This window comes from Silurus meridionalis, chromosome 1, assembly GCF_014805685.1.
Source record: "Silurus meridionalis isolate SWU-2019-XX chromosome 1, ASM1480568v1, whole genome shotgun sequence".
Lineage (NCBI taxonomy): Eukaryota > Metazoa > Chordata > Actinopteri > Siluriformes > Siluridae > Silurus > Silurus meridionalis.
In genome coordinates, this window is record NC_060884.1 from 9,773,488 (window position 1) to 9,829,022 (window position 55,535).

Sequence of the window (55,535 nt, forward strand, 5' to 3'; positions counted from 1 at the left end):
GAATATTTTTTACCTGTGTGCTTTTAATTAAACACATATGGATTCTGAACAACATGGTTTTGTCTCAATGTCACAAAGTATAATATGCATTTAAATATAGTAAATTTCCTCCCACAATAAGAACAATAAGATGATCGACTAAATTTTGACCACAAGGCTGAACACTTTCCAGTCGCTCTTCTGTACACTGCTTTGCAATCTGCCTTCGCCGTCAGGAATGTTACTATCGTTCGTGTATATAAGATTAAGGGTGTGAGATGCACACCGGTGATGTGGAGGGAGAACATACCTTTCACTGTCATCTCGTAAAACATCGTGCAATTCCGTAAATATGACCTCGTCCTTGTCTACATCATTCTTTGCTTCATCATCAGCTTGAAACATTCTGAACGCTTTTACAAAGTTTGCGCTATTGTCAGTGACCGTGGCAGTTTATCTTCCCACAAAAGAGCAAATGAGCTGTGGCATCGTACATCGTACATCTGTAGTGCTGTGCTTTGCATGCAGATGTTTTTTTTTTTTGAAGTGGTATTTTTTGCAGTTGACAAGAGCTTTTCACCAACACATAATCTACACTTAACCATTATTCCTTTCTGCTTTTCCTCGACTATTTCAAAATAATAAGAATACTTCCATCACAGTAATGTAATTCTCTGGTTTGCCATATCTGCTTCCGAGAACAGCCTGGGATGTAAACGGTTCTAAATGAGAGGAGTTCGTCTTGGGACCACAGGAGGACCTCCTGCGCCAGTTGTTTGCAAGGGCGAGACCGGAGGCCCCCCTGGTGGTCGATGTACAAGACCACCGCAGTATTGTCAGTGCGGACCAACACATAGCGATCTCTAAGGACTGGGAGGAAGTGTCGTAACCCCAACAACACTGCCAGTATCTCCCGGCAACCTATGTGCCACAAGAGACGTGGGCCGCTCCACAGACCCTGGGCGGAGTGGCCACTCATGACCGCTCCCCACCCCGTGAGGGAAGCGTTCGTCGTTAGCATTATGCAACGACAAGGAGTCCCTAAAACGGGGCCTCGGGACAGAACGTAGGGTCCTACCATGCAACCAAGGCTCAAAGGGCACACCGCAAGACCTTGATGGTACGATACAGATTTCCTCAGGGGGAGAACCTCCTGAGAGGCGACGGATCCCCCCCATCCGCAGCGATCATACGGGTGGAATACAGGGAGCAAACCGCTGGAGAAAGCTTTCCCCTATACACGAGCCGTGGCAGGGCTAGCAGACAGTTCTCCTGAACCCGAACGGCAGGAGCAGTGTACTGCGGCCGTTAAAGCCCCCTGAGAGGCAGCGGATGACCCCCATCCGCAACAAACTTACGGGCGGAAATAAGGGAGTTAACCGCTAGACCCTGTGGCAGGGCCGACAGACCGGCCTCCCGGTGGTGCCGGGGAGGGACGAGCACCGTAGCATGAGGTGCGCACCGCCCTCCAAGATGCAAGCCATCAGGCCTACGCACCACAGACCGTTCACTAGAGGCGAGGACGATCCTCAGGCCGTCCAGCCCCTCCTCGGGCTTAGAGTGTCGCCAGGGGCCCCTAGGACCTCCCCGCGAGAATCGGGTGGCAACACTCTGTCACCGGGCTATTTCGCTGTGCCTGGACGTACCAGGGTGAGGCTGCCGCCGAGCAGCCCCATCGGAGCAGCGAGGAACTACCACTGAAACGCCACCGCGGTCTCCTGAACCCGCCAGCAATCGCCCTTACCCACAGCGTTACCAGGTTAGGCCAGGAGGGGACACCATGGCGCTCAGAAGGAAGCTTGTATCATCCCCCATAGCAGGCCAACCTGGTATGCCTGCAACACACTCATCATGTGGAAGCAACCTGCAGCCTGACCTGCCGCATAGCCCTACCCACCAGAGCCAAGCGGCTCTTCGTAGGCAAACCGCTAGCTGTCACAGACGCAACACTCGGGGAGAGATAGCTAACTAGCATCTCTACCACAAGCGGCATCGTCCCGTAGCCGCACTACTTAGCTCCAATAACATTCGCGCACAGCGAGAAACATCGGAAAAGCACGCGCGCACACTGGCCTCCCAGGACCCAGACACCTCGGTGCGCAGATCAGGGAAGGCGCTGAGGCTGTGACACATGGCGCAGGAAACGCTCATCCAGCTCACTGGGTGCGTGCTGCTTCTGCTACATGACCGGCTAGATCCAGCTCAGACCGGCCCGTGCCACGACCTCAAGGAGCTCCACGTACAGCACAGGCTGTGAGGAGTCCGCAGGCTCGCCAGCATCCATCATCTCATCCTCCTTGGAGAGAGAGACATGTAATGCTGCGCTGCCCGCAGCAGGAGAAGAAGCAGCCGCCAGGCATGCTTCCCATAATTTCCCGAAATTCTCCCACCTCGGAGGAAGAATACAGAGCACCGCGTCACACACACCGGGAAAAGAACCGTTTCCAAATGAGCGCAATCCCCGGGGGACGGGAGCTCGGCTAGCAGCCGGGAGCGCATAGCCACACGGCTAAAATGGTAACAGCCGATACCTTCGAGAGCCGAAGCTGCGAGGGAGAGTGCTCACCTCGGAGAGCGCTCCCCGAAAATTCTCCCACCTCGGAGGAAGAATACAGAGCACCGCGTCACACGCACCGGAGAAGGAACCGAAAACAACGCAATCCCCGGGGAACGGGAGCTTGCCTCGCAGCCAGGAGCGCATAGCCGCACGGCTAAAATGCTAACAACCGATACCCTCGAGAGTAGACGGAATTCTGCCTGCATATAAGCTCATGACTGCACAGATAACACACTCAAAGCGCTTACCTAAATGAGCAGAAGCTAATGTTGCTACCACCGCACAGCCATGTTGTAGCTTCCTGGTTTACGCGACGTCGCCTGTCTATTGGCTAGATTTCACACGTGGTTTAGAGCGTGGTCAAGCAGGGGCGTTCCCATAGCGTTTCGACGCAGCTCGAGTTCCTGAAGGGGAACATTACTTATAATCTTATACTCCAGTACTCATGTTAGTTCTCACTCTCCAGTGTTCTGCATTGTTGAAAGATTTATGATCAAACTCTTGATGTCACCCAAATGAGGATGGGTTCCCCTTTTGAGTCTGGTTCCGCTCAAGGTTTCTTCCTCATACCATCTAAGGTAGTTTTTCATTGCCACAGTCGCCACGGCTGCTTATCAGGGATAAATGAACACCATTTACCTTGACTGTTGATTTCTGTAAAGCTGCTTTGAGACAATGTCTGTTGTGAAAAGCGCTATAGAAATAAACTTGACTTGACGTGACTTGACAAACAGTAGTTCATTAAAAAAATTTAATAAGATCAAAAAAGCAAAATGAAATTAAATAATTGTAATTAATGTAAACAAATACAATATTGAAAGATGATGCTACATAAACAAAGTGCTAGTGGCAATTCACAAAGAAAGAAAAGATAAAGAATGAAATTGGATTGCCACAATTGTGTATGTATATGTGTGTAAAGTGAAAGTGAATAATGGGATATGTATATAAGTTGCTATTAACATCTGTTACAGAGAGGTACGTCATTGTACAGTGCAATAGCATACAGTAGAAATGATTTCCCTTAGCTGTTCTTTGTGACAGCGAAGCTGAATCAGTCTGTTGGAAAATTAACTCCGCTGCCTCTGTATGGGATCATGTAGTCTTTGGGATGGATTTTCCATGATTGACAAAAATAAATCTTCTGATTATAGCACATACTTGGCAATTATCATATGATGCCAATTGAACAGTTATTATGAGCAGTTGTAAGCTAGGCTGTGAGATTAATTGTAAATTGTTGAAAATAATGATGATAAATTATAAATGATAAAATACAGTACCGTGGCTTATTTAAATTTATTTTTATTCATGAGCTTAGAACTCATAGTACACTAGAACACTAGATAAACAGTACACAGAATACTAAATGCCACTAAAAATAGGATGTTATTTTATGCACAATTCCCCTCTTGGTCTCCTACTTTTCCCCTATTTCCTTCTCTTTCCCATGTTTTCTTTGCTTGTTTTTGGCCAAATGCCCAGATAGTCTCTCTGTGTTCCACAAGAACATCTAAACATGGTCTCTTTTTTAAGATATACTCTCTATGTTTTTACTATTCCTCTATCTATCCATATTTCCAAGATATGGACATAGCCACAACCTGCTCATATTTCTCTTAACAGATGCCAATCTAGCAGTTTGATCAGTGTGAAAAATTACATAATCAAATGGTCAGATTTGTTTAATTTCATGATGATTAAAGCCCTCTCATGTGCACAGGACAGTGAACTTGAAACTTGATAGCTGAGAAAAATTAACACCAGAAGAGGGCCATATTCTGCTTTTATTGCAGCACGATCAGTCTATGTCTTATTCCCTAGCATGGATGTATATTTCAGCATTTTTACATGGATCACTGAAAAATCATAATGTATGGGTATTGTCTTAACCAATAAAATATTATGAAAATCTAAAATTAATTATGTGAATATTTATATAAAAATATATAATTATATTGAAATAGTCTATATTAGCAAATAGTATCAAAACAATTATAAGACAATTGAAAAATTCATCTGTGGATATAATATGCTAAAAATGTTAAGAATTTAAAATTTTACGATGTAACCATCTGTGTCAGATTAGTCCACCACAAATGTTAGCAACCCCCAAATACACACACATACACACACACACACAAACACACAAACACACACACACACACACACAACAGAGAGAGAGAGAGAGAGAGAGAGAGAGAGACTCACAGACACTGGGGAGTTATTCCAAAGTAGGTGCATATGTACAGAACAGGACTATACTGAATAAGTACCCAGGCTTCAAGCTATTTAACTAGATGCTTAGTTGTAAATATAGCAATTGAAATGTTATGATATGTTTTATGACAAAGCATAGAAATAACTAAAATTGTGCATGTGTAAAAGAAAAGAGAGAGGGTTAGGAAGAGAGAGCAGATAAAACAAGGCACAAAAGAAGATAGGAATGGGGAGAGCAAGGGTCTCAGCTGTGAGAAGAATTTGATGTGCCCTGCCTCTTTTCTCTTTGTCCTGTAAAAGCCAGTTCTTGGAATCGGGTGTCATTTCTGCTTCGTGAAAACTCACAGCTAAGCCAGAGTCATGCTATCAGGAGCAAACAGACATCTGCTCATGCACACACAGACACATGCTGCTGCAGAGATGAGCATGAAGTTTGCACTTCCCTTTCAGAGATAACCTTGGTCTTGAATAGGAGCGACTTTGACTCTGGTAAGAAACAATATTGCTTATTATAATGATAGCAGCGTTCTTATTTTTTAATTTTTTTCTATTTCTAAATCCAAGTGTCAATAGTGAATAGTCAGTACAAAAACATGTGCCTTTGCTTTTTCCTGCTTCTTAAAATGTGTTGTAAAAATCTCCCTATGCATCACAGCATTGAAAAGATAAACACAAATTTGGTCTTTTTTACATTGATGTTACCTTTATAATGTAGTTATTTTCATTACTTACAAAGGAGTACAATATTAGATCCCCCCCCACCTTACTTATAGCTTTGCTTTGTTGCTTTGAATGAAATGAAATTCTCAAAACTCCCTGTTCAAACTCCAGGTCATTTGGTCACTTGTGCACATCGTAAAAACAATTCGGTTGTGTAAAATTGTCTGCTGTTTCGTACATTATCAATTGTTTATGTCATGTTGATTAAAATATATTATACTAGTTTCACCTAAATAGCCTTAACCCCCAAAACATTTCGGCATCAGCTCATTACATAAGCCATTAAATGCAAAATGGTTAAACCAGTCAAATTAAACCAGTAAATTTCTATTATACTTTATTTTGTAAATGTGTCTTGAATTGATGAATTGTGCAGATGAACCTTGAATGTCACTAATGAAGGCGAGTGTACATCAGATCAACCGATAATCAACTAGTTCTCTAAAACATGTCAATAGTGATTCTTGTGAACCTTTAATTGGAGAGTGTACACAGACAGAACAAAACACAGAATTATAAATTGTGAAAATGGATAAACAACTAAGAAACAAACAAACACTTGTATAGTACAGTAAAAGTGTGAATCCTGTCCAGTCCCTTGCAATCAATATAGTCAAATATGCATTCAAATAAACAAAATTGTGCTTCTAAAATTCATAGATGCAACACAGAAGGAAGTCAAATTTTGTGCATTTTCAGTTACTGTGATCCAAACCATAGTTTATATCAAGAAATCCACAAACTGTGCGCCATCATACTGACAGCATGACTAAATATTTTGATGATTTTGTTTGTGAACAATGACAAAGGGGCTTTTAATTCTGATGGTAATGAGATGTTCACTGACACAATTTATTTGTTAAATCCAATATGTCAAGTCAAGTTTATTTCTATAACAGACATTATCTCAAAGCAACTTTACAGAATTTTAATATTGTGCATTCAATATGTTGTGCTGTTTGTTCACATTGTTTCGAGAATGCACTTACTGGTTTGCAAATGATAAGGATGACTCGAGAAATGCTCCTAAGCAACTAAGAAAAACTGTAAAATAACAAGTTCTTTTGTCATTGATCACAACGAAGATCGTCTAAATGTTTATTCATTTTGTCAGTATGTCAGTTTTAGTATTTCCTGATGTAAACTACAGTATGATTATGCACAAGGCTGAATTTCATCTGTATGGCATCAAATTATTTTATTTGATTGCATATTTCATTTATATTGTTTGCAAGAGACTAGGATTCACACATTTACTGTACTATAATAGTGTTTCCTAGCTCTTCATTAAAACTTTCTTTCGGCTTCTCCCGTTAGGGGTCGCCACAGCGGATCCTCCGCACGTTTTGATTTGGCACATGTTTTTACGCTGGATGCCCTTCCTAACGCAACCCGCCCAATTTATCCGGGCTTGGGACCGGCACTGAGAGTGGCTGGGGATGGTTCCCTGACCGGGAATCGAACCCAGGTCGCAGCAGTGAGAGCGCTGCATCTTAACCACTAGACCACCAGGGGACCTGTTTCCTAGCTCTTCATTAATTTTCAGAAATTGTAAGCTTTGTGTTTTGCACTGTCTGTCGCCAATTGAAGGTTCACAAGATTCACCTTCGACCTATTTTGGAGAACTAGTTGATCATTCGTTGATCTGATTCCATACAATCGACTTCATTAGTGAAATTCAAGATTTATCTACACAATTCATCATTTCAAGACACTTTTACAAAATCAAAGTTTAATAAAAACTTAAGATTGACAGATTTAACTATTTTGCATTCAATGACATACAATGAACTGATGTCGAGATGTTTTGGGGGTTAATACTTTACCGGTAAGACTAGTATACCATAATTTCCGGACTATAAAGCGTACCCTTATATAAGCCACTGAATTTGACAAATATTTTTATTTTTACATAAATAAGCCGCACCTGTGTATACACTGAAACTAATGAACTTTACACAGGCTTTACCGAAAGAGAGTGTCTGTTACACAGTGTAACTGGTGAAATATGTTGTGGCTCGTTTAAGAGCAGAGCGGCATTTTGGGAACAGCACGTCACTGCATTCTTCCGGTATTACTGCGTGTGTGTGCTTGTGAGACTGAGGATTATGTCCTTATTATTTTCTGATGCTCATTTCTAAGATCTTTGACTAACCCATAACGCTGTTGCCAAGAAAAATAAAAAGCATGAGTTTTGGAAACCTGTCTGTGCTTATATGATTTTTGTTGTTGCAACTGGAGTTTTAGTGAGCTCTCCCTTCACCCAGACTCAGTAGCTGACCAAGTAAGTCATTGTTCACTGTCTTCCTCCTTTCTTTCACAACTACAGTGGTAAATTGACCTACGAGTGCATTAATGTACGAGTTTTCCGAGGTACGAGGTGCTTTGTTACGCGTACAAAAAATTGAGGTACGAGCTCGAGACGCCGCTGCTAGATGGCGAAGTGAAGCCAGAAAGCGAAGATTGTGACAAAAATTAAGATAAGCAAAGAAGAAAAAGTAAACATTTTAAAGTTTAGGGATACGTAGTGTACAGGAGTGATAGCAAAAAAACTAATTTTCCCTCCGCCTCTGCTTATCACCTCTACCCCCCTCCACACACACACACACACACACACACACACACACACACACACACACACACACACACACAAATACACTGAATAAAACCTTATTATATCTTTACATACTCTTTCTACTATTTTTTTTTTTTTTTTACAAGATTTGTTATTTAGAAATGTATTTTCCAATTTAATAACATAAAACATAAAAACGTCTTGTCATTTTGAGAGTTGGAACGAATTAATGCCATTTTAAGTATTTTCAATATGAAAACCTGATTTGATGTGCGAGCAAATTGAGATACGAGCTCGTCCACAGAACGAATTAAACTCGTAGGTCAAGGTACCACTGTATTTCTCTCGGGAGTTTATCACACAGGTGAGGTGCTTTTTTCGTTTCCGTTTGGAAATGTCATTGGTCCAATGTTATGGGGTTCAGTTTTTTGGCTTGAAGTTTGTAAAACCGGGAAAAACCCAGAAAAAATCCATAAATTAGCCGCTTCGTTGTTTAAACCACGGGGTTCAAAACGTGGGAAAAAAGTAGCAGCTTATAGTCTGAAAAATACAGTTATATATTTTGATCAACATGACAAACAACTGATAATGTAGGAAACAGCAGAGAAATGTACACAATCGACTAAATTAATTTACAAAAGCTTTCTCAATTTGATCGAGGCAACAAGAAATGCTTTTACGATGTGCACAAGTAACTAAATGAAGTGCAGGTTGAACAAGTAGTTTTGAGAATTTAATTTCTGATCTGCAAAATGCTCCAAAGCAACAGAGAATAACTGTAATTTGGCACATACACATGGAAAGTCAATATTTTGCGAAAGGATCACAGAGAGAGCTGTTTAAAGGTTGACTTAACTTAAAAGACATGTTAATGATGGTTCTGAGGACATACTTAAATGGTTGGTGGCATGGTCATTGAATGTGTCCTGGGTTAGCACTATTTAGCTGTTTCTCAGGAACCAAGAATAATTTTTCAGCTGATATTTGGGGTGCTGTATTTTGGTGATTTATCAATTATATATTTTTTATAATTAGTACTTGCACTTTAAAACTATTCATGCCTTCAGCCATTCACTCAGCTCAGATCACTGCTAAGACAGACAGACTGACAGACAGACAGACAGACAGACAGATAGTTTCCAATACTATACTTGTTATACCTATGAGAACTACAGTTGAACCCGGTAATGTCGCCGGCCTAGGGGTTTGCCAAAAAGCGTTGGGATAACCGATGTTCGAGATAAACGAAAACCAATATGGTGGCAGTATATTAACATGCTTGAAATTTCTTTATGTACATGATGCATTAATAAATGAGAATATACATGCACGTGTTTTTGGAGGTTTTTTTACACAACATCGTTGCCGCGATTTGTTTGATTAAGGCATGCTATAAAAATGTACATACATGTTTGCTAACAAAAAAAGGCATATGTGCAACAACTAACAGCAGAGATTTAAGAGTATAGAATACAAACCACTGTCGATTCTCGATACAAACCTTTATTATATTCTCTAACATTGCAAACACAAAGATCGCTCACAAAATCGCAAAAAAACGTGCGGGGTGTAGTTCGTTTTTACAAAAAGCTAACCAGTGTCAAAATGAAATTCGCGAGTCATTTCACTCTGACACAGCTCTGAAAAGTATACTACACTCCTGTGCCTCCTTTTCCAAAATAGCATCTGTAAGGCTAGGTTTTTCCGCCACTTCCGCAAGTTCTTCTGCACGACACTGTGCCTGAATCATCGGAAATATCCTGAATGACGCAGTGTATCCAGCAGTTTGAGATTGTTTCCTTCTTCACGTCACTCCAGGCTGATCTCTAATATAAGACGCACCCTGGGCAAAAATACGGTAGTGAGATGGTGAAGTGGCATCGATTACTAACATTTTCAAAGCTGGTGATTGGTCATGGGGATCGAGATAACCGACGTTAAGTGGGAAATTTGGCCCTCTTTTGTGCGTGAAAAATTAGGGTTCGGCGACATAAAAGAATCAACATAACCGATGAGAAAATACTAAGACAAAGAGAGAATTTGGCCGTTCCACTTCAAAAACGTCAACTTAATATGGTTGGCGAGTTAACCGAGGACGAGATAAGTGGGTTCGACTGTATCTCAATTCAATACTGTTTGCAAAAATATGTTTACTTATAATAAAAGTTTACTCTGTGTGGTTACTCTGTGTGCAATTTCATTGGTTTAATGTTATGTTGCTCAGTTTTTTGGCTTGAAGCTTGTGAAACCGGGAAAAACCCAGGAAAAATCTATAAATTAGCCGCTTCGTTGTTTAAGCCGCGGGGTTCAAAGCGTGAGAAAACAGTAGCGGCTTATTGTTTGGAAAATACGGTAGGTGTATATAGTATAGGATAAGATAAATAACCAAAGTACCAAATAGATATTGGCTGTATTAGCTGTAAAGGACCAGCCAAACTGACTTTTTAGAACTGACACAATAAATAGACTTTGAGCAGTTCAGGGGTGTAACCATTGTTGCATGAAAATTGTCACTGTGCTGGAATTCCAAATATATTATTATTACCATTATTTTTCTAGGGTTTCAAATGCATATGATTTAGAGGTTGATACAGAGGATTAAATTTTCACATGTTTAAATATGAACAAAGTGACTTTTTTTTTATTTCACATGGAATAAAAAAAAACAATAAAAAAGAAAGACAAGAAGTAAAGAAGGAATAAGAAATAAGGGCATGTTTAGTTAACATAGACACTGTGACTTCAGTGGTGGTCCATCCTGCTGAGATATGCCCACATATCAGATACACTTCCTCCACTTCTCTGCTGGGACAATTCTGTAGCACTTTAGTCATTTAAATATGAAAAATAAAGCAGAGAAGTGGAGGAAGTGTGGAAGAAATTCCATATTGAAACTCAGGCAAATTTTTTTTTTCTGGCAAATGTGGAACTACCCACGTTAAGATTCTTAAGGGAAGGTGGATTTGAACAATGACTGGTCATTTATTCAATAGCTGCTTTTGTTGTTTGCAAACTGACACCATCTGATGCTATACAGAAGCGCATATGTTTGTTGAAAGTTCTCTTATTTATTCACATTGTATTGTATAACATTATACAGAATATATACTGGTCGGTGGTATTTTGTGTATTTTGTTTATCTGTCCTGTACTGTTTTGTTTTGTATTGTCTGTTTTCACTAGGTGCACTTTATGTGGCTAGGACAACTGACTTTTAGTTCTTACTTTTATATTGTGTTATTTAGCTCTATGTTGTGTGATGTAGCTTTATGTTGGCTTTATGTTGATGCGTCAGCTATATATGGTTGAAATTACAATAAAAGTTCAACTCTGATTTTGAACTGTTGACTCAATCAATTGACGTTCCATCGATAATGACATAATTAAAATCCATGTCCCTGTTCCCTATATATATTTAGATGTTGCTGCCAACTTTAGGAGAGATGGCAATGGAGTTTTAACCAGATGGTTTAACACGATTTTGGAAGGTGAGAGGATGCCTAAGGAATTTAGAAGGAGTGTGCTGGTACCGATCTTTAAGAATAAGGGAGATGTGTAGACCCGCAGTATCTACAGGGGAATTAAGTTGATCGGTCACGCCATGAAGTTATGGGGAAAAAGTAGTGGAAGCCAGGCTGAGAGAAGAGTTGACCATCTGTGAGCAGCAGTATGGTTTCATGCCGAGGAAGAGCACCACAGATGCATTATTTGCTTTGAGAATGTTGATGGAGAAGTATAGAGAAGGACAGAACAATTGCATTGCGTATTTGTGGATTTAAAGAAAGCATACGACAGGGTGCCAAGAGAGGAGTTGTGGTATTGTATGAGGAAGTCAGGTGTGTCAGAGACATATGTGAGGGTGGTGCAGGACATGTATGAGGACAGTGTGACAGCAGTGAAGTGTGCAGTAGGAACGACAGACTGGTTCAAGGTGAAGGTTGGATTGCATCAAGGATTGGCCCTGAGCCCTTTCCTGTTTGCAGTGGTGATGGACAGGTTGACGGATGAGGTCAGACAGGAGTCTCCCTAGACTATGATGTTTGCGGATGATATTGTGATTTGTGGTGAGAGTAGTGAGCAGGTTAAGAAGAGCCTGGAGAGGTGGAGGTACGCGCTGGAGAGAAGGGAAATTAGTCAGTAGGAGTAAGAGAGTACATGTGTGAGAGAGTACATTAGTGAGAATGAGAGGGAGGGCAGTGGAATGGTGCGGTTGCAGAGAGAAGAGGTGGAGAAGGTGGAGGATTCGTGTACCTTGAGTCAACAGTGCAAAGTAATGAAGAGTGTGTTAGAAAAGTGAAGAAAAGAGTGCAGGCAGGGTGGAGTGGGTGCGAGAATGAAAGGGAAAGTTTTTAGGACTGTGGTGAGACCTGCAATGTTGTATGGATTAGAGACAGTAGCATTGAGTAAAAGGCAGGAGGCGGAGCTGGAGGTAGCAGAGCTAAAGATGATGAGATTTTCGTTAGGAGTGACGAGGATGGACAGGATTAGGAATGAGTTTATTAGAGGGACAGCGCATGTAGGACGTTTTGGAGACAAGCTGAGGGAGGCGAGATTGAGATGGTTTGGACATGTGCAGAGGAGGGACATGGGTTATATTGGTAGGAGAATGCTGATGATGGAGCCACCAGGAAGGAGGAAAAGAGGAAGGCCAAGGAGGAGGTTCATGGATGTGGTGAGGGAAGACATGCAGGTAGTTGGTGTGAAAGAGGCAGATGTAGAGGACAAGGTGGTATGGAGACTGATGATCCACTGTTGCGACCCCTAATGGGAGCAGCCGAAGAAGAAGAAGAAGAAGAAGAAGAAGAAGAAGAAGATGTTGCTGCCAACTCTGCCTGACCAGCATCTGCTTCACTGGACATGCAGTATCCAGGTGCAAAGAAACTGTTGAGGTCTACAAACAACAATTTTCACACATGCTGTGCTGTGTCTTTTTGTCCACGTGGGAAGAGCAGTAGGATGAAAGCAGTGGAATTATCACTGCCACATTTGTTACTGGTTTAAAGATTTTCGTACAGCTGGTGTCCATATTCTCAATCTGAACCCTCTTTATTGTGAGTTTTTTTATTCCCTGTAACATGCTGTGCTGATTTTATCATTTACAACAGATGTTAATCTGTTCTAAAGTGTATAGGTCCTCAGGCTTTTGGTACAGTGTTTCTAGGCAGGCCATGTCACATCTATGCCTTTTTTTCACCTGTTTTCAGCTCCAGCACAGTGTCCTTCAACCCAGAAGAGCTTCTTTTCTTACAGTGTAAATCTTCTTTGCGGTTTCTCATTCTGCTGTTATTTTATTGGAACAGGGACATCTTCAATGCTACCCACAGGGTTGGGGTCACTGTGTACAGCAGTAGCCTATCAGTTGCTTCAGTCTTTTAGTACTTTCCCACTGAATCTCCTTGTGCTGCTAATCTGGCAATGCTGCTCTTAGAGCTTCCTGGCTGCACAGCTATGTGCAGACAGCCAAATGTTTTGTGTCACAATTCTCAAGCATCGGTGCATTTGCTGTCAATTTATTTGCTTTATTTTCATATTCAACATCTCATCTTTTTTTATTTAAAAAAAAATATTAAAACCTGTCTAAAAGCATGTTTTACTGCAGAGTTTTGGCATTCAAGTAGAATGCTTTTAATGTGTTTGAAAACTATAAGGAGCTGGCTACCTTCTTGATAATCAACTTTATTTATAATGAACAGAGGCAATGACAGCTTGGGAGCAGCTACCAATGCTAACTGCACACCCGACTCACACCTGGTGTCATGCTGGAGAATGGAGGCATCTTTGTTGTAGTTTAGGGAATAACTGAGAAGTTCCAGTGGAGCATATCACACACAAAAAATTTAAAAAAGGAAAGCTCAACTTTCACTAACACATAAGACCACACTCACATTGGACCTGCTTGGTGAGAGAGAAATTAAAAGAAAAAAATGCTGCAGGATCCTGCTAAACTCATCTCTCTTTGCTACTACATAACCAGGACAACAAGGATTGTCTTCATCCATTCTTTTAGGATGTTAAGGTTAGTGTGTACAACCTCAAAGCTGACTTCTCCTTGACTTCCACATTTTTCATTGAACAATGTAGAGTTTGGTTCACAGTAGAGTGACCCTGAATAGTCAAATATGCTTCAATACGAGGAGCCAGAATCGACTACCAATCTCACAGTCAAATCTTCTCAGAGGTGCTATGAAACGAGGATTAGTGCTTTTTTTCCTATTTGAGGGTGCTTAATGTCTAATTTTAAATAGAACTACCAGTTTTCTCCCAATAAGTATTTATACAGCTGTAGGAGAGCTAACAATTCAGGGGTAGGAAGAACAGTGGGTCGGCAACCAGTTTGATAGAACTAGATTCTTTTTTTGATCTCTGCGTTTTCCCCTCACATGCGGGCACACGCACACATACACACGCACACACACACACACACACACACACACACACACACACACACACACACACACACACACACGTCTTTCCACGTGTCTCTCCAAATGCCTTCCACTCAGCCACGCCCTTGCTGCCACAACAGCCTATAATAATTATGCTGTAAATAAAAATGTGAAAAAAAAGAAGCGTCATCGACTTACGACCACGATTGGGACCGACAGAGTAGAGCCTACTCATAAGTAGAGTAGGCTATATGTACAGTACTGTGAAATGATGCCGGAAGCTGGTAAAAAAATAACGTACGCAGCGGCTAGCGGTTGTGGTCATAAGTTGCATAGGTTGTAAGTCGACGACTACCTGTAATGCATTACAATTTTTGTGATTTGCAATTACCAGAAAAACCCACACAATTAGCAGCATCATTGTGTACTTTAGTCTGGTACTAAAAACACAGGAAGGCCTGTGTTAAATTTTAATGATAGAATTGTTTCCATCAACAGTGTTTTGTAGGTATGTTTCATATTTGTTTAGTGTTTATTCTTCCAGACTTCCAGTACAACAACAACAATTCAAGAGATAACAAATAATATGTGCATATGTTATATATATGCACCCTAACCCTATTCCTAAGCCATTGAACCAATTCTTTTAAAGAAGTCAGCTATCAAAATCTTCCAGTAAATTAAAAACATGAAAACATAGTCAGAACAAACACTACCATAACTCAACAAAACACTATATATATATATATATATATATATATATATATATATATATATATATATATATATATATATATATATACAGTGGAACCCGCTTATCTCGACAACCCTATTAAGTCGACGTTTTTGAAGTGAAACCGCCAAATTCTCGCTTTGTCTTAGCATTTTTTTATCGGTTATGTCGATTCTTTTATGTTGCCGAACCCTGATATCTCGAGCACAAGGGGGGAAAAATTTGCCATTTGACGTCAGTTATCTCGGTGCAGCCGCAGAAGAACTTGCGGAAGTGGCGGAAAAATCAAGGCTTACAGATGCTACAGGTGTTGTATTGTATACTGGTGAATCTCTGCTGTTAGTTAGTGCACATATGCCTTTTGTTTTTAAATGTTATGCGATGAACGGGAGGCGAAAGCCGCGCTTGGCGGCGCGGAACATGGGATGAGCAGCAAAAGCATAGAATGAACACCGGCAGGATCAGGGGGAATCCGCGGTGCGCTTTGGGAAGAAAAGAGCAGCCGTTGAGAGAGTGCCGGTTGGAAGGCACGTACCGGGATACACATGCGCGATAACAACGACCGCCGTGAACCAACATATACCAACAATAACGGACGGTGAGAGTGTGGAAGTTTAAATAGGAGCTGGTGATGATGATAAACGAGCACCATATGTGTGCGATTGAAGCCGGGAGCGTCAGAGAAAGCGGCCGAGAAAGCACCTGCCACGCTGAAGGGGCGAAGGGGCGTGGCAGGTGGATTCCTGACAGATAAACATGTACTGTATGTATTTTTATAGCATGCCTTCATCAAACAAATCGCGGCAAAGCTGTTGTGTAAAAAAACCCTTCAAAAACACGTGCATGCACGTTCTCATTTATTAACACACATCATGTACATAAAGAAATTTCAAGCACGTTAATATATTGCCGCCATTTTGATTTTCGTTTATCTTGATCATCGGTTATCTCGATGCTTTTTGGCAACCCCTTAGGACATCGACATAACCGGGTTCCACTGTATATATATATATATATATATATATATATATATATATATATATATATATATATACAGTGGAACTCGGGTTACGAACGCCCGCATACGATAATTCAGGTTACGAATCGCAGTTCATCAAAATTTTGCCCCTGGTTACAAACAATATATCGGGATACGAACGTGGCTCACCAAAAATCGCAGGCAAGTTGGTTGTTTTGCTCTATCCACGCAGCTCGTCACATCAGTTAGCGCCCTGTGTCCCTAGCGAGAGCATCGTGTTACTTATCCGCTGAACTTTTCCGGCGGCAGCGTAACAACTCGTTAGTTGATGCTCGTGGAATGATGAGATGGACAACATTAGCCGATGCATAACCACTTTACTTGTTTTTATGAAGATAGATTAGCAGGGTTACAGTCTTTTCCGAAGTACAATACCCATAATGAATTTCACTCTGGACTTCAATACCAACTGATAGTAGCCTTAAAGAAACAGCTCTCATTTTCCTCTAATGCAACAATTGTCTCAGCGTTCGTGTTAATAACACTGTCTTTAATATTCTATAATATAATATATAATAATATATAATAATATAATATAATAAGATTCTCCTTCCAAACAATAACTCTCCCTCCTCCCCTTCTACAAACGCCGTCTCCTGCAGCGAGTCTTCTCAAAGGAAAGTACCGGTAAAGATCTTTTCCTCTTTTGTATGTTTTTATGTGGTATGATTTTAATATAACATGTTAAAAGTAAATAATATTAGTGAATATTGGCTTTATTTTTATTTAAGTAATATTTTGGTTGTCCAGAACGAATTACAAGTTTCTGTTCATTATTATGGGGAAATTTGTATCGGGATACGAACTTTTCAGGTTACGAATAAAGTACCGGAACGAATTAAATTAATCGTAACCCGAGGTTCCACTGTATATATATATATATATATATATATATATATATATATATATATATATATATATATATATATATTGTGTTTTGTTGAGTTATGGTAGTGTTTATATATATATATATATATATATATATATATATATATATATATATATATATATATATATATATATATATATATATATATATATATACACAGGTGGAGGTTGGGTTTTATGAGGCAGTTGTTTCTTCAAGACTTGGGCATGAAGTGAATCTAGGTGTCATCAAGTTGGCTTTCAGTGCTGCAGGTCTGGTTTGCAGTGTATAAAATGTGGTTGGGGGCTGATATAGCTCCACTGGCCAGATCATTCCAAAGGAGTAGAATTTAAGGGTAAATGTCAAGATTATGAGATGCAGTTGCTGTTTGTTCAATAGAGGGAGAAAAAAATGACCTTGCTGCCAAGAGTTGCAAGCCAGTGCCTCTTCAGGAAATTCTGCTCATCTCTCTACAGTGTGCCAGCATTGCTGCTTGCTTCAATCCAGACCTCGCTGCTATGCCAGTCTGCTTTTGACGTTAGCCAACATGTTGCTTTAATTTATTAGATTAGATTAGAATAAACTTTATTGTCATTGTGCAGAGTACAAGTACAGGGCCAATGAAATGCAGTTAGCATCTAACCAGAAGTGCAAATAGCAATATATATAAATAAATCTAATATAAATATATAAATATACAATAAACTAATTAAGAAAGTTATTATTTTAAAAGTGATCATAACAGTGCAGTGACGATAACAGTTGCATTTGTGTAAGAGAATGTGCAGCAAATAGGGACTAACAGTAAGAGGCATTATGGAAAACAATGTAAGTGAACAGTATGGAAACATGTTAGTGTACAGTGCTGTCTTTATTAGTAGAGTTAAATTGGCTAAGTTGGATGTAGAGATCAGTATTTATTTACAAAGTTTAGTAGTCTGACAGCCGAGGGAAAGAAACTGTTCCTGAATCTGCTGGTGCGACAGCGAAGGCTCCTACCCAGATGGGAGAGAAGTAAACATTCCATTGCTGGGATGAGATGTGTCTTTGATAATATTTTAACCCTTTGTAGGCAGTGATTGCGGTGAATGTCTATGACTAAGGATAGCCAAACACTAGTGATGTGTTTTCACCACCCGTTGGAGGGCATTTTGATCTTAGACTGTACAGTTGCTATACCACACTCTGATGCAGTTTGTTAAGATGCTTTCAAATGTGCATCCATAGAAATTCAGCAGGTTATGGAGAGCTTTCCTAAGAAAGTAAAGGCAGCTTGTGCCTTATGCCTTTTTGAGCAGAGTGGCAGCGTTAAGTGGCCAGAAAAGATCCTCTGAGATATAGACACCCAGGAAGATGAAGCTAATCAAACGCTCCACTTCAGTCCCATCAATTTAGATTAGAGTGTGTGTGTGTGTGTGTGTGTGTGTGTCCTGTCTTGGTCTGCCAGTTGTCTACAATCAGCTCCTTGGTCTTTTCAGTGTTGAGTGCCTGTATTCACTTTTGTTTTGCCACTATATTAAACTGGCCTGAAGGTTTGTGGACATTATTGTTGTAGTGCAAGTAAAAAGTGCACAGAAACCCTGTTTAATTTTTGCTCTGGAACAATGTTTAAAAAATGTATACTGTTTTAAATCAGTAGAGAAGAAGTTTAAGTTGGTAAATCATTCAAATGCATTTTTTGGCCTGGCTGGCAGACTGATGTAACATGAAAAACCAGATGAGATGCTTTTACTTCAAAAAATTAAGAAATCATTTGGTCTTTGAAAATGTAAGCATTTTGGAATATATAACTGTAGTGAACATAACTTCAAAAGTGCAGCCCATCCTACAATTATCTGAAGTTTAATAAACCAAATGCTAAGTTAATTTAACTTGAAATACTTTGTCAAGTTACTCCACTTAATTCCTTGAACCAAGTTAAACCTTTTTTTAATTCATTAAGTTATTTATATAAAAAACAAGCATGGACAAGAAACATCATACCTTGCCTTAAAATTTGGTTAGTTTGGTTAAGAGAATGTTTGCATATTATGAGAATTTTTCTTTTTTTTTTTTTTTTTTTTTTTTATAAAACAAATGCTCTTGTTATTAAGCACATGAACATAATTGATGTCTAACGGCATAGTTTGTCTAAACACCTTAATTCACAATACTGTCCACCACACAGAGAAAAAATCTGAAATGGGTTAAAAACATGTTTTTTACTACACTTACACTATTTGGTGTAAATTTACAGTACTATTTAGGCAGAAGAGCAAACAACTACTTTTTCAATACAAAGCATGTTTTTTTTTTTAAGAAAAGAGTTCACTGAGTTCACATTTTTAAAAAGTGTATTTATTACCGTAATTTCCGGACTATAAAGCGTATATAAAGCATATATAAGCCGCACCCACTGAATTTAACAAATATTTTTATTTTTAACATAAATAAGCCGCACCCAGGCTTTAACGAAAGACACGTTACACACGGTGTAACGGGTGAAATATGTTGCGATTCTATTAGGAGCATAGCGGTATTTTGGGAATAGCCTGGCACTGCATTTTTCCGGTATTACTGCGTGTGTGCGTGTGAGACTGAGGAATATGTTCTTATTATTTTCTGATGCTCATTTCTAAGTTTCTTTGACTAACCCATAACGCTGTTGCCACGAAAAATAAAAAAAGCACGAGTTTTGGAAACCTGTCTATGCTTATATGATTTCTGTTGCAACTGGAGTTAGTGAGCTCTCCATGACCCAGACTCAATGCGTTACAACGGCTTGTATCTAAACAGTAGCCGACCAAGTAAGTCATTGTTCACTGTCTTCCTCCTTCCTTTCACAACTACAGTGGTACCTTGACCTACGAGTGCATTAATGTTTAACGTTTTCCGAGGTACGAGCGGTCACTCGGTAGATTTTTTTGCTTTGTTACGCGAGCAAAAAATTGACGTATGAGCTCGAGACGCCGCTGCTAGATGGCGAAGCAAAGCCAGAAAGCGAAGATTGTGACGAAAATTAAGATAAGCAAAGAAGGAAAAGTAAAAATGTTAAACACACACACACACACACACACACACACACACACACACACACACACACACACACACACCCCGGCGTTTTTGGTTAGCTCAAGTCGTCTCATCTTCAAGGAAAATACACTGAATAAAACTTTATTAAATCTTTACATACTCTTTCTATTAGGTTTTTATACAAGATGTGTATTTTAGAAATGTATTTTCCAATTTAATAACATGAAATAAAAATGGGGTGTCATTTTGAGGGTTGGAACAGATTAATGCCATTTTAAGTATTTTCAATATGGAAAACTGATTTGATGTGCAAGCAAATTGAGATACGAGCTCGTCCACGGAACGAATTAAACTCGTAGGTCAAGGTACCACTGTATTTCTCTCGGGAGTTTATCTTTTGTCATCGTCGTGCGCCACCGGTGAAAGTTTTTCTTATGATGCCGTGCAGCTCAGAACACTGGTGAGGTGCGTTTTTTCGTTTCCGTTCGGAAATTTCATTGGGCTAATGTTATGTCGCTCAGTTTTTTGGCTTGAAGTTTGTGAAACCCGGAAAAACCCAGGAAAAATCCATAAATTAACCGCTTCGTTGTTTAAGCCAAGGGGTGCAAAACGTGGGAAAAAAGTAGCTTATAGTCTGAAAAATACGGTAGTTAACAATTAACAATGCAGTAATCCTATTTATGTGTAAGATAAAATACTAATAAAAATTATCTTTTTATAAAAATTTACTTTTTTGTCTATTTTCTATTTATTAATAGACAGCACAATGGGATTAAAAAGTTGACCTGGAAACAAGAAAAAAAAGCAATTACTAAAACCTTTTCCAGAGCTCTAGGCTATATAAATGTTATATGATAACGTTTTACTAGGTAAGGAGTTAAGAACAGAGTAAACTGTTTGTTTGGGAATTAGCAACAGACAAAAATTTATTTATCCTCATAACAGGTAAAAATTTGGGACTATTCGGTTGAAAATATATTTCTCCATCTCACGCAGACCATCATTTTATCCTCCTCACAGGGGAAAGTAAAGCTAATAGAAAAACAAGCCAAAGATCACATAACTTATCATGTTACAACAATAATACATTTTGGATGTTATACTTACTTAATGTTGTAAATAAATAGCCTAATTAAATCCGGGCTTACAGTGTACATTTGATCTTGTCACACATATCAGTAGGTAAACCTAATAAAGCTCATTGTGCAATATTGTTGACTTTGCTGGTTCCTGACCAAGGGCACATTCTGGCAGTTGTGCACCATTCATTTGTTACCTGGGCCTTCAGAGGGGACTTACCCGACTTAATCCACTTCTTAATACCACCACTATCATGTTGCAATTATAGAACCATCAATACTATACTAGACCAAATCAATTTCTCTTCCTCTAGAGGCACAAAAAAGTCTAACTAAGATGTATTAATGTGTGCAGCAAGCTACAGATGTGTTTTGCCAGTCAAACTTGGCTGTAACAGTTTCCCTTTGACCAACCATCTAGAGGACGGAAAAATGCTGGCGCTATTCTGTGAGGCGAATATGAAATCTGATTGGTTTAAGAAACAGACTTGTTGCTAATAGAGACTAAGCTAAAAAGGCCAGCAGTACTCACTTTGAAGGCCCTGGGCAGATTAGATTGACATGGCAGCACATACAGGCTAAAATCTGATTGTACAAAAAATCTAACATCCACATACACGTACTGGAAACAAATAATAAATTAATACAAATTCATGGAACAAATATAATTTATGTTGTAAATGTAGGTCAGTGCTTGATAGTGTTTAGGCTAGCAGAAAAAGCTTTGCTGGCCCTCACTGCCCACCACTGGATTACCCATATAATCAGCAAATAATCCAGCCACTCGAGTGTCATCTGGGGTACCTACTAACGTTATTAGGCCTGTTAGACCTTGTTTGGAATCGGTAGCCAGAGGGAGAACAATTTATGCATCGTCGTATCCGTATCCTATGTTTAAGAATTATGGAGGCCACTGTGTTCTTGTGAACCTTCAATACAGCAGACACATTTTTGCCTCTCCATGTCCGTACCATAAAACAATCATGTGTGATTTCCTTGTGTTTGTACAGAATATTATTGTGTATTTGTATCTGCACTGCAGGTGTTCAAGGATGTCGGTGAAGTTGCAATTTGACTCTCCATCAGAAGGTGGTATGGTGCAGAGGAGTTGCTCCTTCACTGGAGTCAACACACTTACTGGCAGACATAGGTAAGTTTTTTTTTATTATTCAATTATTTTTTTTTGTATAGTGCTTTTTTATAGTATTGCCCTACAAGGATAATGTCAACATGGTTTGGATGATTGCTAAGTAATAAAGTTTAACATTTTTCTGATGATGTTTTTTTTGTTGAGCCATGCTGCTGTTAATGTTGTTTAGGTCCCACTTATTTAGGCTGATGATTTGTGCCTAGTGTCAGATAAAGAGAGATAAAACTGCAGGAAAGTGCAGCATTTATAAAGATTGCATAAGAAACCAAAAACAAAGAAAAAATAGGCAAAGATCAGGTGATCTGGTGAAACTTGGACCATAGTCACACTGTCTGAGCTGATCAAATGGCTCAAAAACAAGATGGTACACTGAAATTTGCAATTTTCTAATTTTATATAAAGCTGATGGAAAGAACTTTGAGTCTTTTTTATAGCTTGGGTCACTTGCTACAATTGTATGGACAGAGTGGAAGAGTTGAGCAGAATGTCATTGATTAAAGAAATAGCAAATTTTCCCAGCATGTCGTTTAGCACATCATTTATTAGGCACTGGAAGACAGAGTTGTGCTAGATAGCCATTGTGGCATGAAAAGGTATTTGTAGTGTGGTACTAAGCACCAACTTCTGCTCATTCCCCTCCTGGTTGTGCTAATGTTAAATGAACTGAATCAGGACATAGAACTAAATTAATTGTAATGTGCATGCTGTAAACTGTAAACTTCTAGTGATACAGAAACTGGGATGGACTCACTGTTTGGATATGAAGCTTGGAGCTTCTACCTGGTGAGAAACTGCTCTGGTTGAAATGATCAGCACCTCCACAATAGAAACAGTATGGCTACAGTTATTTATTTATATCCATGGCTGAATGCAGCCGTTAACACTGAAGTGTTTTAGCCCAGAAGTTTCGGAGCCATTGTATTGTTTGCTTAGTGAGGTTTTCTTACATTCCTTCTCTTTCTGTCCTGTCCTGTTCTATCCTGTCCTATCATGTCCTGTCCCACCACCTTCACTACCTACTCCATAGGTTCTCTTCTACTCGTAGTTCTCTGCGCACCAAAGGCCTGGCAGGAAAATCTCCAAGAATCCCCACTTCTGCTCAGGTAGTTGGCAACATTTGGAGACAGCAGCCTGAGCAGGTTGACAAAGTTTTTCAGGCTTTACAGAAAGGGCTCAAGTAAGTGCTATTTATTTTATTGTTATACACAACCACAGTATTGCAATTTTATTTAAAAACATAATGAAGAACCCAATGAAACATAAAGAGAATGCAGTGAAATAATTATAATGGTTTATTAGCTTAAATAAAAAGCTAGAGAAATTTACATTCGTTTATTTCTTACAGGGAGTATCTTGAAGGCCACAAGACAGAGCTGGAAATTCTCTTATCCCAGCAGAGAGACACAATAAGGAATTCAAGACTGGTTAGACTGTTTTCCATTTTTTTGTGATTTAGTATTCAGTATTTCAGGATAGAATTAAGCAAGAATGTGCACAATACCTCTTTTACAAAGAAATGCTGCAATTGACTGCAAGTAACCATTTTGTTTCTTAGGATGAGAATAGATAGATAGATAGATAGATAGATAGATAGATAGATAGATAGATAGATAGATAGATAGATCGATAGATCGATAGATCGATCGAATCTTTATTGTCATTGCATAGTACAGGTCCACAGCAATGAAATGCTGTATAGCATCTACAAGTAGTGCAAATAGTAGCAAATGTGCAAAGTGCAGATAAATATGTAGTATATGTACAGCATGCAATAATTTATATGTAAACATATGTATACAGTAAATAAATATAAAGGCTATAGCAGCAAAAAACAATGTGCAGACACTGTTGAAAGGTACAAGTAAATAGTTATAGGGCTATAGCTGTTAAAAATGTGCAGACACTGTTGTGAAGGTACAATAAGTAGACGGTTATAAGGCTATGCCATGTCACCAAGATTGTGCAGACAAATCTAGTTCTCTTTTTTATAATGCAAAATATAAATGTTTTGAAGCATTTTCTATTTATCTTTTAGGCTTTTTTCTATGATTTAGAGAAGGTAAGTTTTTCTTTAGTTCTGCTACATGCATATTTGGTTCTGTAACATACATGTTTTTTTACATTTTCTTTGAATGTCTTTAAATCTAATTTGTCTAATTTTACCTAAAAACAGGAAATAAGAGCTTTGGAAAGATATATACGACGGCTAGAGTTCCAAATTAGTAAGGTAAGACCATATCTAAAACGTATTTTATCCAACTGTTTATGAAACATCTAGTGCAATTATTGCAAAACACTTTGTCAATTGATGTTGTCAAAACACATGACTTATGTAAAATGATAATATTTAAAGATAATTGCTCAGATGTAATACATATAATACATATAGCACATAATGGCTTTGTACCTACACTGAAGGGGAAATGCACCCAAGCAAGAAATTTTAAAAGTAAACATTTTCTTATATTTTTTTTCTTGCATATTTCTTATGCAAGGCAACTATGCAGCAATCAACACAAAACATGATTATTGACAAGATTTTATTACAGAAAAATGGCCTTGTCCCTGCACGGATGGGATTTCTTTACTGACTTGCATTATTTTTCACTTTAAATAACCATTATTAAAAAAACTCTTACCATGTCATAAAAACATAATCAGGCTTTCATTTTGTAAAAGCCAGTACTAGTTCTAAAAATTTACAGGCCAACATTGTGTATGTGTTCATATTTCACACAGGTAGAAGGGCTATATGAGACATATTGTATCCAGTGGCGATTATGTCAAGGAGCTGTTAATATGAAGCGAGCATTTTCACTCTCTCCATCCTCACGGGCATCACGAGAGAGCCTACTGGAGCTAAACCGCAATCACAGACACAGTTTGGAGGTAAAAGTGCATTCTTTCTCTCTCTCTCTCTCTCTCTCTCTCTCTCTCTCTTTCTATTTCTACACACAAACACACACACACACACACACACACACACACACACACACACATTTTTGTTATTTAACAAAAAAAATAAAGATTTTCAGCCTTGTTGAGTCTGTACATAAGAAATGCTGTAACTAGTAATAAACTGTACACTTTAAAGACATACTTAACTCTGGTTTTTAATCAAGTAGTTTTAATAAAATAAGTTGTGGTTACAGGATATGTGTGAAATGGAAGGGGAGTTGGAGATTCTACTGGGAGAGTTGCAAATAAAAATGAAAGGTATAAATACTATATATATATATATATATATATATATATATATATATATATATATATATATATATATATTGTGTGTGTGTGTGTTTTATTTACTCAGTCTGTTCTTTCACTTTTTTGTAATCTTTCTTTTTTTTTTTTTTTTTGGCAGGTTTGATAGGTTTTGCTCGTCTCTGCCCTGGTGATCAGTATGAGGTAATTATGATGTTTGCATAAACCTATTCCAATCAGTCTTGCCCTACTCAAATTATGTAAAATCCACACCACAGGAGGTATTGTCTTCAGGAGGGATCTATAGTGCTCTTCAGAAATATTGACACCCATTATAAAAAATAACAAGTTAATCTATAAATAATTTCACATGCAATAAGTGACAGTTTGAGCTTACATAGACACAGTATAATTTTATTTCACATTTACGTTTCTAAAAAGGAGCTCTTTAATATTTAGGGGCCCAAGCACCAAAGGTAAGGATTTTTAGATTTTGACTATTCACCATGTCAGGGAACCACCTGCCGCACCTGCGGATCATGCTCGGCAGCGCCACGCCCCCGTTATGACGTCATGGATTTCCCGGCTCACTTCTCCGGCGACAGAGCTGAGTGGGACGGATTTCTACGGAGCGTCGGTGGATATATGGACTTTTATTCGTCCTCTTACCCCAAGGAAGCAGACAAGATCGCACTCCACATTTCTCTGCTGTCTGGAGAATCCCTTTCTCTGGCCAGTGAGTTGTGGAGCGCCTCTGGTGGCGAATTCTGCTCGTGTGCCCGGTTTATCCGACTTCTCACCCGGGAACTAGGGATGGTCACCGCAGATCTCCACCATCTCTCTCCTGCTACCAAACGCACGATTCCGCTTCAGTGTTTCCCGAAGAGCTCCATTCCGCACCAGAGCTTCCCAGAGAGCGCCACTCCATCCCAGGACCTCCGGGGGATTTCCACCCTGCTCCAGGCCCTACACCAGGCCCTTCAAAATGGCTCGGCTCCATTCCAGGACCTCCATGAGATCTCCGCCCTGCTCCAGGCCCTTCAGGGGGGCTCCACTCCACCCCAAGGTCTCCAGGAGATCCTCAGCCTGCTCCAAGACCTTCAAGAGAGCGTAGCTCCGCCCTAGGACCTCCAGGAGAGCGTAGCTCCGCCCCAGGACCTCCAGGAGAGCTCAGCTCCGTTCCAGGTCGTCCAGGAAAGCGCAGCTCTGCCCCAGGACCTCCAGGAGAGCTCAGCTCCAGTCCAGGTCATCCAGGAGAGCTCAGCTCCGTCCCAGGTCGTCCTGAAGAGCTTAGTCCTGCTCCAGGACCTCCACGAGAGCTCGGTTCCGCTCCAGGACCTCTACGAGAGCTCAGTTCCGCTCCAGGACTCCCAGGAGAGCTCCGCTCCGCTCCAGTGTGTCCACGAGAGCACCTTTCCGCTTCAGAGTTTCCGGGACAGCTCCTTTCTGCCCCAGGATCCTAAAGAGGGCTCGGCTTTGCTCCAGAGTCCTGAAGAGACCTCGGCTCCGTTCCAGGACCTCCAGGAGAGCCCAGCTCCGCTCCATTGTGTCCCTGAGAGCACCTCTCTGCTCCAGTGTCCCCCTGAGAGCACCTCTCAGCTCCAAGATCCCCAAGCGAGCTCAGTTCCACGCCAAGGTCTCTTGGCGAGCTCTGTTCCGCTTCAGGATCTCCAGGACAGCTCCTTTCCGCCCCGGAGCTTCCCAGTGCACTCAACTCAGCCTCAAGGCCGCAAAAGGACGCCGCATCACGCCTGGATGCGAAAGGGATGTCGCATCACGCCTCACGGTCTCCCAGGCGACGGCTTGCCTCACGGTCTCCCCGAAGGCAACGGCTCGCCTCACGGTCTCCCCGAAGGCAACGGCTCGCCTCAAGGTCTCCCCGAAGGTGACGGCTCGCCTCAAGGTCTCCCCGAAGGTGACGGCTCGCCTCACGGTCTCCCCGAAGGCGACGGCTTGCCTCACGGTCTCCCTGAAGGCGACGGCTCGCTTCACTATTCCCCGGGGGGTGAAACCATGTCACAGGATTCCGCTCCTGGTGAAGCCGTGTCGCAGAACTTCTCTCTGCCCCAGAGCATCCCTGAGAGCTCCTCTCCGGTCCACAGAGTCTCCGAGAGCTCCTCTCCGGTCCACAGAGTCTCCGAGAGCTCCCCTCCGCTCCACAGAGTCTCCGAGAGCTCCCCTCCGCTCCACAAAGTCTCAGAGACCTCCTCTCTGCTCCAGCATGTTCTGATGGCGATGTCTTGCCTCCGTGCGACTCCAATGGCGACGTCACGCCTTTGAACTCCTCCTTCGACGACGTCTCGCTCCCGAGCTTCCTGGGAGGCGACGTCTCGCCCCAGAGCTCCTCCTTTGACAACGTCTCGCTCCCGGGCTTCCTGAAAGACGACGTCTCGCCCCAGAGCTCCTCCTTCGACGACGTCTTGCCTCCGGGCTCCTTCGATGGCGAAGTCTCGCCTTTGGGCTCCTTCGATGGCGACGTCCCGCCTCTGGACTCCACCGTGGACGTCATTTGGCCTCTGGACACCACCGGGGTCGTTTTTCTGATTCCGGGCTCCACCGGGGGCGTCACTCGTACTCTGATCTCTGCTACGGACGTAGCTCCGATCCAGACCTCCCCATTGGGCGTCTATCCGGCCCTGATCGCTGCCGAGGGCCTCACTTGGTCTCAGGTCTCTGCTGTGGAGGTCGTTCAACCTCGGGACTCCGCTGCGGGCGCGGCTTGGTCCCTATCCGACGCTGGAGCTGTCTCTCTGCCTCCTAGCTCCGCCGAAGACGTCCCTTCGGGTTTTCGCTCAGGTGAACCAGGATCTGCCCACACAAAACCATTTTATACTTGAAAGAAAGCCTTCTCAAGTAGTTCTGGCCTTTATGAGATCAATTATTTGGTTGGTGGCATTCCAAAAATAACTGCAGCTTTAAATAAAAAAGTGACCGTACCTAATTTAGCAGTTCACCAATGCAAGACTTTGGGAATAAATCAAATCTGAAAACTGAGTTGACTTTTTCATATACTACAAATAAAAATGGTTCAGTCTGTTGGCCAAGACTAGCCAGGACCATCAGGCTGCTCCAATCACTTTGGGACTTCTTGATTACTTTAATGTTGTAAAGTAATGTGGTACTCTGTAAAGTCTGTGTGACCACATATTGGGGAAAACATGTTGGAAAAATCACCTTGCATCCTGGCAAACTGTGTGCTCTGCAAAGCTGAGAGGTGGTCTCTACATGGTACTAGGGTAAATTGGGCTGCATAGTTTAAATGTTCCTTTAATCCCAGCAAATCCTAATTGTGAACCATCTGTCAGGGACAGTTGACTTCTTCAGCTTGCTGTGTGACCTCAAAGGGCCTGTTTCACATTGGAAGTAATCTAGAGCTCAAAGGGGGTGGTAAAATGAGTTTTATTTTGAAGTACAAATTCCTGTAACCGAGTGGTGACCCACTCAACCCACAGACATCTTTTAAATGGCAAGCAGTAGAGGTTTAAGCAATTTATGCCAATTCTAAGCATTATAATGAGCAAACTTAGGAATAATTTTTAAATGTTGAATTAAACCATTTAACTAATGGATCTATCTGCAGATGTTTAACACTGGTATTATTAAATCCTTAACATTTTGTACAATTTAAGAAAAGTGAGTAAGGATTATTTTTAGCATACAGACTTGTATACTATGTTTTAGAGTGCCTCTGTAGCCATTAGTGCTGAAGATCGTCTCTAGGTTAAGGAAAACCTAGGAAAACCCAGAGGGAACGGAACACTGCATCGAAACGCTTTGGGAACACCCCTGCGTTGTTCTACTGATAGTCTGCTTATTGACAGGAAAACCTTTCCTATGAAGGCCATAGCAGACAAACAGCTGCTCCGACCTCCGGCTCATGCTGTGGAGGTACGTATCCAGTGCTCACACTGGACACAGTCGATTCTGCTTCTCCTGGTCTGGAACTAGGAAGGGAGAAGGGCAGAATGCCTGCAACACGACAGGTCTTGAGAGAGCCGTAGGGATCTTAGTTACATACCCAGCCCTAGGGTAGAGGAACGCACTGGCCATGCCAGGGGTAAACTCCAGGAGAGACAGGGCCACAGACAGGGCCTGCAGATCCCTGATCCTTTTAAGGGAGGATATCACCAAAAGGAAGGCGGTCTTAACTGGCAGGTACCTAAGGGCCACCTCGGCCAAAGGCTCGAAGGAGGGCTCAGACAGAGCTGCCAGCATGACGGCCAAATCCCACACAGGCACTCTGGATCGTAACCCGGACCTCAGCCTCCAGGTGCCGTGCAGAAAACGTGTCATGAGAGGGTGTTTCCCTAGCGACTGCCCCGCTGGTGGGGTACAATAAGCCGTGATAGCAGACACGTAAGCCTTCAAAGTGGATGGGGCCAACCCTTTTGAAAACTGTTTGTGTAAGAACTCCAGTAACTGACCCAACCGGACAGTTTACTGGGTCCAACTGGGTGGAAAACAGCTGCCATCTAGCGGCATACAACCTCCTCGTGGAGGAAGCTCTGGAATGGAGGATGGTCTCAACTACCTTAGTAGAGAGACCAGCTGCTAGAAACTGTGCCCCCTCAGGGGCCACAGACAAAGCCTCCACAAGTCTGTGGGGGTGAACCAGGGTTCCCTCGGCTTGCGAGAGGAGATCCCTCCTGGGACGAATTTTCCAAGTAGGTCCCTCGAGGAGGGACAGCAGGTCCGCAAACCATGGTCTGCCCGGCCAAAGGGGTGCCACCTGGAGGAGCCGTACTCCCTCCTGGTGGATTCTCTCCAGAACTCCCGGGAGTAGCGTGGGAGATCTTTTGAGCTTTGAGATCAAGGTGAGTTTTACAGGAGGAAAGGCATACAGACAAAGCCTCTGCCATGTCTGCACCATGGTTTTCATGGCTGGGTGAGAGAGAGAGAACCAGAGGGGACAGTGCGAGGTCCCCCGGGTCACAAACAGATCTACCTGGGCTCTGTAAAATCTCTGCCATACCTGCTCCACCACCTCGGGGTATATTTTTACACATGTTTTCTGTCTGTCTTGTAATTCCAATGAAATGGTATTTCTTCTGCTTGTGTATTTTTATATCCATTAACAAACATGTACAAGATAAACAGCCATTCAAAATGTCTCTGTTGTTTTTTTTTTTGCTTGTTTTTTACAGTGCAAGGGTATTTTACAAACTCATATTTATGAACAGTGAGTTTTTTTGAAACTAAAATCTGATGAAAAATTATGTACTTTGATAATGAGTGATAAAAGATTATTTTTAATATTTTATATAGATGTTAATAACTTTGCCATATGTATATGTTTGAGTTAAAAACTAGTTGTAGACCTTATTTTGGTGCAAAAGAAAAATAAAATTAGTAGTTAATTGATGTGCATAAACAAAACAATAGTTGATACATACAATAACAAACCAAACCACTCTTACATAGGTGTTAATACGATTAGGACGACAGCGATGGAGAATCAGAGGGCGGATTCAGTCTGATGACAACCAGCTGTGGGATGAAGAGGAAATAGTTTTCCTCCCTCATATCCATGAGAGCTTTGAGATCAAGGTGAGTTTTGCACAACCACCCACACACACACCTGTTCAAACAATAACCCCTCCAGAGGCCATAATGACAAACCGTTCCTGATCGTGAATTTATGATGGCTGCAAAAGGTATTACATGACTGGAAATATAATGTAAAAGACATTAAAAGAAAAGTTTACAAATTATAAAACACTTTGAAAATAATACATTTTGAAATGAAAAGAAAGAGGTTACACAATTTCAGGTTTATTAGAATCAGAATCAGAATAAAAAAAAAAAATAGCCTTATTACCAATTTTGTTTACACACACAGGGAATTTGACTTGGTGACAGGAGCTTCCAGTGCAGGAGAAATTTCAGACATATGATAGCGCAGACAGACATACATAGGAATTACACAGTATTGATAGAATATAACAAAATATAAGAAAACGAGACTATTAAATAATGCACTATATAAAGAAGTAGAAATATTGTTTAAATGAATATACAGATGTTATTTACAAGTGTGCAGTTTACAAATGTACCATTTGGATTCGGATGTATAAATGTGTCAGTTATAGACAATGTATAGTTATGAATATATCAATTGTTAATGGTGAGTATAGCCTGTGGGGGAAATAAGTTTTTGTGCCTGGCTGTTTTGGTGTTAACATACACAGCCTGTTTTGGTGGTCTGCCAACCAGAAGGCAACAGTACGAAGAGAGAGTGGGCTGGGTGTGCGGGGTACAAAGTGATTTTCTTTGCCCTTTTCCTCACTCGGAAATTGTGAAGATTGTGGAGATTGGGCAGGGGGCATGAATAAGCCTAACCTTCTGCTGTAGTCTCTTGTTGTCTGATTTGGTAGCTGAACCAAAATAGACAGTTATGGATGAACACAGGATAGACACAATGATGGCCGAGTAGAACTATTTCAGCAGCTTCTGTGGCAAGTTGAATTTCCTCAGTTGGTGAAGGAAGTAAAACCTCTGCTGGTCCTTTTTTAGCAATGGAGTCACTTGGGTTGTGAGAGATGGTGGTACCTAGAAACCTGAATGACTCCACAGTGCTGTTGATGATGTTGAATAGGAAGGGGGGGTGGGGGTGGGGGTGGGGAGGTGGTTGGGGGGGTGCTGGGGATTTCCCCTGAAGTCCACAATTATCTCCACTGTTTTAAACATGTTGAGCTACAGGTTGTTGTGATTGCACCAAAATGCCCGCTCTTAAATCTCTTGTCTGTAAGCAGACTTGTCTCCGTCTTGGAAAATGCTGATGACTGTAGTGTCTGCAATCTTCAGGAGCTTGACAGAGGGGTTTTTAGAGGTTTTAGATCCTCCATGGAAATACGGGGAATACTAGTGGTAGGAAGTCCGGTAGAGCTCTCATTAGCAACGAGAAGATCCGACCGTAAGTGAGGTTTTATACCTTTTAAACCTTATAAAGTGGAAAGGTAATAGGGAACAGGTATAGGTGATTAGAGCATGGAAAACCTGGGTGAGAGTTAGAGCCTTGGAGGCAGGCGTGGCTGGTGGTTCCCTGACAAAATCAAACTTGGCTTGATAGGGGTGTGTACCACCACACCAGGGGCCATCTCAGTGTGATGTTCAATGAGATTAGTGTGATTGGGTAGAGGAAAAAATATGCTGGAAAATTCTGCTTGTAACTTTACACTCTCTGTGAGTTGAGAATGTGAGAGGTGGTCTTCACAATGTCACTGTTTTTAGGTGTCAAACTCTCCCTCTCATCAATGACATTGCCAAATCAATAGGGACCACCCCTCCCACCTTAAACCATGAATTTGGAAAAAGCCACCTGCACCTATTTGTTCCTTTAACCTCAAAGTTTGACTTTTCTGACTCACACTGTGAATTGCACAATGAATACTTTTTCTCCCAGTTTAAAGTCTCATAGCCAAGAACCTCTGTTATACGTTGACATTTTTATGCCTGTAGCAAATTCTTCTGTTAATTGTCCCAATGGGTAAAGTTTTGTTCTTGGTTCAAGTATGTTTAGAATTTTGTTTTTACTGTTAGATTGTCCCTCCTCACATTTTCCCTAATGGCATCTAAGATGCCTTGTGGCTTGACCCCATACAATAATTCTTTATGCAGACTGTTCTAATGACCCAACAAGGTCCATAGCAGCAGGACGATTCACCAGATTAACTGAAACCATTCACCGGCTGAACCCACTGACTATCAGTTATTTCACTTGGTGAAAGGGAGAGTGAAAACATTGTGTTTAAAAACAGTCTGTTTCTGCCTGCTAGGGATGCAGTGCTAATCACTGAAAATGTAATACAAAATATGCAAACCTCACGATACTCTTTTGTTTAATAGTTTATATTTGCCTGAAATTCAGAAGAATGGTTAGTTTAGAAACATGACAAAATGCACACTTACCTTTAGTAAAGGTGAAGGCTCCTGGTTACTGATCAGAAGGTTGGGGGTGCATGCATTGTTATTCCCAAACTGCCACCCCTGGGGCCCTTGAGCAAGGCCCTTGTTTTGGGGGTGCTATATCATGGCTGACCCTGCACTCTCACTCCAGCTTCCTAATATCGTTGGGATATGGGAAGAAAAAATATATCTGTGCTGGTAAATACATGTGGCAAGCATAAAGCTCCTTTCTTTCCCTTACCTTAATGCTGTATTTATGAAGCTCAATGATTCTTCTCTTGCATTTACAATTAAGCTTTTTTTTTTATCTGTATATTAGCTTGATGTCTGGAGAAAATATCTGACTAAGGGTCAACCATATCAACTTTTGTCTCCTACACAATAATTGCATAATTGCATATTGTGATTGGAAAGTAATTGGATGTAAAAGTTAGTTATAATTCTTCTAAATGACAGATTATTAGGCTGCATGTAAATATACCAATATACTGTAGCATGAAGTTTGGCCAATCTTAATGAAATTTGAATCTGTTTGAAAAATCTAATTTAAATCTTTGCAACGATTCTTTTTTCACACAATGTGTTCTGTTGTATGTGTGTTGTAATACAACAGTAACATAAGAAAATACAGAATTTAATATTGTGATTTAAATAACTGTTTCTGAATTTTCATTAAACTTAAATATGTTCTGCATCCAGAGGTGGGAAGTAACTGTACTTAAGTAGATTTTTCTGGTATCAGTACTTTACTTCACTATTTATTTTTTGGACAACTTTTAACTTTCACTCATTACATTTTTACAAAAATATCTGTACTGTTTACTTCTTACATTTTCGAAACAGGCTTGTTACTTTAGTTTTAATCTATTTGGTGAAATTCTCACTGCTTGCAACATGACTAAGAACAGAGACATTCCTGATCACCTGATCATCATTTTATATTGTGTTTTATATGGTGGATGTTCAGCCTGGATACATTCATTAAGTAACAAAATTAGAAATTCGTTTTTGTATTAAATAGGGCTGTCAAAATTCATCTTAGAAGCATTAATTTTATTTACGTGTGATTAAAGCAGCGTGCATTTCTGTTTGACCATTTTTATTGAAAAATATAAATATGAAAGAGACTAAATTAAAATCTTCAACGCAACCCATGTTTGTTAATGACATTTTTTCTTTACTCAGATATAAAAAAATAATAATAATAAACTCCACAGAAAATCATTTTTAATCAGTAAACATTTGTTTAACTGGTGCTCAAGTCCCAAATCAGCATCAAAATCTTGTCTTTTTTTTTTATCATTTAGATAAGAGCAATACATCATCCGAATCTGCTTTTATTTGTATACACTCGTACAAACAACAAAACGCTGTGTTTAAAATAAAGAAAACAGACAGGGGGCGTTTTCTGCCATCTCTGTCTCCTCTCTTCACAGACACATAAATAAAACAATCTGAATCTCATTGAATAGTTGCCTCACAGTCATAATATAATAAATATATAAATAGAATTTGAAATGAGTTTTGAAATGAGTTTTTTTTATGGAAAATCTACTGTTAAATAAAACAATTCACTAATAATAAACATACATTTGCATTAAGCATCTATATCGGCTATGCCCATGTTGATTAGAGTATTAAATAAACTTTAAGGTACATTTAAAACTGATACAAATGTGTGATTAAGTTGTCATTAATTGTGAGTTAACTTGTGACAATCATGCAATTAATCGTGATTAAACTTTCTTTCGGCTTCTCCTATTAGGGGTCGCCACAGCGGATCATCCGTATTCATGATCCGTATTCATGTTCGATTTGGCACATGTTTTTATGCTGGATGCCCTTCCTAACGCAACCCTCCCCATTTATCCAGGCTTGGGACCTGCACTAAGAGTGCACTGGCTTGTACAACCCTAATGGCTGGGGTTGGTTCCCTGACCGGGGATCGAACCTGGGCCACAGCTGTGAGAGCGCCGCATCCTAACCACTAGATGCAATTAATTATAATTAAATATTTAAATCAATTGACAGCCCTAATATTATTATGACGTGAGGTCCAGTTACCAACGTGACACTAAAACAGGTAGTAGTAATGGCTTCTTTTTACTTAAGTACATGTCAGAGTATTTTAAAACATGAGTATCTGTACTTCTACTTAAGTGAAGGATGTGTGTATTTTTTCCACCTCTGTCTGCATCAGATCAGAAATTTTGTATTATTACCTCAATGACAACGAGGCTATCAGCCAGCCACATTGCAGCAAACACATCACAGTCTTAGAATAAAGCTAATGCCACAAATATTATTATACATTCCTTTGTGTTTTGGCTACATGTGATCTGGGATGCAACAATATTAAAGTTGACATCATCAAGGAATTTCCATCTACAGGATGAAATGCTCAAACCAGCCCACCTGTGACCAACAATCATGCCAAGATCAGTGTTTTCAGGATTTTAGCTGTTCAAAAGTTGGTTTTTATGTAATATTTTTATTTCATAATGCTGCAAATGTTTTCAATTGCCGAAAGGTCTGGGCTGCACTCAGGCACTCTTCTGCTCTTCTTCGACTCTTCTGCTGCTGCTTTTGTAATAGATGTAGTATGAGGTTTAGCATTAGCTTGTTGACATATGCAAGGTCTTCCCAGAAGAAGGCATCATTTGGATTGAAGCACATGTTGTTCTAAAACAAGTACATATTTTAGCATTGATGATGCCTTCCCAGATTGGCACTAATGCACCCCCATCCGAGATCCTGGCTTTTGAACTGAGTGCTAATAGAGAGAGAGAGAGAGAGAGAGAGAGAGAGAGAGAGAGAGAGAGAGAGAGAAAATAAGGATATGATGGATTATTAAGTTAACATTAAGTAAATCCTTATTGTTATATAAAAGTTATAACACTGTGCAGTTGGGGACTCCAGCAAAACTCGCTAGGGCAGCATAACTAAAAAGGAGAGCCAGAAGGGAACACAGACATGAGGGGTCTCTGGGATAAGAGACGGCATGCCACACTACCATCAACAAACCTGAGTGAACGTGTGAAAGTGAGGGGACGAGAGCATACAAATATCCCAGTTCACTTAACACTCTATATCCACGATCCCTCCAGATCTGAGCCTTGACCTAAGAAAAATCTACTGATAAAAGGCTTGACTAAATAAACATGTTTTTAGCCTTGACTTGAACACTGAGACTGTGTCTGAGTTCCGAACATTAATTGAAGCTTTATGAGAGAAAGATCTGCTCCCTGCTGTAGTCATTATTTGAGGTATCAACAAATAGCCCGCATCCTTTGATCTAAGTAGGTGTGGGGGATCATATTGGTACAGAAGTTCACTCAAATCAAATCAAATCAAATCCAATTTTTATTTATCAAATACATACAGAGTACGACATGCAGTGAAATGTTTTGTATGAATGTTCAACATTTAAGCATAAAAAAGGAATAGAATACATATACTTTTATATATTTTCTATAGTTTATACTTAATATATAAAAATATATGAGAGGTCCAGTTTTTGGTCCAGCGTGTTGTTGTTTGTTGATGGTGGTGTGGCAGGACGTTTCTTATCCCAGAGACCCCTCATGTCTGTGTTACCTTCTGGCTCTGCCTTTTAGTTATGCTGCCCTAGCTAGTCCCAACTGCACAGTGTTATAACTTTTATATAACAATAAGGATACTTAATAATCCATATCCTTCTCTTCTCTTCTCTTCTCTTCTCTTCTCTCTCTCTCTCTCTCTCTCTCTCTCTCTCTCACACACTCTCTCTCTCTCTCTCTCTCTCTCTCTCTCTCTCTCTCTCTCTCTCTCTCATTAGCACTCAGTTCAAAAGCCAGGATCTCGGATGCGGGTGCATTAGTGCCAATCTGGGAAGGCATCATCAATGCTAAAATACAGTGAGGAAAATAAGTATTTGAACACCCTGCTATTTTGCTAGTTCTCCCACTTAGAAATCACGGAGGGGTCTGAAATTGTCATCATAGGTGCATGTCCATTGTGAGAGACATAATCTAAAAATCCAAATCCAGAAATCACAATGTATGATTTTTTAACTATTTATTTGTATGATACAGCTGCAAATAAGTATTTGAACACCTGTCTATCAGCTAGAATTCTGACCCTCAAAGACCTAAGTTAGTCTGCCTTTAAAATGTCCACCTCCACTACATTTATTATCCTAAATTAGATGCACCTGTTTGAGGTCGTTAGCTGCATAAAGACACCTGTCCACCCCATACAATCGGTAAGAATCCAACTACTAACATGGCCAAGACCAAAGATCTGTCCAAAGACACTAGAGACAAAATTGTACACCTCCACAAGGCTGGAAAGGGCTACGGGAAAATTGCCAAGCAGCTTGGTGAAAAAACGTCCACTGTTGAGCAATCATTAGAAAATGGAAGAAGCTAAACATGACTGTCAATCTCCCTCAGACTGGGGCTCCATGCAAGATCTCACCTTGTGGGGTCTCAATGTTCCTAAGGAAGGTGAGAAATCAGCCCAGAACTACACGGGAGGAGCTGGTCAATGACCTGAAAAGAGCTGGGACCACCGTTTCCAAGGTTACTGTTGGTAATACACTAAGACGTCATGGTTTGAAATCATGCATGGCACGGAAGGTTCCCCTGCTTAAACCAGCACATGTCCAGGCACGTCTTAAGTTTGCCAATGACCATTTGGATGATCCAGAGGAGTCATGGAAGAAAGTCACGTGGTCAGATGAGACCAAAATAGAACTTTTGGGTCATAATTCCACTAAACGCGTTTGGAGGAAGAAGAATGATGAGTACCATCCCAAGAACACCATCCCTACTGTAAAGCATGGGGGTGGTAGCATCATGCTTTGGAGGGTGTTTTTCTGCACATGGGACAGGGCGACTGCACTGTATTAAGGAGAGGATGACTGGGGCCATGTATTGCGAGATTTTGGGGAACAACCTCCTTCCCTCAGTTAATGCATTGAAAATGGGTCGAGGCTGGGTCTTCCAACATGACAATGACCTGAAGCACACAGCCAGGATAACCAAGGAGTGGCTCTGTAAGAAGCATATCAAGGTTCTGGCATGGCCTAGCCAGTCTCCAGACCTAAACCCAATAGAGAATCTTTGGACGGAGCTCAAACTCCATGTTTCTCAGTGACAGGCCAAAAACCTGACTGATCTAGAGAAGATCTGTGTGGAGGAGTGGGCCAAAATCCCTCCTGCAGTGTGTGCAAACCTGGTGAAAAACTACAGGAAACATTTGACCTCTGGAATTGCAAACAAAGGCTACTGTACCAAATATTAACATTGACTTTCTCAGGTGTTCAAAGACTTATTTGCAGCTGTATCATACAAATAAATAGTTAAAAAATCATACATTGTGATTTCTGGATTTTTTTTTTAGATTATGTCTCTCACAGTGGACATGCACCTACGATGACAATTTCATACCCCTCCATGATTTCTAAGTGGGAGAACTTGCAAAATAGCAGGGTGTTCAAATACTTATTTTCCTCACTGTATGTACTTGTTTTAGAAAAACATGTGCTTCCATCCAAATGATGCCTTCTTTTGGGAAGACCTTGCATATGTCAACAAGCTAATGCTAAACCTCATACTACATCTATTACAAAAGCAGCAGCAGAAGAGTCGAAGAAAAGCAGAAGAGTGCCTGGGTGCAGCCCAGACCTTTTGCCAATTGAAAACTGTGTGTTTCCGTTGTGTTTCCTGGTTTAAACTCCGAACTGCCTGCGGCAGAAGCTTCTCCTCATTCTCTCTGTGTTTGCTTTCAAGGAGCGAAACAAAGAAAATGGTCCATTGTTGGGATGGCTGAGGTCCTTTACAATCTTCCTGGCTTTGGTCCGGCACCACGGGCTGTAGATGTCCTGCAGTTTAGAGAGTTTGGTGCGGAATGTAGGTTCAGCTGTCCTCACCACCCTCTGGAGGGCTCGCCTGTCCTGCATGGTGCTGTTCCCAAACTAGGAAGTGATGCTACCTTTCAGGACGCTCTTCATGGTGCAAGTGTAAAAGGTCCTTGACACCTGAGAGGGTAGTTTAAAGTCCTTTAAGCATCTCAGATGATACAGGTGCTGCCGGGTCCTCTTCAGCAGGGTGATGATGTGGCAGGACCAAGACAGGTCCTGTGTGATGTGAACACCTAGGTGCCGGAAACTGTCCACTCTCTCCACTGGGGTCCTGTTGATGTTTAGCGGTTGGTATGACTGCTCAAGCTGCATGCTGAAGTCCACTATCAACTCCTTATTCCTGCTGACGTTAAGGAGAAGATTGTTCTCCTGGTACCATCTCATCACCATTTTATCTCCTGTAGGTAGGCAAACTTGATGATGGTGGTGGAGTTGGAAGTGGCCACACAGTCATATGTGTACAGTGAGTACAGCAGGGGGCTCAAAACACAATAGGGAGCTCCAGTGCTGAGGATGAGGGTGGATGAGGTGTGTTTGCCCAACCGTCCTGTCTGTCAGGAAGTTGTAGATCCATTGACACAGCGGCAACCGCCAACTTAGAGGTGACCGTGGAGAGAATTATGGTGTCAATGGTGTCCTCAGTAGAGCGGTTCTGGCAGTGCGTAAACTGTAGAGGATCCAGTGTGTCTGGTAGTGATGCAGTGATGAAATCTCTGACCAGTCTTTCAAAGAACTTCATCACTACTGAGCTCAGGACTACAGGGCGGTATTCGTTCAGGCAGGTGGGCTGAGGTTTCTTCGGGACAGGGACAATGGTGGACTGTTTGAGCATGAGGGAACAACAGACTGTTCCAGGGAGAGGTTGAATATCATGGGGAAAGTCTCTAGGTTATGTATGTAACCCTAGCTCCCGAGGGAACGAGACGCTGCATTCCTGGGCCACACTCCCTGCGGCGCTTACCTTCTATTTGTCAGAAGCTAATGTTGCTACCACCGCTCAGCCATTTTGTAGCTCCTCATTGTCACAACGTCGCCCGCTGATGACATCACAACTTGCCTATTGCCCCGATTTCACACATGGTTCAGAGCGTGGACAACACAAGGCGTTCCCAAAGCGTTGCAATGCAGCGTCTCGTTCCCTCTGGCAACATACGTAACCTAGAGACAAATGATACTGACCCACTTTATTTTATGCACTAATAAGTCCACATGATGAACTTATTAGATAAGTGCATAAATGAATAGGTGAACAGGCATTTCTGTAGGCCATAAGGTGAACTAGGAAAAACTGACTAGAAAGTGATTTTCGTTCCCACGTCTGGGCACTAATTTTTTATTGCATTTTTGCATAGACAACACCCTTTTGGACTTTATGTTAAAAGTTCTCCACAAAAAATCCTGCAGTTTTTTGTCACGATCCATAAATGTGTATAATTGTGAATTAAAAAAATGCTTATGCTGCTGGCTTTGCTTATAACTTTATTTATTTTCATTTTAGCAACATAAAATCTCTCTTAAATTGACCTTTATACATGCACCTAAACATTTGAGAAAGGTATTGGTGCATTTAACACTCAAGTGTGAATGTAGACCATAAAATATGACAAATTTGTAGGAAATATGCTTTAACTTCATGGATTGGCACCAAGCAAAATTAAATATACAAATTGCAATTTTAGCAAAACTGTGATGTGACATACATCAAATTTTTCAGTAGGCAGTGTGTATTCACAGAAACATAAACAAGCAGCACACTTTGTCCCGAGTTTTCTGAAATCACTCAAAATATAACCCCCCCCCAATTATGAATAATGCCAAAAATGAACAATTCCACAACAGATTTATTACAACTAAAAATAAGCTTAAGATAATGCACAGCACATCTTTACTTATAAGTATCATCATCAGAGCCATCAACCTATTTAGCTCTTTCCTCCGTTTCCTTTCAAACATTGGCACAATTTTGGCACCGACAAAAATTAGTACATACAGGAACATCTTCCAGTCTCACATTTGCCTTGCTTGCAACTGCAGTGGACTACCTGCAAAACACTTTCAAGTGCAGGATTTCTAGTCGTCCAGGTCACTGTTAACTCCCCATCCTTGAGGTGCCATACATTGCCAATGGGTGAAGGGGCACACATTATACCTTTCAGAAAATGTCTCATTATGGCTGCTTGGTAGTTTGCCCTTTTGCAGTGTTGGTGCAGGACATCACTTGTCAGGGGCATGGATAGTTCTGGCAAAGCCGATGATGCCATGCAGAATGCTTTGTATATTGCATCATTCACATTTTCAGCAGATGACTGGCCATAGAGGTGGCACACATATTTGCAAAGTATGTCAAAGGTAGACTGGTCCAGGTTAAAACTTTTACCCAGATTTGTAAATGCATTCAGGTATTCCTCTTTCTCACAAGCAACAGAAAATGCTTTTCTTTTGCCTTTGCCATAAAAGGCACTTGTGGAGTCACAACCTGAAAAGGTATGGATCCCAATAAGTGCCAGACACACACTGGTGCCAAGAGCTGATGACACCTTAGCCAAATCAATGATCCTCGTTTTGTTGCCAACCCCTGTGAAACCTACATGGTAAATCTGGCTGCAGACTTAAAGCAATCACTGCCACATCAGTATCAGGGCTCTTGATGACTACAGTTTGATGTTCATTGGCAGCATGTTGTGCATGTAAAAACAACCTGGTGTCACATTCCTCATCATCACATGTCAGATCTTCAGCAGCACTGAGAGTTTGTATATGGTGCATTACAGTCACACAGTGACACAGGTCTCCATGTGCGATGTACAAGCCTAAGTCCTTGCCCACAGTGGTAAGATCAGCATCTCGCCACGCAAGTTAGAGGAATTCTGCCAGTGCCTCTTTGTTTGTTCCATCTGATAGAAACTTTTTCCATTGTGTTGGTGTCTTCTGATCACATCCATAAATTTTCACCAGTTGTGTACCACCAGCAGCTCTACGTGAACGTTCTAGATTTTTAATACTCATTTCCGGATACTGGTCAATCACAAAGTCTATTCGTGTACAGTTGTGCTTCAAAGCAAGCTTGACTATGTACTGCAGTATGGTGTCAGTGAGCTCTCCAAAGGTACTTGGTATGGACCGAAGGGTCCTTCTGTTCTTCTGAGGTCCCAGTAACTGTTGCAGTAAACTTCGTCAAGAACCTGGTGTACTGTCTGTAACAGGACTTGTGGTATCGCAAATCCATAGAGACGCAGTCTTTCTCTTGAATATGCACAAGAATGCTAGTGTATTTCTTTATCTCGGCAGCTTTCAGCAACTGGCCTGTAAATATACATTACATATACATATAAATATACATTACATATACATTATACATTACAAAACAAGATTGTAAATAAAAACCATTATATAAAAACGGTTAACCGTTAAATTTTTTTTAGTATTTTGGTTGTAGCAGTATGCAAAACAATAAATAATTTATAAACATTACATAAATTATGTAATTGTAATTTAAATTTAGCCATGGTATCCAGCATATAGCATAAAACTTTAAAGTTAAAACTTTAAAGTGTGTGTGTGTGTGTGTGTGTGTGTGTGTGTGTGTGTGTGTGTGTGTGTGTGTGTGTGTGTACCCACCTGCACACAACGTTTCTGCCTGTGAAAGATGGTCCTTCTGTCGTTCGCCTGACACAGTAATGTACTTGTCCGTTTTCTTACAAAATATGCACAAGGCAGGAAGCACAGGACCTGCACAAGCTACTGGCAGGCCCATCATGGACCTAAGGTTCTTTTTAGGACATTCAGTTGTTGAGGTACTACTACTCGATGACACAGACTGGTCTTTGTGAGCATCTTGAATTTCAGGCTGCTGTATGATGTGTCTTGAATTTCAGGATGCTGTATGACGTGTCTTGAATTTCAGGATGCTGTATGAGGTGTATTGAATTTCAGGATGCTGTATGACGTGTATTGAATTTCAGGATGCTGTATGACCAGTCTGTGTCATCGAGTAGTAGTACCTTAAGAACTGAATGTCCTAAAAAGAAACTGCCAGTAGCTTGTAGCAAGTGGAATGAAACCCAGTGTCTTCGGGAACATTTTCAAATTCAATTTCTAGACAATGTTTGTATGTTTCTGCTATTCTCTGATTCTCACCATGCAAACCAAGCCACCGTTTGATGTTATTTATGTATGTATCCCATCGTGGGTGTGTAAAATCCTTCGTTTCTTCTTTCTTTATGGACGCGAGATGCATATAGCATTGTTTATAATCCTTTTTACGAGTTTAGAATGAGGTGTGACCGTAATTTTCTCTTCTTTGCTACTCGATGTTGACAACAAGGTCGCAGACATCTTGGATTTATCGTTCCAAAACCGGCACATTGGTTGTGCTTCCTACACGTGACGTTAAGCCGAATCACTCATGATCTAAATATGATTATGCGATGAAGGAACTATTGCCGACTTTGAACACTAATAAAAAAATTAACTGCAGGATTATACATGGAGAACTTTTATTTTCCCGCTCAAAACCAATAGCTCTTTTCATTGGAATGAAAATAATTTAGTGCCCTATATATGGGAACGGGATGAAACGAAAAACAGCTTCACCTTACGGCCTAACTGTATGTACATTTAAGTTTGTTGAGTAGATTGTATTAGGCTGGTGGCACTATGACTGCAAAAACCTTTTCCAGCTGCTATTTTTAAGGTGTTGGCTAGTGCCCCCAGGTGTCACAGAGACTCTGACTGAACAAGGCTAGTCGCCTTGTTTAAACATTATAATCAGAATCAGGTTTAAATCAGGGTTATTGGCCAAGTCTGTTGACACACACAAGGAATTGGATTCCAGCTGTTAATGACTCTCAAAAGAACAGACATAAGAAAACATAATACATTTAGCTTAGACTATACAAGACAATAAAGACAATATGAGACAATCTAGACAATATAAGTATTAAATAGAACACAATATACAGAGTATATGACAGATCAGTGTGTGAGAGTGCATGGTAGTGCAAGTAGCAGTATTGTGCGTCACGCAAGATAAAGAGGTTACTTTAGAAATGTTTTACAATATACAGCAGCAGTAGTGTGTGTAACATATGGGGATGATGTGATGGCTGACTGTTCTGATAATTATAATAATGTTCTGGTACTTGTAGTTATGAGGCAGGGCATATAATTAAGGTCAGTTGTAATGAGGGTGCTTGGCTAAGGAAAGAAATGTTCTTGGGTCTGGCAGTTTTGGTGAACAAAGTTCTGTATCCACTGCCATAAGAGAGGAATTGAAAGAGGCTGTGTCCAGAGTGTGAATGGTCAGTAGTGATTTTTCCTGCCCGCTTTCTTGTTCTTGTATGGTACAAGTCCCTGAAGAGTGGGCAGGGGCACAATTATTTCTTCCGCTATTTTAACTGTTTGCTGCAGTCTGTTTCTGCCCTGTTTTGTTGCTGCTCCAAACTGGAGATGGATGTGCATGAGACAGATTCAATGACTGCAGTGTAGAATGGTATCAACAGCTACTGTGGCAGACCATACTTCCTTAATTGGCATAGAATGTGCATTCTCTGCTGGACCTTTTTTAGTATAGAGTTGATGTTGGATTTCCATTTCAGGTCTTAGGAAATGTAAATCCCAGAAACTTGAAGGTCTCCAGAGACACAGGGCTGTTTGATTTTGTGAGGGGGAGTAGTGTTGAGTGGTGATCCCTAAAGTGCACCATCATCTCCATAGTGTTTTAGTGTGTTTAGCTCTAGGTTGTTCTGACTGCATCATAGCACCAGCCACTTCACCTCCTGCTGAAATGCAGACTCGTCGCTGTCTTGGATGAGTCTAATAAGCGTAGTATCATCTGTAAATTTCAGGAGTTTAAGAGTTAGGTCACTGGCTGTGCAGTCATTAGCAGTGGGTTTTTTTCTTTTTTCTTTTTAAAAATAAAGTAATGGTGCGTTTGTGCATTACTTTTTTGTAATGAATGAATTTGGGCTGAAGTGTATCCTACAGTCTAACCTGTTTACAGCAGCGATGCATTGTAGGATTGGTGGATGTGAACCACTGTAAACACGAAGAAGACGCACTGTGGGCGTGTCTCCGTTTGTTCAAGTCTGTGCGGCAGTAATGGCGAGTCGAGGCGAGAGCAAGACGAGTTTATCAAAGTGGAAATCTGCTCATTATTTCACCTTTGTTCAGTATAAAGACAAAAACTTTTTAGTCAAATGTAAGCTGTGTCTTTCTGGTTTGAAGCTCGTATCTACTGCGATAAACAGCAACTCCAATCTTTCGAAGCTCCTCCAGAAACTCCATGCCTCGACGAAGCTAGAAGCTAGAAGCTAGAAGCTTCTGTTCTACATTGTTGATAGTTTTCATACTTAATCTGTGAAAGAAACATTTTAAAGAGCTCAACACAACAGCTTTTATGATGCAGAAGCCACTTTAGTTTTTGATTGTGAATATATTATTCAGCTTGTTTTGTTATTTATTTCAGAAATCTTTGTGATATATTCAGTTTGTGCTGGTCTGACTTAAATAAAATAGTGTTTAAAAATTACTTTGTGTTTAAGTCAGTTTTGTGTTTGTAGACCATAACGCGTGAAAGGGCATTAATGGAAACATTAAAGAAGGTTCTTTAAAAAAGTAACTAAAAAAGTTACTTCTAACAGTAATGCATTACTTTTTGGTGTAAGTAATAAACAAAGTAATTTAGTTACTTTTTGAATGAAGTAACTAGTAACTGTAACTAGTTAATATGTTTTAGTAACTAGCACAACACTGGTCATTAGTATATAACTAAGTGACCCGACACAAACACAGCTAGCTTGAAAATCAACTGTAGTGAAAGTGTAACTAAAATAAATGAACACAGCCCAGACCTTAATATTAATCCCTCTTTGTGACTGCGGAATATAATTGCTTAGTGGCCAGTATTATACGTTACACATCATATGATATTAGGCATGATATGTGTTTTTTTTTAGGTAACAGAGGTAAAGGGCCTAAGCTCCATCTTAGTTGGAATGGTGACATGTAAGTGCACCGAATTCTACACGGCACATCCACAAATGATGGTTGTTGACATTACAGAACTGGGAACAATCAAGCTCCAACTGGAGGTGGTCTGGAAGTGAGTAATACTTACTGTTTTGTATGCTTGATATACACTGCCCCTCCAGAAAAAGTGACCACCTGGATTTAACTAAGCAAATAGGTAAGAGCCTCCCACTGGATAATTACAGCATGGATAATTAAGTTTCAGCTGGCAACAAGTTATTTAACCCTAACTGATGCAGTAAGTAGCTTCTAATTTCTAAAAACAACCATGTCGGAAGACACATCCTGTGGACATGGAAGAGATGTTAATCTGTTTCAAAAGGGTCAAATTACTGGCATGCATCAAGAAAAGAAAACATCTAGGGAGATTGCTGAAACTATAAAAATTGGGTTAAGAACTGTCCAACACATTATTAAAAAATGGAAGGATAGTGGGGAACCATCTTCGAGGAAGAAATGTGGTCGGTAAAAGATCCTTAATGATTGTGAACTTACGTAACTTACTAGTCACTTAAACGTTTGGCGAAATCAGATTGTAAAAAAACAACAGTAGAACTCACGGATATGTTTATTAGTGAAAGTAAGAGCCTTTCCACACACACACAATGTGAAGGGAACTCAAAGGATTCGGACTAATGATGTCTGATGAGTCCAGATTTACCCTGTTCCAGAGTGATGGGCGCATCAGGGTAAGAGAGGCGGATAAACTGATGCTCCCATCATGTCTAGTGCCTATTATACAAGCCTGTGGGGTCAGTGCTATAATCTAGCATTGCTGCAGATGGTCAGGTCTCGGGGCAGCAAGTTATGTGCCCTAAGAATGAGGTCAGCTGACTATCTGAATATACTGAATGACCAGATTATTCCATTAATGGATTTTTTCCTCCCTGATTGCACGGGCATATTCCAAGATGACAATGCCAGAATTCATTGGGTTCAAATTGTGAAAAGAGTGGTTCAGTGAGCATGAGAAATCATTTTCACACATAGATTAGCCACCACAGTGTCCAGAATTTAACCCCATTGAGAATCTTTGAGATGTACGGGAGAAGACTTTGCGCAGCGGTCCGACTCTCCCATCATTAATACAAGATCTTTGTGGAGCATTACTGCAACTCTGGACAGAAATAAATGTTGTGACATTGCAGTAGCTGATCGAAACAATGCCACGGCAAATGCATGCCAAAATCAAAGCTAAAGGCGGTCCAACCAAATATTAGTGTGTGACTTTTTTTTTTGGACTGCTTATTTTTAAAGAATAAGTAGAACAGTGGCACTCATTTTAAGATCATTCTTATATTTTTTTCAACGCCACTAAAGTGTTATATTTAAATCTCTCTCACACAATCTCACTTTATATGCAGTCCTTTTGATAGAGGAATGGTAAAGAACATCACGTCATCTTCCAGTCGACTACCTACCCACAGCAGGAAAAGACCGGTAATCAGCTCTACACCTTCTAACATTCCTATCTTCACAAAGAAAAACATTTAACGAGTGTGTAAGACACACCTACACCTAGCATGCATGGTACATAAAACTTGAAAATTAGGTCATGCATCTCTTTTTTGACATAGTCTATGATGCACAAGTTTCAAGATGCATATGGCTCCTTCTCCATCTGCTTACCTGACTTCAGGGGTCATTCTCTCTGCTTTACTACATATTTGACTATACACAGGTACTCTCTCCATTGGCTTATGAAAGGACCAGTCATCCCCCAAGCTTCCCAGACCTTTCTATTGATTGTCAATCAGTGGATGAAAAGACACCTATTAGAGAGGTAGAATCCATGCATAGCTAAAATAGAAAAAAAACCTTTTTTTTTTTAAATCATCAAAACAATGTCTGATCTTTTGATCTTAAATTTACAGGGTGATAAATGTGAAGAATGGCCTTCAGAGCCGGAAACAGGTTCTTCTACTCCAAGGGACAGCAAGCGAGACAGCATTCTGCTATTTCAGAGTTACAATACTCCTGATATTCTTCAACAAAATAGTGTGGTGGCCACTAATCACGAACTGGAACCACAGAAAAAAAGGGTGGCTACAGACGATCTTATAATAGAGGAGGTAGAAGAAGGGGTTGAACAAAAGGCAAAGGTCCAAGAACATGTAGGGAAATTCCAAAGAAAAGCATTAGCCATGAGGATTGGCCTGGTTCAAGCACAAGTTGCTACTACCTTGAAGGAGATAGGCTTTGCCAAAGCAGAGTTAAAGCACCTGAATCTACATATACAGCATCTCACCAAGGTCTTAAAGGTGATCTTCTTAGCAATGTTTTTTTTGTTACTACAATCTCTAAAACCAATGTTTAATCTTTCTCATTAACTCTCCCTTGGTTCATAGAGAGACATCTACAATCTTCAAACATCTTCTAGTGAAGCACTAGATGTAGAGGAAGAGGAAGTGCTTGGCAGTTTTGACTTTCTATCCATTGACTTCAACACAGAAGACAACAACTCTTGCATGAATAGCAACAGACTCATGGACATTAGGTAGATTTGAGTTTATTTACTAATGGTAGAATTAAATGGGTAATGTAGAAGAAGGCAAATTAACAAAATTGACTAAAACATTTTTCCAGATACTTATGTCTATTAATTGAGATGCCTTCAAGGTCTAAAGATAAAATAGGTTTTCCAATGCACTGTTTCCAGTATGGACCATCTTAACTGTTATAGATTGGGTTTATTTCAGGTTCACTGTGACAAGTCAAGAGGGAATGTCGGAAGATATAAGGGAGCAGCATCCAGGGATCATGGCAAAAAGAACACAGAGGGAGGACAAAAGTTTACTCAGCACTGGAGAGTACACTCTGGATCAAGCCTTGGAGATCCACCTCAACATATGTATTGTGCTACTGAAAGTAAGAAACCATAATATTTTTGTCAATCCATATTAATATTTTTAAAAACAATATCTGTAACATTCAATTGTTTACATTGTCTGGTCTGGTGACTGGGCATGACATTCCTCGATAAATAACATTCCAGTTGACTATTTGTTCTCTAAATAATGCTGACAGGGCTTGGACTTGTGCTTTGGGATATTGTCTTGCTGTATGGTGTAGTTGGATCCAATTAGCCCCAGTCCAGACAACATTGCATGCCAATAAATATGGAAAGGAAGCAATGTTTGTTCAGTATTTATTCACCTGGAAAAAAGTCTCCAAGCTTCCATGCTCAAAAATAACCCCAAACCATTAAACCTCCTACTCTAGGTTTGATTTTGGGTGTGAGGCAGTCTGGCAACATATTCTCTCCTGTTTTCAGCCTAACACAAATTCTTCTGTTAACGCTCTAAATCTCAAATTTGGACTCATCAACCAGAATCTGGAATTACTCACCTTTTACCTTGTTTGCTGCAAATAAAAGGAGCATGCATGTGACTTATAAACAATAACTGACTTTCCAAACGTTTTAGGCACTGTGTAAATATTTAAATCACTATTATTATATATTATTATTGCACATATATCTTACTTGAATGCATAAGCACTTCTTTCATACATTTGTCCATGCAACAAACATTTGTATATAGGGTACTGATTATTAGATTGTAGCAAAATGCAACTCAAGGACCCATAGGATTTAGTAAGCTATTTATTTTAATGCATGCCTCATTAATAATATTAAAGAGAAAAGCAAAATGAACAAAAAAAAGTCATCAGGAACATGCAACTCAAAAAAAATTTGAGTTGCATGGTTTCAAAATATGTAATGGTATATTATTCTTACAGGCACTAAGGGTGTATAATTTGGAGTACATGCAACAGTACATCTTGGAAGAACTATCACGCCAAAGCAAAGTCCTTGAAAAAATCGCCAATTTTACAGAAAGGAAGACTCATGATATCTCAGCAACAGAATGTAAGTGCCTGAATGATTTGTGGTAAAAGACCCATTCACCTGGAATAATTGCAAGTGATTTACATCGGAATTTCATTAAATTATACATATTGGGAAATGTTTGCTGCTTATAACAAAAAAGCAGTAATAAATAAATATTAGTTTAATCTTTTATCAATTAACATTAAACATAGAACTAGCCTGTTAGAATGCCTGAGCTTGACCACCTCCAGTTTGCATATCAACTATCATTAAAATCAATGTTAGTTCTTAAAGATTAACTGCAGTAATTTCAAGGTGTAGATCAACTTCAAGTGATACATGATGACACATACAGTTTGACACATGCTTGAATGCGCTATCAATAAAATATCACGAATGACATGATTAGGAACAAAATTCAAATCCTATTTAAAGATATTATTTGGTCATAATATTCTATTAGGTTTAAGTTGCAACAGATATTATATTGTAGATTTATAAATGTTTTTATTTTATTATTCAAAACATTTCAGTCACAAACATTTCTTGTTTTGTTCTGAACTGATTTTTAGTGTGGTCTGGGGCACCGAAGCTGAGAAATGTTATGATGATGTGGGAAGAATGTTGTGGAAGTGCCCCAGCATTTTGTTGTACTGCTGACTCATTTCTCAAGATGCTACGCAAGCAATTTATTCACAAAGTGAAAGCCAAGTTGCCAGGCCAAGCTGATAGAGGTTTCTTTTCTCTTTTATTCTATTTAGGGCTGTCAAAATTGATGAGTTAACGCAAATTAATTTTAATGGCATTAACTTTATGAATGTGCGATTAACACAGCACACATTTCTGTTTGACTATTTTTTTTAAAGTTTTAATTAATAAATGCAACCCACATTTATTCACATTGTCATTTTTTACTCAGATATAAAAACTCAGTGAAAAGATATCAAAAACAGTGAAAAATAATTTTTTATCACAAAAATTTTGTTTTACTGACGTGCCAAATCAAGCACCAAAATCCACCATTATTCTTATTCTTAATCTTTATTGGTGGTTCGCATTCTTAAGTTGAGCATTACCCGAATCTACTGTGGTAATGGATCAGAGACTTATATCCCTATTCCCCGGACAAAAAAAAAGTAAAAAACCGTCCGTGTGGAAACATAGCAAAAGTTCCATTGGGTGTTCTGATGATTTACGTAATACAAAACACCATAATTACTTTAAAACATTGACAAGAAAATTTTGAGTTTGGCTTCACTAATAATAAACATACATTTGCACAAAGCATCCATATTTGTCCATGCCTATGTTGATTAGAGTATGATTATTTAAGGTACATTTTAGAACAAATAAAAATTTACAATTTAGTTGCGATTAATCGTGAGTTAACTATTGACAATCATTTGTATAATCGTGATTAAATGTTTTTATCGATTGACAGCCCTAATCATATTGTATTATATTTAATTTATTTACAATTGATTCTCCAACATCTTTCTCACAGTCTTTGCTCAGTTGTTGCAGCAGGTCCAGTCCTGCTCTATGATGGTCCCACAAACTGGGTGCGCAACAGATCTAGTCTCTTTGTTTCAGTTACATATCTACCTTAACCGTTGGAAGATCACCAACTTCGGAGATCATATCTCTCAAATGTCAAGAGAAGGTAAGTGCACAATGTAGCTCAACACCAAATAGTATCTGTCTTCAGAAAAATTAGATATGATAGAACTAAAACACAAAAAAACACAAATCCATGTTTGAATCGGGATAAGCTAGGAAATTGTGTAAACTCTATGTGCCAAGAAACTCTGAATTTGGCTAATAAAATTACAAGGGGCAGAGTCTGAATTCTCTATGAATGCACTGTATATACAGTTAAAAATGCATACAGTCCTAGTGTGAATATCACTGTGAAGCATATTTCCATTTTATTCACAGATTATTATTATATTAGCATTTGTAATTTGAAATGAAAGTACTTTGCTTGGCTATGAGTTATTTTATGTAATTAGGACCTAAAATGTAAAGAGAATCCTTCTGAAACTCTACATACATATTTACACATTTGTCATATTTCATATTCTATATATGTGATTATTCATTAATTTCTTTTAGAAGAATAACACATTTATAAAAAAAAAATTAATAAAAATTGTTCTTGTATTAGTGTATTTAGTATCATGTCTTGAGTCCCCCAAGCGGAGGAAGGTACTCAAGAAGCTAAAAGGATGGAGGATCTCAGAACTGCAACCAATGGGACAAACCCTCCAGCTCCTGGCCAAGTTACTTACAGATGATAGTCACAAGGTTGAAATTTCAGCGAATTCTTGCCTTTGCAGGGCCTCAGGCTATAAGTCATTTAGGTTAAAGGTATGGAATAGGCAATCCACTACAACTTAATTATGTTCAACAAGTATATTTATAATTATTCTTAAAATACAGGCATGTTGCATTTGATCTATGCTGACTTTGACAGGCCCTGGTTCACTACACATGGCTGTTGAAAGATAATCACATTCAAGTGCAGCAGCAGGCCTGTTTAGCATTGAAATGCTTAAAGGTTAGCATCTTGATTTTCATTTAAATCTTTGCCAAAATGTCTATATTCAAACAGATATTTGTGATTGTGTGATAGTGTGTGTATAATATACACGCAATGACCACACACACACACACACACACACACACACACACACACAATGACCACACACACACACACACACACACACACACACACACACACACACACACATATATATATATATATATATATATATATATATATATATATATATATATATATATACTGAGATGAGCCTTCTTTAAAAGAATGGAAATGAGTATAGATTCAAAATAGTGATCTGTCTTCTAGGCCCTTGAAAGCGCTGAGCATGTGGCTGAGCTGTGCCACTCCACAGATGAAGAGTTAAGGAACGCAGCCAGAGAGACTATCCTTTCATTTGGTAAGCTTTTAACCTGATACAAATTTACCTATTTTATAATTTTTTTTTTTAAGAACAATAAAAACTATAGTGATATACAGCATTTTATGCATTCTGCATACCTTCTAGTAAAAATAAATAATTATATAATTTTGTAGTTTTGTAATCTTGCTTAGTATTTTCATGCACAACAGACTAGAGATTGTTTAAAAGGATGCAAAAAAGAAAAAGAGATGAGAGCAGCAGCAATATGGATGGAATTTTGTAAAATCAATGCCACAAAGAAGTGAAGCTGTGCTGAAAAACAAAGGGATGCCATAAACAGTATTAGTAAAGTCTTTCTAATAAAGTGCTCAGTACAGTAATGTAATACACCTTTTATTATGTATACTATTACTACAGTTTTTCATTTGAAATTATGTTTTAAATAATTTGTCCTGAGTTAAAACATTTTGCCTGAGGAATAGTGAAGGGGTGTGCTGGTATTGATTTTGAAGATTATGGAAGATGTGCAGACCTGCTGTAACTACAGGAAAATAAAGTTGATGAGTCACACTATGAAGTTATAGGAAAGAGTAGTGGAAGCCAGGCTGAGAGAAGAGGTGACCGTCTGTAAACAACAGTATGGTTTCATGCCAAGAAAAAGCACTACGTACACAATAATTGCTTAATTTAATTAATATTTATTAAGAGGGACCGTGCAGGTAGGCCGTTTTGGAGACAAGTTGAGGGTGGCACGATTGAGATGGTTTAGTTTTGTGCTGGAGGAGGGACATGGTGCATATGAAGCTGGCAGGCAGGAGGAAATAAGGAAGAGGTTTATGGATGAGGTGAGGGAAGACATGCAGATGTTGATGACAGAGTTGTATGGAGACGGATGATCAGCTGTGGTGACCCCTAACTAGAGCAGCCGAAAGAAGAAAAGGAATTAGAAGTCCTGAGCTAAAACATTTAAACTTTATAAACTAAAACAGCAGCCACTGTACACATTGTATTAGAGTTACCTTAACTCTAATTAATATTAACTATATTGCTATTTTTTTGCAGGGAAAAAAGGCCACAAAGCATTTCAAAAAATGGACCAGATCTGCTCTGAAATACATGAGGAAATTTATAAAAACCAAAAAACTGAACTCACAATCTTTTAAAGGACAAATTTTGCAAATTATTTTACTGTTGATGCAAAGAAATGTAAGCAATATACACAATACACAATATATATATATAAACTTTACACAGTAACAATTACAACTAAGAAACCAAAAAGAGAAAATACATTGAATTGAGAGTAACTGAAAAGTAAATCAACATTTAAAATAACAGAATTAAAATTTCCTGTCATCTAGTAATTAATTATAGACTCTATTCATTTCCAAGATAAAAATTTCCTCTTACCAATTCATATAAAACTTCACTCAGAATTCAACACTGCTGATGCTAAGACAAATAGTGAGTGAACAGTTGTGTAGACAATGGCAAAAAATAATCGCCTTGTTAATGTTTCTTGCTAAAAGCAAGCAATTCTAGCCTAGGCAGTAAGGAACATGTTGAGATTTTGGAGCCATATCATTTAAGTCTAAATTAAACAAATAGAAACGTTTTTTTTTCTGAGTTTGTTTGTTGTGTTCATAGCCCTGTTGACTATTTATTTGTTTATTTAAATGTTAACTGTTTGAAAAAAAAATTTTTATTTTACTTGGTGTGTTTACCCTTTTGTATCCCAAATTTGTTGTATTTTTTAAAACCAGTAGTATTTAACATATGACGGAATTACAGTACACTCTATTTGGTTAAGTGACTAATTCCCAGACACCTCAACCGGTGCAATTCAGAATGAAAACTCGATAACTGCTCTAAACAGAAAGTGGAATATTATTAATTTCAGCAAGATGTCAACTTTGAACTTTTGTATTACTCATATTAACTCAAAAGCCATTTTGACCTGTTTCAATGTGCCATTAAAAATATATTTTTTGTACAACTGTTATTTCTGGTCTTTCTGGATAAAAGCTAGCTTTTATCATTTGAAATAAATCCTACTGGTATTTACACAGCTGTCCCCTAATAAGCATGAACTATATCTTATGTCAATAATATAAATTGGCAGGGTTTCACAAACAATTCCCAATAGTAAACTTATAACGTATGTCTTCTCATCTCGATAAGTACATTTTCCTTCATAAATTAAAATTAATTAAAAAAAACACCCTTCATGAATTGTCCAATATGCTACTTTTCCTAAACATAGAAAAGCATCATTTCTTCATAAAGGGGCTCTTTATTATCTCTTGTTGTAGTGTCCTTTTTTACCACTAGATGACATCATAATTTTCTGGTATTAAAAGATATGTATAAAAGACACCCGTCACAGAATCACCCTCTTCCATTCACCCTCTTCACC

The 55,535-nt window shown here is 39.6% G+C and overlaps 1 protein-coding gene across 3 annotated transcripts; it reads left to right on the plus strand.

The window, feature by feature from the left end:
- The first annotated feature begins 4,827 nt into the window (after positions 1-4,827).
- On the plus strand, positions 4,828-55,115 carry ripor3 (RIPOR family member 3). 3 transcript variants are annotated; one of them, XM_046850025.1, is made up of 23 exons: positions 4,828-5,245; positions 22,210-22,317; positions 23,345-23,494; positions 23,663-23,741; positions 24,353-24,376; positions 24,491-24,544; positions 25,057-25,206; positions 25,470-25,533; positions 25,682-25,725; positions 30,943-31,068; positions 46,288-46,433; positions 47,725-47,800; positions 48,042-48,143; positions 48,235-48,621; positions 48,709-48,857; positions 49,060-49,228; positions 50,102-50,231; positions 50,765-50,926; positions 51,697-51,855; positions 52,360-52,562; positions 52,669-52,752; positions 53,065-53,155; positions 54,182-55,115. In XM_046850025.1, exons 2-23 carry the CDS (start codon positions 22,220-22,222, stop codon positions 54,280-54,282), a joined length of 2,748 nt encoding a protein of 915 aa, XP_046705981.1. In that variant the 5' UTR covers positions 4,828-5,245; positions 22,210-22,219; the 3' UTR covers positions 54,283-55,115. The 3 variants fall into 3 exon arrangements, with proteins under 3 accessions (XP_046705981.1, XP_046705972.1, XP_046705989.1); XM_046850016.1 differs by lacking the exon at positions 4,828-5,245 and adding an exon at positions 14,044-14,066; XM_046850033.1 differs by lacking the exon at positions 4,828-5,245 and adding an exon at positions 23,043-23,100.
- The last annotated feature ends 420 nt before the right edge of the window (positions 55,116-55,535 follow it).

Bases quoted from the DNA above. Each gene is read 5' to 3' on its own strand.
- ripor3 (XM_046850016.1), top strand. The intron at 47,801-48,041 runs GTAATCAGCTCT...GACTATACACAG, and splicing joins CCCACAGCAGGAAAAGACCG to GTACTCTCTCCATTGGCTTA. The intron at 48,858-49,059 runs GTAGATTTGAGT...GGTTTATTTCAG, and splicing joins AACAGACTCATGGACATTAG to GTTCACTGTGACAAGTCAAG.